This window comes from Erythrolamprus reginae, unplaced genomic scaffold (genome assembly GCF_031021105.1).
Source record: "Erythrolamprus reginae isolate rEryReg1 unplaced genomic scaffold, rEryReg1.hap1 H_19, whole genome shotgun sequence".
In the NCBI taxonomy this organism is placed as follows: Eukaryota; Metazoa; Chordata; class Lepidosauria; order Squamata; family Dipsadidae; genus Erythrolamprus; species Erythrolamprus reginae.
In genome coordinates this window covers 32,816-104,904 of record NW_027248472.1, presented here as the reverse complement: position 1 = coordinate 104,904, position 72,089 = coordinate 32,816, and the positions used below count along the sequence as shown (strand labels likewise).

General features: G+C 39.8%; 1 protein-coding gene across 1 annotated transcript; it reads left to right on the top strand.

Annotated features, from left to right (window-relative positions):
* The first annotated feature begins 16,462 nt into the window (after positions 1 to 16,462).
* Positions 16,463 to 66,538, top strand: LOC139155440 (nephrocystin-3-like). Its single transcript, XM_070730572.1, has 5 exons — positions 16,463 to 17,725; positions 18,050 to 18,175; positions 18,587 to 18,737; positions 20,231 to 20,383; positions 64,252 to 66,538. Exons 1-5 carry the CDS (start codon positions 17,372 to 17,374, stop codon positions 64,455 to 64,457), a joined length of 990 nt encoding a protein of 329 aa, XP_070586673.1. The 5' UTR covers positions 16,463 to 17,371; the 3' UTR covers positions 64,458 to 66,538.
* The last annotated feature ends 5,551 nt before the right edge of the window (positions 66,539 to 72,089 follow it).

The following is a 72,089-nucleotide window of genomic DNA, read 5'->3' as shown; positions in this document are numbered from 1 at the left end:
GTCAGCTGGGTGGTCTCCGTCTCTCCTCGGGGCTACTCCGGCTTTGTGTGAACCGCGGTGTCTTTCTGGCAGCCCCTGGCCTGGAGAGTTGGGGGTTTCAAGGGAGGAACTTCCATCGCACCCGGGGGTGGGTGGGCAGACCCCCCGAACAGCGAGGACTTCTCCTACCGCCTCACGAAAAGCCCAATCAGTTTGATCGGCCCAAAGAGCAAACGCTTTGATTCCTCTGTGGAAGCTGCTGAATATACGACAAGAAGGAACTGAAAGTGAGAATTTTGACTTTTCTCTGATAGCGTACGAATAGTGTTATATATGGTTAGAAGGTTATGGAAAGTGAATCCCTGCTGCTTGTGTCAACCGGACTGAGGTCGAAGCTTACTGCCAAGTTTGGAAGGCGGCGACTGCGTTAAAATGGCGATGGTGTTAAAACAATCTGCATAGGTGACCAGAGAGAACGTAAATTTTACTCTAACAACTATATTAAAGTCCCAATAATTGACATTTAAAGGTGATTGGTAAAATCTTGAATAGGATTAGCAGTGGGGATTGTGTTTGGAGCTGAATGTTGAAAGTTGCGGAAGTTGGTGGAAGTTTTGGAATTTGGTGAACTGTTTGAAGGATTACATTGCGGACGGAGTGAATCTTTAAGAAAGACAAAAGCGGAAGACCAAAATCCCCTTTTCATATTGTGTTTTCCCCTCATCTAATCTTTTTTTCTCCTAACCCTGACTTGCCTTTTCTATATGGATTTCTACCTATTTTTGGATTTTTTGGATCTTATTTGATACTCGGAATTACAATTGAACCTGTGGATTATAATTTGGCTTATACCTTATGGAGATATAACGTCGGAGTCTACCTACGATCGAAACATCCAGGGGGGAAAGGGAAAAGAGAGAACACTAAAAGAAGAATTCACAAACAACGATGAATATAGTGATCATTTGACGACTCCAGAAGATTCCAGAAGAAGAACTTAGTGGCCTTGTGAATCTTTGACCTTTCTGATAATTGTGGATAATTGCATACAGCTTACTGAACATTGATAAAAAAAAATTCCTGTTAATCATCAGCGGACTGGACATTCTCTATGAACATTCCAGAAAAAGACTAAATATTATCTTTTAGATGAAATAACTTTTTGTAATAACTCTCTGGCTTTAGAACTTGAGTAACTTACATATTAACAACACCACTTGAAATAACCCACCTTCAGACAACGACTAGAGGATAAGTTTTGATTTTTTCTCAATTAATAGTAACCATATTCTTAAAATAACAATAAATATTTGATTTAATAGTAATAATAATATATTTATAACATTAGTAAAATTGTTTATTTTGTTTTAATCAATGCATAGTTAATTAATTTTCTCTCATTAATTTATTGGTTAGTAATTAGTAATAAGTATTGCCTAGTAATTATACCCGCTTAGTGAAAGCTGTTTAGCAATAGTTTAATATTTATTAATGATAGCTGGTTAATAACATTTAAATATCTATTAGTGTTATAGTGTTTGATACTTCCTTGAGCTGTTTCTTCCTTTTTTTTCTTTTTGTGCTAGTTACCCTTGAGAATTAATTTTCTGTAATAATAAGCACTGAAACCGAATTTAGTATCACAGTTTGAGAGATTAGTTCTAATATATTTCTGTATTCCTTTATTCATACCTTATTACTTGATTTTGGTTTGCTAACAAATGAACTGTTGATAAATGAATTGATACTCTTTAAGACTATTGATATCCTTTAAGATTAAGATTCTGTCTCTCATTTTATATTCTCTATTCTTCTTCATACCCAGAGATAATTGTCAATAATATCTTTATACTTTTTATATGCTATACAACGCTTATATATTTCCTATCTATACCTGTACTCTTTAATAATTCAGTGGTTCTGTAACTACCTCTTCACTACCTACGAAAATATAGTGCTACCCCGCTACATAATTCTAAATTACTCCAATAACTATCATCTTATTACACATTTGGAAATATTTTTGGATTAAATTTAAAATGTCTACCTCAAGTACCAATACAATAACGAAGGCCTGGAGAAAGACGGTGGCTCAACCCTTGACACCCTCTAACCAGCGAGGCTCTGACAATCCTCCCAATCTGCCAAACCCACCAAATGAAATAAACCCACTCGATCAGACTACAACTACAACATTAACCTCCTTGCAGGAGATGATACTTAGGATGCAGGAGTCTATCGACAGGAACTATGCAGCAATCACAAACACTATGGGAACAATGAAGGAGGATATAAAAAACATTGACGACTGGGTTGGACGACTCGATGGAAGGATGGAAATGGTGCACAAAATTCTTACAAAAAACGATCAAAAAATCCAAAAAATTGAAGAAGTCAATGAAAGAATAGAAACACGCCTCCAGGATGCTGAAGGTAGAACTGAGTACATCAACAGAGATCTTGAGGAAGCCATTATAAATCTGGAATTGGAAAAATCGGCGTTTTATTTAAGATTCCATAACGTAACTGAATCAAAAGAAGATCTACCCCAAGTTATGGCAGAAATCCTAGCTATGATGACAAATAAACCTGCACAAGATATTATACAACAAATGGATGAAATATATAGGATTTCTACGCCTTATGCTAGAAGAAACCGGCTGCCCAGAGAAGTCCACATTCGCTTTCTGAGGCATACCTTCAGAGATTAAATATATAATGCATCTAAAGACAATTCTGTCTCTTTTAAACAGAAAGAAGTTACAATGCTTCGTCAAATACCATGATGAGTAAGAGAAAAAAGAAAACCTTACCAGGCATTGGCACAAAAACTTAATAACAACAAAATACCTTTTAGATGGCTCACCGTGGAGGGCATGCTCATATCTTTGAGTGAAAAGAAACATAAGATTACCACAGCAGAAGAAGCTAAAGATTTCCATGAGCACATTATTAAAATAGTGGAGGAACATTATCCCCTGGAACAAGAACAAGAAACAAAAGATAAGACCAGTGTTCATGAAGTAAGTTCCAAAGATGCCCTTTCAGATAAAGAGATTAGAGATGTTTCTAGAAGACAAGAAGAGAAGGTACAAAAACCAGAACCCAAACTGAAGCCAGAAAAGAGAAGAGATGAGAAGATTGAAACCAACCATCAGTACAAGGAAATAACATTATTCTCAGCAACCATTAACGGTCTAAACTCCCTTTCGAAGAGGAAGAAAACTTTCCACAAAATAATAAAACAAGACTTTGATTTAATCTCCTTGCAAGAAATCCACATTAAATCGAGATGCTGAGAAACTAAATTTCCCCAGACTTGGTAAAAAATTTACATCACTTGCAAATGAAAAAAAAAGAGGAATAGTGGTATACGCCAAACTAACTCTTGCCCCAAAATTAATTTATTCTGACAATAATGGTAGGATTTTAATAATACAAATTTCTCTAAGTCTAAAAAGAGTCAATATAATTACAATATATGCCCCATCAATTCAGAACCCATATTCTTTTCCAATCTTCACAAAAAAATTCTAGAATTAAAATTAGAAAATATAATGATAGTGGGCGATTACAATGCAATACTTAACAAAAAACTGGACTACAAAGGCTCTAAAGCCAAATCTAGAAAACAACTCCCATCAACTTTTGAAGATTTGAGTACAGAATTTGCACTACAAGATGTCTGGTGTTACTACAACACAGATTGTCTAGAACAGAGGTCCCCAACCTTTTTTGCACCAGGGACCGGCTTTAAGCTAGACTAGTTTTCCATGGCCCGGTGGGGGGAGGGGGAGCTAGCTGTCAGCGGCACCGTAAAAGGGGCGATCAAGAGAGGAATGGGTGAATGAATGGACGGAGGGTGGGAAGGAAGGAAGGAAAGAGGGAAGGGACAGGAACAGAAGAAGGGTGCAAAGGAAGCAAGGAAAGGTGTGAAAGGGGAGAGTAAGAGAGGAAGGAGTGAAAGAAGGGAATGAGGGAGGAAAGAAGGGAGGAAGGAAAAGGAAAGCAAGAAATGGAGGGAGGAAAGGAAGGAAGGAAAGAAAGAAAGAAGGGGGGAAGGGACAGGAACAGAGGAAGGAAGCAAGGAAACTTATGAAAGGGGAGAGTAAAGGAAGAAGGTAGGAAGGAGAAAGAAAAGAAGAAATAGAGGAAGGGAAGGTAAAAGAGAGAAAGAAAAAGAGCAAGAAAGAAAGAAAGAAAGAGAAAGAAAGAAAGAAAGGCAACTTCAAAGAAAGGCTCACTGAGCATCTCTCACTCTCTCTCTTTCTATCCTTCTTTCTTTCTCTTCCTTTCTCTCTCTCCTCTTCCTTTCTCTCCTCTCTCTCTCCCTCTCTCTTTCTCTCCCCCCTCTCCCTCTCTTTCTTCCTCTCCCTCTCTCTCTCTCCCCCCTCTCTCTTTCTCTCTCTCTCCCCCTCTTTCTCTCTCTTCTTCTCACTTTCTCTCTCTTGTTTTCTTTCTGTCTCTTTTGCTTTCTCTCTCTCTCACTCTTTCTTGTTTTCTTTCTCAGGCTCTTTCTCTCTCTTGTTCTCTGTCTTGCTATCTCTTTCTCTCCCCCCCTTTCTCTCACTCTTTCTCACTTTCTCTCTATCTTGCTGTCTGTTGTTCTCACTCTCGTTCTTTCTCCGTTCTTCTCAGCGGTGACGCGCGCACGCCCTGCCCGCCTCACCTTTGCGAGAGCACTTTCGTCCCGGGCTCTCAGCAAGGGGTTTGCATGAGAGGCGGGGCCGGCGAAGGTGATATTCAATGTCGGGGGCGCACGGGCGGTTGCGCGCGCTCCCTATCCCCCTGCTAGCCCACTCGGAATATTCAAAATACGAAAAGCCTTCGCCGGCAAAGGTTTTTCTTATTTTGAATACTCCGAGTGGGCTAGCAGGGAGATAGGGAGCGTGCGCAACCGCCCGTGCGCCCCCGACATTGAAGACCTCTGCTGAGAAGAACCTTTGCCGGCATTTCCCCTCGGCGTCAAGGAGGCGCAGCGGCGGGCAGAGAGAGGGAAGGGGGGGCAGCGGCGTCCCTCCTGGCCTTGGCGGGCCGCCCGACCCTCCCCACCTCCTGCAAACGCGGCGGGCGGCGGGGGGAGAGCGAGGAGCCGGTTCCGGCGGGCGCGGGGCTTGGCTGGCTGGCGGGGGGAGCGCCGCTGGTGGTGTGGAAAGGCCGAGGGGGCCCTGGCGCCGCGGACCGGCTGAAACCCCCCGACGGCCCGGTCCTGGTCCGCGGACCGGCGGTTGGGGACCTCTGGTCTAGAATATACGTTCTTTTCTGCCCCCCACAAATCATGGTCACGCATCGACATGATTTGGTCTACCCCGGAAATTATTAACAAAATTACGCAGGTCCAGATACTTCCAAATACATGGGCAGACCATAATCCCATAACTTTGAAATTAAGAATCCCTTCAATCTGGCAATTTCGAAGATGGTCTATGAACCAAGCAATTTTTAATGAAAAAGAGTTCCAAAACTTAATTCAAAATGAAATTCAGATTTTTCTTCAAATAAATCAGGATGGAACAACATCAATACAAAATGTGTGGGATACTTTAAAAGCCTACATAAGAGGCATCTATATTACATATACAGCCAAAAAGAAAAAAAACAAAACAAAATTCAATTTGACATATTAAATATAAAAATTAAAAAACTAGAAGAAAAACTACAAATAATTCCAAATAATGATAAAATACTATCTGAAATAAATTTGACTAAACGTGAAATAAACATAAAAACTCAAGACGAACTATCTCGAAAATTAAGAATGTCTAGGCAAAAACAATTTGAATTCGCCAATAAACCTGGTAGATGGCTATCTTTTCAACTTGCTCAACAGAGAAAAGATAAAAACATCGAAGCTCTATATGATGAACAGGGAGTCTTAAAAACCTCCCACAATGATAAAAAGCAAATAATTGAAATGTTTTTTGCCAACTTATATAAGAAGGAAGATATAGATGAACACTTGATTTTAGATTTACTACAACATTCAGACTTAACCAAAATAAAGAACGAACACGAAGAACTCCTGAATAAAAAAATAACTGCTTTTGAATTAGACAAAGCAATTGCCAATCAAAAAAATAATAAAAGTCCTGGGCCAGATGGCATCCCCGCTCAATTATACAAAAAAGCATCAGAAAACTTGAACCCCATTCTTCTTAAAATATTTAATGAAGTACTAGAAGAAGCCCTAATCCCCAATACATGGAACGAAGCTTATATAACATTAGTACCGAAAGACGAGAAAAATAGGTCCCATATCGTCCGATATCCCTACTAAACTCAGATTACAAAATCTTTGCTACAATTATCGCTGACAGACTAAAAAGGATTTTAAACATTATTATACACACAGATCAAAATGGTTTCCTCCCGACAAGGAACATTGGAATGAACACCAGAATTATACTTGACTCTATAGAATATTATAACAAAAATATTGATAAGCCTGCTGCGTTCATATTTGTGGATCTTTATAAGGCTTTTGATAGTTTACACTGACAATTTCTTATTTCACAATTGGAAATTGTGAATTTTGGTAATCAGTTTGTCAATCAAATTAGAGTCCTATATACTAGTCAACAATGATATCACAGATAAGATATATATTGGTAAAGGTGTCAGACAAGTTTGTCCAGTAGCCCCACTACTTTTTATATTGTCCTTAGAAACTCTGTTAAATAACATAAGAGCAAATAAACAATTACGAGGTCTCAAAATAAAACAAGAACATTTTAAAGTTCAGGCTTTCGCTGATGATATGGTGTTCCTATTACAGGACCCATTAAAAACAATTACAAATTTTAGATTTGGTACTGTGACTGGATTAAATATTAATGCAGAAAAAACTAAAATGATAATTAAAAATATGTCTCATATTCAAATAACAAAACTGGAAGAACTATCAAAACTTAAATCCACAAAGAAAACTAAATATTTAGGCCTATGGATTACAGCGAATTGTGCAACAATTAAAAAAGACAATTATGACAAACTCACTAAAGACGTAGACAAAGACTTGGAAAAATGGACAAAACTTCCTCTCTCTTTAATGGGAAGGATAGCCACAATTAAATCAAATATACTCCCAATATATTTATATTTATTCCAAACCGCCCCAACAAAACGAAATAAAACCTTATTTGAGTCACTACATAAAATGTTCCGCAACGATAAAATTATATGTATATTTGACCACCACACAAGAGGAGGATTTGGACTCCCTAATATGAAGCTGTACTACAAAGCCTCAATGCTAAAATTAATTAGGGAATAGATATTGCTGAAAAACAGAAGGCTACTAGCACTAGAAGGCTATGACCTTCTTACAGGATGGCATGCCATCTTACTGACGGAATTGCACAAAATAGCCTTATATCAAGCAACATTACATTTGTAATGCACTAATTCATGTGTGGCAATTTATTAAGAAGAATTATTACTTAGCCACTCCAAAATGGATTTCACCAATTGAAGTATTTACTTGTCCTAATCTTCTTCCCACAAATAAAATAATAACTTATGAACAAGTACTCGACTCAAATGACCTCTTAATATCTAAACAAACCCTTGCAGAGATTGGCTTCAACTTAGACTGGTATTAATATATCCAATTACACAATATTTAAACCAAATACAAAAAAAAATTTGGATTTCAAAAAAATATTATACTGTATTAGATAAGATTCTTTTCGGCCCAAAAAAGAAAATAATATCTAATACAGTGGAACCCCGACATAAGAGCTGCTCTACTTAAGAGCAACTCGAGATAAGAGCTGGGAGGGGAGAGATATTTTTGTTCTACTTACAAGCCCAAATTCGAGATACAAGCGCCAAGGAGCTGTCTCCTGAAGCCGAACGCTAACTTCCGCGTTCAGCTTCAGGAGACAGCTGCGAAGCGGCGCGCATGTTTTAAAAGGTTGCAGCCGGCCTGGGGGGCTTGCCAGCACCCCCCCCCGAGCCCCCCAGGCCGGCTGCAACCTTTTAAAACACGCGTGCGGCTTCGCAGCTGTCTCCTGAAGCTGAACGCGGAAGTTAGCTCTTTTTCTTTCTCTCTTTTACCTTCCCTTCCTCTATTTCTTCTTTTCTTTCTCCTTCCCACCTTCTTCCCTCCCTCCCTCCCTTCACTCATTCCTCTCTTACTCTCCCCTTTCATAAGTTTCCTTGCTTCCTTCCTCTGTTCCTGTCCCTTCCCTCTTTCCTTCCTTCCTTCCCACCCTCCGTCCATTCATTTATCCCATTCCTCTCTTGATCGCTTAAAGCCGGTCCCTGGTGCAAAAAGGGTTGGGGACCTCTGTCCTACAGGATTGGGTGGCAGAGAAGTTGAACATATGTAAATTTAAAAGTTTAAGAAAGTTTACAAGTTAAGTGAAAGAAACTTCATTATTCATTTATATGTACATGTACATTTCTTCATTAAAAACTTGTCTTTCTGCATAATTTAGACTAACTTTGTGAGTTTTTTGAGGGCTGGAACCAATTAAAATTATTTACATTAATTCCTATGGGGAAAAGTCGTTCGAGATAAGAGCTGCTCGACTTAAGACCCCAGGTCAGGAACGAATTAAACTCGTATCTCGAGGTACCACTGTATATATAATATCCTCTTACAGCAATATACTATAGAAGAAATAGTTAAAACAACAATGATTGCTTGGGGTCAAAATTTTGGGTATAATATTTACCTTAACGAATGGGAAAGAATATGGACAAAAAACTATAAATATACAATTGCCACTACTCAGAAAGAAAAACAATATAAAATGTTCTATAGATGGCACTTACCACCAGCTAGATATATCCAAATATGTCTCCAAAATGCTGGAAGTGCAATGAAAAAATTGGCACATACTACCATATGTGGTGGACATGTGAAACAGCAAAAGCTTATTGGTTAAAAAAAAATAGAGCAGATTATACCCCTAAAGCCAGAACTGTTCCTCTTAGGAATAATAAGACAAAGGATTAATAACGATGACTATTATATTATAATTCAAATCCTTTCCGCAGCGAGAATCCTCTACGCCCAATATTGGAAACAGGAACAAATGCCTACGATTCTAAACCTTCTAATTAAAATCATGAACTATGCCGAGATGTCTAAATTGACCATGGAATTACAAAACCAAGATGATACGATCTTTTACCAAATCTGGGGCAAATGGTACGAATGGCTAAGAGAAAAAAAATGTGCTCTAATAATCCAAAAAAGAAAATGACTCAACAAAATAAGTTATTATTGAATGATAAATTCTTAAGAGATACCCAAATTAATACATGATATAAGATACAACTCATATGTAACATTGGAATAACCTACACTCACAACCCTAAAATTAATCAATAGAATTCTACAACTACTCTAAGAAAGGGAATAATATACTAAAGATAAATACGGACTCAATGTCCTATGACAATGATGTACCAGCCTTTCACTGGTTTTCTCTTCTTCTCAGTCTCTTTTTCTCTCTCCTTGTTTCCCTACTTTTTCTTTCTTTCTTCTGCTTTTTCTCCCTTTTTTCCTTCCTTTTCCCTCTCTTTGTGATATCTTTAAGACTGAACCAAAAAATTTGAATATTGATTTTACAAGATTTAAACAGAGTTTAAATCAATACAATTGATTACTAATAATCAACTCTATGAATATAATGAAAAAAGCCTTAAAGTACCCTTTTCTTTTCATACTTTTATTATGTATTAATATTCACCACTATGGAAGCTGTACACTTCTATATATTATTCCGTTTGTACTGTTATTGCTTTTTCCATTTTGTCATGATTATTTTTCTTTCCCTTCCCTTATCTTCCTTTTTAAATTGTATATTTAATAAAGATTATCTATTTTTTAAAAAAGGAAAAGAAATAGATAAAGACACATGGGAAAAGGCCTGGGCATACAACTGGAAGATAACTAAATCAGTCTCTTTTAAAGAAAATCAAATAAAAATGTTCTATAGATGGCATTTGCCACCAAATAGAATCTCAAAGATGTTTCCAAATACATCCCCTAATTGTTGGAAATGTAAAAAAGAAATTGGTACATATTTCCACCTATGGTGGACATGTCCGAAAGCAACGAATTATTGGAACAAGGTAGAAAGATGGCTAAGAGAAATAACACAACAAGAAATCAAGAAGACTCCAGAATTTTTCTTATTAGGTACAGTATTACAAAATATAAATATAAAAAAGAAATATACTATTTAATAATTCATATTCTAGTAGCTGCAAGGATTGTCTTTGCACAAAAATGGAAAGATAAGGAAATCCCCAAGGATGATGAGGTTTTTGGTAAGATTATAGAATGTGCAGAATTAGATATGATGACGAGGCGGTTGAATAATCAAGTGGATACAGAATTTTATAAAACTTGGCAAAAGATTTACTGCTAGTGGAATTAAAAAATGCTTAATGATGTTGAAGTATAGAGTTTTAATAGTTATCTAGGTCCTCAACAGTCTAGATTCAGGCCCGGCTACAGCACGGAAACTGCTTTGGTCGTGTTGATGGATGATCTCTGGCAGGCCCAGGACAGGGGCTTGTCCTCTGTCCTGGTGCTCCTTGACCTCAGCGGCTTTCGATACCATCGACCATGGTATCCTTCTGCGCCAGCTGGAGGGGTTGGGAGTGGGAGGCACTGTTCTCCAGTGGTTCACCTCCACCTCTCCGGTCGGTTGCAGTCGGTGTTAGTGGGGGGTCAGAGGTCGACCTCTAGGTCTCTCCCTTGTGGGATGCCTCAAGGGTCGGTCCTCTCCCCCCTGCTATTTAATATCTACATGAAACCGCTGGGTGAGATCATCCAAGGGCATGGGCTGAGGTATCATCAATACGCCAACATTATACATCTCCACCCTATGTCCAGTCAGTGAAGCAGTGGAAGTGATGTGCCGGTGCTTGGAGGCTGTTGGGGCCTGGATGGGTGTCAACAAACTCAAACTCAACCCAGACTGGCTGTGGGCCTTGCCTCCCAAGGACAATTCCATCTGTCCGTCCATTACCCTGGGGGGAGAATCATTGACCCCCTCAGAGAGGGTTCGCAACTTGGGCGTCCTCCTCGATGCACAGCTCACATTAGAGAAACACCTTTCAGCTGTGGCGAGGGGGGCGTTCGCCCAGGTTCGCCTGGTGCACCAGTTGCGACCCTATCTGGACCGGGAGTCACTGCTTAGTCACTCATGCCCTCATCACCTCGAGGCTCGACTACTGTAACGCTCTCTACATGGCACTACCTTTGAAAAGTGTTCGGAAACTTCAGATCGTGCAGAATGCAGCTGCGAGAGCAATCATGGGCTTTCCCAAATATGCCCATGTTACACCAACACTCCGCAGTCTGCATTGGTTGCCGATCAGTTTCCAGTCACAATTCAAAGTGTTATGATATGAATAAGAGGAATAGATCAAAATTTCTGTACAAGAAAGAGTTTGAAGTAAAACAGAAAATTGGAACAACAGTTACAGATAAACCCTCAGGATGTAAAAATTCAAGGGATGTTGGTCTTAACTAAACACAAATTAAATTTAATAGAGGATGAAGAAGTATCCAAGAAGATTAAATTAGCAAAACAATTTTTTTTGAACAGGCAAATAAGCCTGCAAGATGATTGTCCTGTAAAATTAGGAAAGATAAAGAACAAAAATTGATAAAACAATTAATAAAACCACAATATAGAGAGGAGGAGCTAAATAAATTGTTTGGAGCTATTATAGAGACTTATATAAACAAGAATTTCTAGATGATGGAAAAAATTGTCAATACTTGGAAGAAGCAAATCTGCCTAAAATACCAGAAACGTTTAGGGATTTCCCCCCCCCCATCATAATTTTTTATTTTTTTCTCCAACACAAAGTTAAAAACAATACATAATTTCCAACACAAAATCAAGCTTATTATTAAACATATACAATTTTTTTCTTTTCACTTTGTAATCATTCAATGGAGGCTCATATCTATTTCACCAAACCACTGTAGAAACATATAATATATATTCAAAAACCTTATAAAATATAGCTTTTCTCCATCTAATATTAAAACATTACAATAACCTTTACATTAATTGATGGTCATCAAATTCACCATCTTATTTGAGCCTTACAAATCTGTTGAGCTAATTGTTCCAAAAGGCATAATTCTTCATATTGCAACAAAACGTCTAATAAACCATAATTCTATATGTCTAATAAAGTAGTTATTCCCATAACAAAGTATATATTATATAATAATGAAATAGATTATATATAAAGTATATTTGAATATTACAACTAAAAAAGACTAAGTAAATTTTTTTATATATAGTTTGAATGTTTAAATTAATTTATTCCAATATTTTTTAATGTTATATCAATACATAGTGCTACCATCATTACTCATCTTCTTCATCTGGGTTATATTTAAAACTCAATCTTCTTATCTCAATTTTATCAGAAGTATCTTATTATTAAACATCAAAAAATCTTAACTCTCTATCCACTCATAGAATTTCCCCCAAATTTCACAGTGATGGCAAACCTAAAGCAAGGGTGCCACAGGTGGCACACTGAACCCAGGGAAACATAGCCAATATAGAATCTTATCTATATCAACCTTCTTTCTCCCATTAAGCCCATGCTATCAGACATTATTTGAAATACTCTTGTTTTTTGAAGACAAGAAACAATCAACCTGATGAAATCCATTTTTTTTTTACTAGCAGTAAATGGGCATGGCTGGGAAAGGATACTCCAAAATCTCCATTCCCAATTCACTTCAGGAGGATACTGCAAAATCCCTATTTTCTGACCACTTCTGGGGGAAGGACATTGCAAAATCTGCACTCCCATCCCATTCTGAGGTTAGCCAGAGATAGTATTTTCAGTTCTCCAAACTACTCAAAATTTTTATCACCAGTTCTCCAGAACCTGTTGGATTTTATCCCTGATCTAAATATTGGGATTATATATTGGGGCGAATATAGTCTATTTTTTGGAAGTCAAAAAAATCTGACAGATTTGAAAATAGGAACCTATTTTAAACTATAAATTCCAAATGGATTTTTGCTCCTGGGACTTAACTATATGTGGTATTAGAGTCATTCTGTGTCAAGTGGACCAATTTTAAAGGTCATCCCCACCTTACCATCTCAGATTTTGATGAAATTTGCACATAGTTTCTTTATGATATAAAACTATGCTGTGCAAAATTTTAGTTCAAAAGTGGGAGTTCTAGGAGATCAAATGTAAAGGGTTGCAAAATACTGAGTCAGCAAAAATGACATTTTGAGCCAACTTCCAGAAGCTGTAAACATGGCAGCTTCAGTAGTATGTTGGAGATATTAGGAGAACCTGCACACCTTTATAAACTGGCAAAACCTCATGTACCCAGTCCTCTTACTTTTTACATGGTTCAGGCAAAAACCCCCTCAAAAATGAATTTACACCAATCTTCAGGCTGCTGTAGTTTCAAAACTACTTGGCCTTGCAGGTTGATTTTTGACAGGTGCACTAAGTATACAGCTGCAATGAGGACTTCCAATTTGCAGCACTTCCCTTCAAGTTGTTAAAAACATAGGAGTTCAAAGTTGGCATTTAACAGGTTTTTGTCAAATTTTGGCTATTTTTGATGCCCTATTTGATCCTGTGGGACAGCTTCAATTCTCTTAAATTTAGCACCATTAGAAAGAGCAGATTCTTTTCTTTAAGAATGTAACCATGTAAAAAGTAAGAGGACTAGGTACATGGAGTTTTGCCAGTTTATAAAGCCTTACAAGGTGTGCAGGTTCTCCAAATATATCCAACACACTACTGAAACCACTGTTCCACGTAAGCTGCGCGTGAGGACGCCCCCCCCCCCAAAATACCCCCCCGCACAACCTTTTCCATGGGCGCGGACTCCCCATCCCCCTGCCAGCCCACGGGCGGGGGCGGGGCGGGGAGGCGCCGGCAGTAGAAGGCGCCCCCCGCCCGCCTGATCCGCCCCCTCTCCTCCTCTTCCGCCGAAAGAAAAGCGCGGAGGCTGCCTGCTTGAGCCTCCCGTAGCTCCACCCCGCTTCGCCCTGCCTGTCATCCTCCGTTGTGTTTTCGGGCGGAGGGAGCAGCGGGAAAGCCCTGTGCCGGCCAGGAAAGCCAGCTTTCCGGGAAAGCAGCGTGCCTTTTAAACACGCTGCTTTCCTGCACCTCTTTCCTGGGGGGGGGAGTGGCCTCCTCCGTCCCCCCTGCCCAGGAAAGAGTTGCAAGAAAGCAGCGCATTTGAAAAGCATGCTGCTTTCTCGGAAAGCTGGCTTTCCTGGCCGGCACAGGGCTTTCCTGTCGCTCCCCCCCGAAAACACAACGGAGGTCCAGGATGACAGGCAAAGCGGGGTGGAGCAACGGGAGGCTCAAGCTGGTGGCGGCAGACCTCCGTTGTTTTTGGCTGGGGGGGGCAGGAGGACCTTCCTGGCTTTCCCGGGCAGCTGGCTTGAGCCTTGTGCCGGTCAGCAAAGCCAGCTACCCGCTGGAGACGTGGAGAGAAAGAAGGGAAAGAGAGGGAGGGAAAGAGGAGAGGAAAGAAGGAGGGAGGGAAGGGAGAGAAAAGTGAACGAGAGGGAGAAAGGGAGGAAGAGGAAGGAAGAGATAAATATAAAGGGAGAGAGGGAGAGGAAGAGGGGAAGGAAGGAAAAGAGAGAAAGAGAAAAAAGTAGAAGAGAAGGAAAGAGAGAAAGAGAGCGAGAAGATAGGACTGAAGAGAGTGAGAGAGCAAGAAAGAGTGAGAGAGGAGAGAGGAAGGAAGAGAGTGAGAGAGAGGAAGAAAGCAAGAGAGAGGAGTGGAAGGAAGAGAGAGGGAGAGAGAAATGATAGAAAAAAAAGGGGGAAGAGAAATGAGAAAATGATTGAGGCAGAGAATGACAGGAAAGAGAGAGAAACAGAGAGAGAAGTGACTCTTGATTTAAAGCATATGGTAAAAGCACTTAAATAATAACAGAGAAACCCCCCCCAGCCCTCACCTATTTTTATTAATAGTTATGTTTTTGGATTTGCTGGTTGTTTTAGTTTTAATAGTAATAGAGTTTGGTTTGGTTTTATTTTATTATTAATTTCTTTTAATAAAAAAGAAGGGATTTATTATATTTATTTATTTGTACTTCTATGCCGCCCAGTCCCAAGGGGACTGCCGTTCAGACACTATACTTTTCCACCCACCCCGGAAAAAATTAGAGGGAACATTGACTGAAACTGCCCTGTTTACAGCTTCTGGAAGTTGGCCCAAGTGTCATTCTTACTAAAACTCAGCATTTCGCAACCCTTTATTTGAGGTCTTCTAGAACAGTGTTTTTCAACCAGTGTGCCGGGGCACACTAGTGTGCCGTGAGACATGGTCAGGTGTGCCGCGAAGCTCAGAGAGAGAAAGAAAGCAAGAGAGAGAGAGAGAGAAAGAAAGCAAGAGAGAGAGAAAGAGAACAAGAAAAAGAAAGCAAGAGAGAGAAAGAAAGCAAGAGAGAGAAACAGAGGGAGGGAAGGAGAGAGAGAGAAAGACATGGAGGGAGGGAGGGAGAGAGAGAGCAAAAAAGAGAGGAAGAGAAAGAGGGATGGAGAGAGAGAGAAAGAGGGAGAGAAAGAGGGAGAGAGAAATAATGCGAAAGGGAGAAAGAATTTTTTTGTCCAAACTTTTTTTAGCACCCCCCCCACCCCGCCCTCTCAATGTGCCCCAGGGTTTCGTAAATGTAAAAAATGTGCCGCGGCTCAAAAAAGGTTGAAAGTCACTGTTCTAGAATTCCCAATTTTTAGTCTTTGAACTAAAATTTTGCACAGCATAGTTTTATATTATAAACTATGTGCCAAATTCCATCAAAATCTGAGATGGTAAGGTGGGGTTCACTTGACACATTAGCTATTCAAAAAAAATGCTGCAACGATAAAAATAGCTTTTGCTCCCCAGACGCTGCTTCTGTTATTTCTCAGCACCTAGAGGAATTTTGCGTACTTTTCCCATAAAACGTAGTACTTTAAATCTGTTGTTTGTCTTCCTGAAATTAAAAAAAATGCTGTAATCTAAATTAATATAACGGGCTTTCCCAAGCCAATGCAAAATTCATTGCGTGACTCGGCTTTTCCTTTGTTTTAGAAACCTTTTCTCTCTCCCTGCAGTGGAGACGATTGTCATCATCAACCAGCGGCCTCGAAAAACGCGGGCTTTTGTACAACTGTTATCATTTAGAATGGCCGTGCTTTGACTGGAGACTGATAGGGGTTGTGTTCCAACACTTCCCGAGGAGGCCAGAGCAAGGTTGGAGAATCTGGCGGCTCAGAGCCCGCACAAGCTTTTCCCGCAAGTACTTAGAGGGCACCTTCTCTTCCGACGAGCCTGAGCCTTGGAACGTCACGAAAGAACAATGAAAGTCGGCCCTTCGCTTTTCTTCGCACGAGAGTGCCTCAGCCCACTGCAGCTGCCCGGGGAAAAGCTGTTACGTCACTGTCTACTTCCTGCTTTGGTTGCCCGCCCCCCAGCCGAAGATTTTCCCGGTCAGCAGCGCCTGGTGGGATCGACGAGCGACAGAGCGAGCAAGTTGCCTGGCTGGTTATCTGTTTTCCCATTGCTCGTCAACATTCCCTTAGTTTCTGGAAAGTTAAGTGATTCTTCTGGAATGCTCCTGAGTAAAACTCTCCACATTGATCCTCCATTTGCTTGAATCATTTTCCTTCCTCTACGATTCTTCTGTTTCTCTGAGCCAAATGAGCAACGGATAACACGGGAAATAATAAGGCAGGCTGGTATGAACCGTGGAAATTTTTCTTGTTATTGGGAAAATGACAGGAAGAATATTTGCAGCAGAGCTTTAACGACCATACTGTAAATATTTCTGCCTGTTTGCTGGGTAGTTTGCTTTGATTACATAAGACTGAAATCCCAGCTCAGGCAGATAAGGGTTCAGTGAGTTTTGTTTCCGAGGAAATATGTGGAAGGTTGGCAGCCTAAGCAATATCTTCTGTGGACAACCAGCACTAAATTATTCCCAATAACGACAACAAGAACATTTCCTTCACCATGACTGTACAGAGAATTGTTACCAATGTTAACGAATTTTGAATCTGTAGTAATAACAGCCTTGTCAATGAAATATGTATTATGTGCAGCACTCTGCCCTTTTCTACAAGGCTTTAAAAGAATAATTATTTTTTATTTCAACTTCGGGGAATATTACTACTTTGCACACATAAATTTAAGTATTTTCCAAATTTAAATATTTTCCCATTCAGCTGTCTGGTTGGAGCAAAAGCATAAATTTATGGATAACTAGATAGGAAGAAAGAAAGTGATTTGGGGCAATATCCTAGTCTCAAGTGTCAGGCAGTAGCTTGGCATTAAAGAAAGTCTATATCCTGTAGGATTTTGAGATAATTAGAATGCCATTTTAGGAAACGTGTGCATAAGGGAAGTTCTTCAGCTATGGGATCTGCTTCATCTTTGGTTAATCCAATGGTCACTGTTGGGGAGGTGATTGAAGATCCATATGAGGGAGGAGGTGGTGAGGCCTGTGAAATTCCTGTTGAAGTAAAGCCCAAGGCGCGTCTTCTGCGTAATTCCTTTCGGTGGGTAGGTGCATCCCGGCCTGGAGGCCTCATTGGTGCAAGCTTCAAGTCTACTGCTTCTGTACAAGAGCTGGAATGGATGGCAGAGTTTGAACGTCTGAAAAAAGAATATGAGATATTTCGCATTAGCAAGAACAACGAGGTGACTGCCATGATAAAGAAAGAAGCCAAGCTGGACAAAGAAAACAAGCGCTTGAGGGCAGAGCTTCAGGTATGGGCACCATGGGGCATTGGTGCCAGGATTGACAAAAATGAAGTTTTCTTTTTCTATTTTTGTTAAAATAGAAATCTCTGGCTACCTTTATTTTGCTGTATCGTAATTTTTACCAGACTCATCCAGAATAGCTAATAGGGATGCTAAAAGTTGTAGATGAGCTGTATTTGGAATGTCATTTAAACCCTGAATTAAAAGATCAAATGTATTCAAATTATATATAAGAAGAGCTTTCTGATATCTAAAAAAATTAATAGTCAGAGTGGATAAATGAAAATTTTCAGACCAGGGGTTAATAATGTCACTTTTTCCTTCCTCTAGGCACTTCAGAAAACATACCAGAAAATCCTCAGAGAAAAAGAAAGCGCTGTAGAGGCCAAATATCAAGCTATGGAAAGAGCAGCTACATTTGAACATGATCGTGACAAAGTTAGGAGGCAATTTAAAGTAAATAATTTATTGGCTTTGCAGGATAAATGAGCATGTTTCGGAGAGCCTTAAGCTTTGCTTAAAGAATATATTTTTTTTTACAAGAAAAACTGTTAATGATGGAATTCCTCTTCTTAAACAGCTTAGGAAAGGACACAGTATGTATGGAACTGTCCTAGAAATCAAGAATAGTAGCTTGTAACCTTGAATAAAAGGATCATTTTATATTAAAAATTATTGCAAGTCCCACTTGTTTCTTTGAGATATTTCCATTTTATCCCCACAAGTTGATAGGTAATTGGGATTCTGTTGCTTAAGACTTAGGGGGAAAGGTAAACTCTTAATTGAATAGATGCATTAATTTTATGCATAGAATGAAATATGAATAATATTTTAAAATACACTTGCTCAGAACATTTTTATTTATAGATTTTCAGAGAAACCAAGGAAAATGAAATTCAGGATCTACTGAGGGCCAAGCGAGAGCTTGAAGCAAAACTTCAGAGGTTGCAAGCTCAGGGTATCCAAATAGTTGATCCTGAAGAATCAGATTCAGATGACAGCTGCACAGAAATTACTGGTATGAATGATGTTGCTTTTACCAATTGACTAGATATGTTTTATAAATCTGTACAGTGAAACAGACAAAAATGCTTTATCAATATTTTGTTAAAAAATAAAAAAAATTATAAGCAATAACAATAGCTAAATTAATTATTGCTTAATCCTCCCAACTATTGATTGATTGGCCCTTGGGCCATGTGAAAGTGCAGAATTCCAGAAACAAATTATTATCAAAATTTGATAAAAGCAATTTCAAATGGAATTGGATTAAATACAATTTAAAACCCCTCAACAATTGATTCTCCTTAATCCTTTAAACAAGGATTCTTTAATTTCTCCTATTTTCAAATAGTGACTGCTCTACTTTCTCTTTAAAATATGTCAATTGAATTTTCTTATTGCAAAGGCAGTACTTTGATCTGGGCATATCATTTTTTTAAGATTGAGAAATGAAGAAAGAAACTTGACAGTAATATAAAAGTAGATTTATAGAGTTACCAGTTCTAGCCCATAATTCTGGAATTTCCTAAAGCACTTGGTCATCCATGTAAATTTTAATCAGCTCTGGTCTAACTTAGGGTTTTCAATCTTATTCTGATTCTGATTTCCTGATTAGTCAGAATATTTGAGGCAGGAGAAGAAGGCTTCTCCTTTTCATAATATTCTGAAAACTTCAACTCCCACTAATAACATAATAATATATTTGCTATGGATCAGTGGTTCTCAACTTTCTAATGCCGCAAACTATTAATACAGTTACTCATGTTATGGTGACCCCCAACCATATGTCTAGCACTAATTCTCCCAACAGAGCTTTAAGCTGATTGGCAGGAAGGTCAGAGGGACACCCCCACTGTAAACACCTGATTGGTCAGATTGTAAAAATACGTTCCAAGGCGTCAGAATAGAAGCTTTAGTTCCTAATACCATGGTCTTAGGCAACCCCTGCGAACCCCAGGTTGAGAACCACTGTTAAAGATGAACTTTTTTGTATCTTTCATCTTCAAGCCAAATATCTTTTACAATGACATGTGTCAATGTATAAGAAATTATGATCTGCGATACCAATAACAAGTCAGCCAATGGGAACTGTTTGGTTTGGTGACTAAGAAGCAGGATCTGTTGTGAGCCCTGGGCGATGGCTCAGAACCTGGGTGTGGCTTAATTTAACTGGTCTGTATAGTTTGTCCTTGGATTATTGCTTTTGTGCTTCTGTGTCTCTGGTTCAGATTGCTTCTTGTCCTTGTACTTTCTACATGGGTATTGTATAAATGCATCATGTTTTATATTGTATATAAACAAGTTTCTTCTATAAAGGAATGCTGCTGAATTATTTACTTATGTGCTGGTTGAATCACTGCAAAATCTGATAATATGTTCTTTAATTACAGCTCCATTAGTTTCCTTTCAGAAAATGCCCTTTGCTTTTCTGTTCTTTGCTTCTGAGGAATAATTATATTTCTGATTAAATTTAATTTACTGAATTGGCATTATTTCCTTCATTTTAAGCCTCTGGAGGTCAGACACAATATTGGATGGGAGGAGCCTTGGGAAGTGAGCCTTCCATGGGCAGCATGATGCAGCTTCAGCAGACTTGTAGAGGACCTGAATTTGCACATAGTTCCATAGATATAGAAGGACCATTTGCAAATGTCAACAGAGGTAAGCATTTGATTCACCTTGAAGCAAGAATGAGAGTAACAACAATAAGTCCTATTAAAAGCCCAAACCTAAATATTGAAAAGTTCTAGGTTTAAAACTTGTGGAGTGTGGAGCTGGTCTTCAAAGATGTAGTGCTTCATCTGCAAAGGTATTTAGATTTTCATTACTGTTTACTATTGGTGAAGAATTTATATTTGTATAAATTTCTTTCTGTATTAGGTCAAATATTTCTTTATAAATGGCTAGCAATGCCAGGTAAAATATAATCTGCTGACAGAAGTTGTTTTTCTCTCTTTTATTATATCTTTTATTTTTATTTTAAAGCTGGCACATCCATGTTCATTACTTTTTAAGCATAATATCATTTTGTCCATAATTGTCACAGAAGTTTTCATCCTTCCCTTGTCTTTTAATGTGATCTTCATTTTTAAGGCATATGTATGAAATATTAAACCTATAGTGAATAAAATTTGATAAATAGAAAGGAATCTCAATCCAGCATAAGCCATAACAAGTTTCTTGATCAATAATTCTGATCTGTACATTTAGGTCTAATAATTATTAAATTTAGAATGAAATGAAATGAATAGAATAGAATCCTTTATTGACCAAGTGTGATAGAATAGAATAGAATTTTTTTATTGGCCAAGTGTGATTGGACACACAAGGAACTTGTCTTGGTGCATATGCTCTCAACGTACATAAAATAAAATATACATTTGTCAAGAATCATGTGGTACAACACTTAATGATTGTCATAGGGGTCAAATAAGTAATGAAAAAGCAATATTAATAAAAATCTTAGGATATACGCAACAAGTTACAGTCATACATTCAACATGGGAGGAAATGGGTGATAGGAATGATGAGAAAAACTAGTAGAATAGAAATGCAGATTTAGTAGAAAGTCTGACAGTGTTGAGGGAATTATTTGTTTAGTAGAGTATGGAAGCTCGCAGCTGGCAACTGACTGCGGGTTACTCACGAATCCAATGTAAGAGAAAAAACCTCGGACAAGAAACTTAAAAACAACTTTTTCTCTTTGGTGAAGCAACCCAGATTAAATCCAGGATGACCCTTTTATTGAAAGCAAACAAAGAAAGGCAGGCTTCTGTGATGCTACATTTCACATGGGTCTGTTACACCAATTCAAACTTATAACGTATTAAGCGTACAAAATATAACCAATAAAAATCACACAACTTGTGCTACATTTCAAAGTGCTGATTCATGAGAAAAATAAAGCAAGAGCGAGAGAAGGGCCCCATCAGCCCACCTCATGATGTATAATGTTGCACTTTTCTTAGGCTAGCAGCAAGGAAAGCAAGATAAGAGTGCAGGGAAGGAGAATGTTGCTAGAGAAACTGGGTCATCATACGTGTCATGCTCAAGGTCTATGCTTTTCGCACGCACATTCCAAGACACTAGTTCCCGCGTTCCCACATCTCCCCTGTTTTTATTTTTTAAAAGATAGACTCTTTCTCCTCGCTGGGCAGAGAGAAAGGTTGCTTCTTTGATATAGCTTCCAGCTGATGCAAGTGGGCCTCTAAGTCCAGAAAGGGTTTAATTTCCCTATTGAGAATGACCTTCCTATTAGAGGGCAGAAGACTTTTAAAGATTTGTAGTAATGATGGAATGCATTGAATACAGCAGCAAAGTGTTACAAGAGCTATTATCACAACAATCACAGCAGTTAGGATAATACGTAGCCAAGAGCCATCCAGAAGCCAGGACCAAAGGGCATCCCACCAGGCAGGTAACACATCCTCTCGAATGTGAGATGCAAGATCCTTTAAGTTGTCCAATTGCTTTTTTATCAAATGTGAGTTGTCTGAGATGTTAAAGCAACACATGTTTTTTACAGACTCACATCCTAGATGATGTAACAATAACAAAAAGTCTATAGCAGCTCTATTCTCCAAAATTGCATGTCGGAGCTCTATTTGTTCTTGTGTTAAGGCAGCAATGGCTATTGATGTAGCATTAATGGTTTTTGCTAAAGAACAGGCAATGCGATGCGCCTATCGTTGGTTGCCTGCGGCCAAACCAGGTACCCCCACTAGGGATACCAAAAGTGAAACATACTCAGCTTTGCTCAAAAGTTTTATCTCATCATTGCATGAAGCGTCAAGGGGTAGCAAAATAGCAAAACTAACAAACAATTCAATAAGCACACAAGGATAAAAAAAGAGTGATGATTAGGTGTTTTTTGATGAAGCAATGAATATCCCCTGGGAGATTCTTCACATTCTTCGTAAGGCAGTGGTTGTGGGTGCCCCTGCCCAGTCTCCAGGTCAGGCAGGGGGTCAACCAGTTGTTGGAGTGCTGTCATCTTTGGAGGTTCCCGCAGGAAGGGGAGGTGTGTGTGAATGTCCATGTCCCCCTTTTGTGCCTGCATGTTTAGGAAGATATGGTCTTACGTGTCTTCCTGGTACCCACAGCACCCGATCGTCAAGCTGTACTGCAGCGTAGCCTCGTCCCCAGGTGATATGATCTGCTGGACCTCTCCAAGTGAGATCCGGTAGCTGACGATAGTAGACCAAAGGCCTGGGGGAGGAGACTGGAACTGTGGAAAAATGACGAGTCGCAGCAGAGGATGAAGGAGTGCCAGTTAGATTAAGAAAGTTTAAAGTATATAGACAAAAATTAAGAGTGTTTTGCACCGCTGGGAGGTTAGGGGCGGTTTTCCCCTGCATCTGATCGTATCTGTCCAGGGCACGTTTTAGCGTTAAATGAGCCCTCTCTGCGAGAGATTGGCCCTGGCTGTTGTAAGGAATCCCAAATTTATGCACAATGTCCCACTGGTTACAGAAGGCAGCAAAGGCTGTACTCGTGTAAGCAGGTGCATTATCAGTTTTCAGTTCTTTTGGATGTCCCAACGATGCAAAGGTGCGAATACAGTGATTTATAACATATCTTGTGGCTTCACCTCTTTGTGGAGTGGCCATAATGTAGCCTGAGTATGTATCAATGGAAACGTGAAGATATTTCCAAGAAGCGAAGGGAGGATATTGTGTTACATCCATTTGCCAAATCTGGCAGCATTCCGTACCTCTAGGGTTGACCCCCATAGGTATGGAGTTCGCTTGTTGGCTACAGGTGGGACATTGCTGAATAATAGCAGATGCTTCATTTGCTGTTATGCCAAATTGTTTCATGAGTGCCTTTTTATTCTGGTGAAAATAAGAATGACTTTCCCAAGGAGTTGGGGCTGAAACAACAGCCATGAGGGAGACGGAGGCAGTTGCTGCTGAAGCTGCAGCGTCTGCTACATTGTTTACTTCTTGCAAAAATCCAGGAAAGGGTTGATGACTCCTAATATGGGAAACAAAAAATGAACACTTTCGTGCCATGATTAATTTTTGCAAAGACAAAAACAAAGACAAAAGGTTTGCATCCAATGATGGTGACAGATAGGAATCAAAAATGGAAGAAACAATTTGAGTGACATACAAACTGTCAAGAATCAAATTAAAAGGTTCCTTAGAAAAAATTGTAAATGCCAAAATAGATGCAGCCAATTCAGCCCTCTGAGCAGAGGTCTGAGGGGGAGTAATTTTTGTTAACCACTTACCCTCGTGCAGCCAGGCACATGCCCCATAAGTCTTGCTACCATCTGCGAATACAGTGACAGCGTCAGAAATGGGAGCAGGGGACAGTGGAAAGGGACTGTCCTTACAAGTGACAGTCTTGGGTCAGGGGGCGCATGACAAGAAACCTCCCCAGGCCAATCAGCCAGTGCGAACTGAAGATGATCAGAGTTCACAAACAAAGGATCCCATACTGATAAAGAAAAGGGTATATACAACACAGAAGGTTCAATTCCAGCCAACAATTTTGCTCTGTGCCGGCATTTGACAATGAGTGTAGCAAAAAGATGAAGCTTCTGAGAGACAGTGGTGCGTGGGGTATGAGAAAGATGAATCCATTCCAGAATTAATAATTTTGAGGACTTTTGTGCAAGAACTGCAGTGGGGAGACCCACAGTGTTTAATAAAATCATGACAAGAGGAAGATTGGCTTCCATCCTGTCCACCCACATGTGCTGTAAAGCAGCATTGACTTGTTGCAAGGCTTCTAAATGAATGGCAGTTAATTGAATGAGATCATGGGGTGCTGAACCCAAAGTGAGTGCAGAAAATAAAGGAGCCAATTGAGAGGTGGTAAGTCCCACATAGGGACGCACCCAATTTATGGATCCCAAATATTGTTGCAATTTAACCAAAGTAGTGGGTGAAGTTAATTTCAAACAAGGTAACTCAGGAGAAGCATGAGAAGCAAGCAATTTGTGACCCAAATAAGAAAAAGGTTTAGATTTTTGTATTTTTTCTGGAGCTATGTGCAAACCCTGCTGATGTAATATGGCTGTTAATTCTTTTAAGGTTTGCTGTATTAGGACAATTGACAATCAACAAACACAAATAACAAAAATGCCTTTTTAAATGCAGGATTAGTACAAAATCTCACCCCCACATGTTAACATGCAAAAGCAAACAGGTAAACAAATAATGGCAAAGCAGGAAGAAAAAAGACAGCTTCTACAATCTTGCTAGCTACAAACAGAACAGAGACCAAAGAAGCTCATATGACATAACAAAAACAATCTTTGGAGTGGGGCTGGCTGCATGCCCCCCCCCCTCTAGTTTCCCAATGAAAACCCTTTTTGCACCGGGGACATACAGTTTTTGGCTTGCTAGTTTTTAAAGTGCCTTTAGCAGCACCTCCCCCGGGGGCTCTGCATTGAGATTTCCCCACATTTTGCAGTGCCAATGCAAGTGTTTCCATATTATAAGCAATAGTTCCAACTATACGACACACTTAAATATAATCAGCTAAACCCACATCAATTTTACTAAGCAAAGGTTAAATTATGCATTTGCAACAGTTTCAATAAGACCTCAGACATAATGATTAGTGATTCCACACAAAACATATTGGACAAAACAAATAAAATAAATAAACAAAATAAAGCTACTGCTTGCTTAAAATCTCTAATTAGTTTTATAGGAAACGGCTCAATGTTAGTAATTCTCTAAAACACAGAAAAACAATAACTATATTCATCCACCAGCAGCTCCCCCCTTTCTTTTGCCTGTTGGAAACCTTGTCTCACTTGTTTTTCCCTCTGGAACAGAGGCTATCAGGGAGCTTTCAGCAGCAGGGGGCAATTTAGAATCAGATTTAGAGTCAGATTGATAGGGTGGCAGAGTGTCCGAAACCCTGTTCAGTGCACTGTCGTGAGACCAAAGACAGTCCATGACCACCCTCCAAGTGAACAATACCTCATGAAGGCATGTTCCCAATTTAGCCCAAACAAGAGAGCCTTTCTCAGGATAAGCAAGACAGTTTTTATAAATATATTTGAGAAGGCTTTTGAGGTCAGTTTTAGAGGGACTATACAAATTTTTTCCATTAGGTTTTAAAATTATTGAAGCCTTGACTAATAGTCTAAGTTCTTGAAGGTACGCAACCTGGGGCTTAGAAAATGGTGCCCCCATACTCACGTAAGGGTACTTCGTGCTCTGACAACCGGCCCTGGGTGCGGGAGCTTTCCTGCTCGGATGAGTACGGAGGCGTCAAGGAACGCAGTCAGTTGATGGGGTAGACCACAATGCAATTCATCACGTCGTAGGTCACCAGTTATGGAAGCTCGCAGCTGGCAACTGACTGCGGGTTACTCACGAATCCAATGTAAGAGAAAAAACCTCAGACAAGAAACTTAAAAACAACTTTTTCTCTCTGGTGAAGCAACCTGGATTTTCTCTCTGGTGAAGCAACCTGGATTTTCTCTCTGGTGAAGCAACCCAGATTAAATCCAGGATGACCCTTTTATTGAAAGCAAACAAAGAAAGGCAGGCTTCTGTGATGCTACATTTCACATGGGTCTGTTACACCAATTCAAACTTATAACGTATTAAGCGTACAAAATATAACCAATAAAAATCACACAACTTGTGCTACATTTCAAAGTGCTGATTCATGAGAAAAATAAAGCAAGAGCGAGAGAAGGGCCCATCAGCCCACCTCATGATATATAATGTTGCACTTTTCTTAGGCTAGCAGCAAGGAAAGCAAGATAAGAGTGCAGGGAAGGAGAATGTTGCTAGAGAAACTGGGTCATCATACGTGTCATGCTCAAGGTCTATGCTTTTCGCACGCACATTCCAAGACACTAGTTCCCACGTTCCCACAGTAGAGTGATGGCGTTCGGGAAAAAAACTGTTCTTGTGTCTAGTTGTCTTGGTGTGCAGTGCTCTAGCGACGTTTTGAGGGTAGGAGTTGAAACAATCTGTGTCCAGGATGTGAGGGGTCAGCAAATATTTTACCCGCCCTCTTTTTGACTCGTGCAGTATACAGGTCCTCAATGGAAGGCAGATTGGCAGCAATTGTTTTTTCTGCAATTCTGATTATCCTCTGAAGTCTGTGTCGGTCCCGCTGGGTTGCAGCACCAAACCAGACAGTTATAGAGGTGCAGATGACAGACTCAATGATTCCTCTGTAGAACTGAATCAGCAGCTCCTTGGGCAGTTTGAGCTTCCTGAGCTGGCGCAGAAAGAACATTCTTTGTTGTGCTTTTTTGATGATGTTTTTGATGTTATGTGACCATTTTAGGTCTTGAGATATGATAGAACCTAGAAATTTGAAGGTCTCTACTGTTGATACTGTGTTGTCTAGTATTGTGAGAGGTGGAAGGGTGGAAGGGTTTCTCTTAAAGTCTACCACCATTTCTACGGTTTTGAGTGTGTTCAGTTCTAGATTGTTCTGGTCACACCACAAGGATAGTTGTTCAACTTCCCGTCTGTATGCGGATTCATCATTGTCTCGAATGAGTCCGATCACTGTTGTATCATCTGCAAACTTCAGTAGTTTTAACAGATGGATCGTATGAGATGCAGTCATTAGTGTATAGAGAGAAGAGAAGTGGTGAGAGTACACAGCCTTGGGGGGCACCTGTGCTAATTGTACATATATCTGATGTGATTTTTCCTAGCTTCACCTGCTGCTTCCTGTCTGTTAGGAAGCTTGTGATCCACTTACAAGTGTGTTCAGGTACCGCTAGCTGATTTAGTTTGGTTAAGAGAATGTCCGGTACAATGGTATTGAATGCTGAACTGAAGTCCACAAAGAGGACCCTGGCGTAGGTCATTGGAGATTCAAGATGTTGAAGGATGTAGTGTAGAGCCATATTAACAGCATCATCTGTTGATCTATTTGCTCGGTATGCAAATTGCGGGGGGTCTAACAGTGGATCCGTGATGGACACACACGGAATTTGCCTTTGGTTCATACACTCTTAGTGTACATAAAAGAAAATATACATTTGTCAAGAATCATGACATACAAAATTTACTGATTGTCATAGGATACAAATAACAATCAGGAAACAAGATTAATATAAATTGTAAGGATACAAGTAACAATTATACAATCATAAGTGGGAGGAGATGGGTGTTAGGAATGATGAGGAAAACAGGTAGTAAAAAGTAATGCACCCTTAGTAAGTAGTTTGACAGTGATGAGTGGATTATTTGTTTAGTAGAGTGATGGTGTTTGGGGGAAAAAATATTCTTGTGTCTAGTTCTCTGGGTGTGCAGTGCTCTATAACAATGTGTTGAAACAATTTATGTCCAGGATGCGAGGGGTCAATAAATATTTTCACAGCTCTCTTTTTGACTCGTGCAGTATACAGGTCCTCAATGGAACTCAGGTTGGCAATGATTTTTTTTCTGAAATTCTGATTATCCTCTGAAGTTTATGTCTGTCTTGTTGATTCCTCTGTAGAACTGTTTCAACAGCTCCTTGGGCAGTTTGAGCTTCCTGAGTTGGCGCAAAAAGAAAATTATTTGTTGTACTTTTTTGATGAAATTTTTGATATTAGGTGACCATTTTAGGTCTTGATATATGATAGAACCTAGAAATTTGAAAGTCTCTATTGTTGATACTGTGTTGTCTAGTATTTAGCTGTGCTTGCACAAAGGGAAATAATTTTCTTACAAGTAAAGCCAATATTTGACAATGTGTATATAAGAAGCAGAAAACATAGAATAAATATTTTAGAAGCTTTTGGCACTTTTTACCAGCAGCATTTAGTGTGGACAATGTGAAAAATGATTCAGGAGATCCAGCTAACCAATAAAGAGAGCAATAAATGCTATCTAATCAGGTCCTGTTGTCTGAGCTACTTCTGAAGTAATAAAAATCACCTTTGTTCTCATATACCTCACAAAAAGGAAATTGCTAGCATCTTCCTATGTTTTCAGTACATTTATTTGTAACGTTTGCAAAAGAACATCCGAGATTGCTATAACAGAAGCTGTGTGACAAAAGATGAACCCAAAGAACAAAAGACGAACAAAAAGATGAACAAAATAGACCTAAATCACACTTCAATACAACAAAATCCTCAACCAATAACCCATCCACCACCACCACTACCATATGATCAACCACCTCCTCATCAACACACCAACCACCCAAATAACATAACCCTACTAATCAAAGACACCCTTGAAAGAGAACAAAAACGTAATAATGCCATCTTATTTGGCCTAGAAACTACTAATGGATCTCATATCAATATGATTCGCAATATCATTGCACCAATATTCCCTACGGACTAAATCTTTGAAGTGTCTAAGGACGGCCCCAGGTTCAAATACGGAGGTGGCTCGGCAGCATCTCAATTTTGCAGAGTCATTTGCAAGAATGAAATTAGCAAACGTAAATTCATCAATACTATAAACTCTATTATCCGAAACGACTCTAACCCCAAAAAACTTCATGCAAGACCAGATCTATCCATATTACAATGAATACAATCCCATGAGCTTCGTGCTGAATTTAAAAAGCATCAAGATCAAGGACAAACCAACCTGTACATTTACTACCGAGCAGGTTGCATTAGGACCAAGACCCATATACCACCATCCAACTCTCCAAACTCCATCATCCAAAACCATCCTACCATATATACAGAGCAACCCACTGTCAACCAAGCACAACCCACCATGAACCTCAAGCCTCAAACAACTATAGCTCAAATCCATCCTAACTACCTACCTACCTCCAACCCAGACCAACTATTAATCAACCAAGACTAGGGATGCACGCCCCTTACTTCCTCATCATCAACCACTTCTGACATTAAATGTAAACTAATAAACTCAAATATCCGAGCTTCTTATCTTACTAAAAACAGCCAAATACGACATCATATTTATATGCAAAACATGGTTAAACACATCTCTCCCCAACTCCATTATTATAATTAACAACTACTACATTTCAAATCTGATCGTGAAACTTGTAGAGGAGGTGGAGTTGCAATCTTCTATTAAAAAAAAATCACTCAACCTAAAGGAAATCCAAGTTAAACAAGATCTTTACCTTCCATAAATTATCATGTGAACTAACTTCAGTTACCACACTCCGCTTCCTCCTAGGTTATAGAGCCCCTGACTACGACATCTCACATGTGAACAAGCTAACCACACTACTAAAGTGGGCAACCTCCTACCAACATCCTTTTATATTTCTTGGCGATTTAAACCTACCTCATATTAAATGGTCGCTAAATGAATACACAACTGAACCCATCCACTCAAGCCTCTATAATACTATCACTAGTCTAGGACTAGTGCAAATAGTGACAGACAACACCAGACTCAACAACTGCCTAGACCTCATATTCTGCAACAGTTTACCTCAATTTATGGACTCCAAGTAAGAGAACCCTTTTCCAACAGCGACCACAGCACAATCGACTTTTGCCTCAATGTACAGTGGTACCTCAAGATACGAACCCCTCGTCTTATGAACAACTCGTGATACGAACACGGGGTTCAGCAAAATTTTGCCTCTTCTTACGAACCTTTTTCGAGTTACAAACCTGCGTTCGGAGACTGCTGGGAAGCCGCGCGGCTGTTTTAAAAGGTAACAGCCGGGCGGCGGGGCTTCCCAGAAGCCTCCCGAACGCCGGTTCGTAACTCGAACAAAGTTCGTAAGAAGAGGCAAAATTTTGCTGAACCCCGGGTTCGGTTCGGGAGGTTGCTGGGAAGCCCCCCAGGCCGGCTGCGACCTTTTAAAACACCCGTGCCGCTTCGCAGCTGTCTCCCGAAGCCGAACGCGGAAGTTCGGCTTTAGCGTTCGGCTTCAGGAGACAGCTACGAAGCGGCGCGGGTGTTTTAAAAGGTCGCAGCCGGCCTGGGGGGCTTGCCAGCACCCCCCCCGAACCCCGAACTTTTGCCGAAGTTCCGGGTTCGGGGGGGTGCTGGCAAGCCCCCCAGGCCGGCTGCGACCTTTCAAAACACCCGCGCCGCTTCGTAGCTGTCTCCCGAAGCCGAACGCGGAAGTTCGGCTTTAGCGTTCGGCTTCAGGAGACAGCTACGAAGCGGCGCGGGTGTTTTAAAAGGTCGCAGCCGGCCTGGGGGGCTTGCCAGCACCCCCCCGAACCCCAAACTTTTGTCGAACTTCCGTGTTCGGGGTTTGGGGGGGTGCTGGCAAGCCCCCCAGGCCGGCTGCGACCTTTCCAAACAACTGCGCCGCTTCGTAGCTGTCTCCTGAAGCCGAACGTGGAAGTTCGGCTTTAGCGTTCGGCTTCAGGAGACAGCTACGAAGCGGCGCGGGTATTTTAAAAGGTCGCAGCCGGCCTGGGGGACTTGCCAGCACCCCCCCGAACCCCGAACTTTTGCCGAACCTCTGGGTTTGGGGTTCGGGGGGGTGCTGGCAAGCCCCCCAGGCCGGCTGCGACCTTTCAAAACACCCGCGCCACTTCGCAGCTGTCTCCTGAAGCCAAACGCGGAAGTTCGGCTTTGCCGTTCGGCTTCAGGAGACAGCTGGGAAGCAGCGCGGGTGTTTTAAAAGGTCGCAGCCGGCCTGGGGGGCTTGCCAGCACCCCCCCGAACCCTGAACCTTTGCCGAACTTCCGGGTTCGGGGTTCGGGGGGGTGCTGGCAAGCCCCCCAGGCCGGCTGCGACCTTTCCAAACAACTGCGCCGCTTCGTAGCTGTCTCCTGAAGCCGAACGTGGAAGTTCGGCTTTAGCGTTCGGCTTCAGGAGACAGCTACGAAGCGGCGCGGGTATTTTAAAAGGTCGCAGCCGGCCTGGGGGACTTGCCAGCACCCCCCCGAACCCCGAACTTTTGCCGAACCTCTGGGTTTGGGGTTCGGGGGGGTGCTGGCAAGCCCCCCAGGCCGGCTGCGACCTTTCAAAACACCCGCGCCACTTCGCAGCTGTCTCCTGAAGCCAAACGCGGAAGTTCGGCTTTGCCGTTCGGCTTCAGGAGACAGCTGGGAAGCAGCGCGGGTGTTTTAAAAGGTCGCAGCCGGCCTGGGGGGCTTGCCAGCACCCCCCCGAACCCTGAACCTTTGCCGAACTTCCGGGTTCGGGGTTCGGGGGGGTGCTGGCAAGCCCCCCAGGCCGGCTGCGACCTTTCAAAACACCCGCGCTGCTTCGTAGCTGTCTCCCGAAGCCGAACGCGGAAGTTCGGCTTTAGCGTTCGGCTTCAGGAGACAGCTACGAAGCGGCACGGGTGTTTTAAAAGGTTGCAGCCGGCCTGGGGGGCTTGCCAGCACCCCCCCGAACCTGGGTTTGGGGTTCGGGGGGTCCTGGCAAGCCCCCCAGGCCAGCTGCGACCTTTCAAAACACCCGCGCCGCTTCGCAGCTTTCTCCTGAAGCCGAACGCGGAAGTTCGGCTTTGCCGTTCGGCTTCAGGAGACAGATGGGAAGCGGCGCGGGTGTTTTAAAAGGTGACAGCCGGCCTGGGGGGCTTCCCAGCACCCCCCCGACGCTTTGTTCGAGTGGCTCTGCATCAGCGCGGGAAGGAAGGAAAGTAAGCCAGCCCGGCTCTTCTCGGCTCGTATCGCGGATTTGAGCTCGGGAGACGAACAAAAATGTCTCTCCTCTCCCAGCTCTTATCTCGAGTAGCTCTTATCTCGAGCAGCTCTTATGTCGGGGTTCCACTGTATATGTTATATTTAACTATTCCATATTTTATTTTATTATCTTTAATAGTCCTTTTTTACGTTCCACCATTTATAAACTTTTCCCCACGTTTTATAAAATTCAGTTTCCACTTGGTTATTTAACCATCTCGTCATCATATCCAATTCTGCACATTCCATAATCTTCCTAAAAACCTCTTTGTCTTTTGGAATTTCCTTTTCTTTTCATTTTTGTGCAAATGCTATTCTTGCTGCTACTAATATATGAATTATTAAATAGTATATTTCTTTTATATATTTAATATCAGTAATACCTAATAAGAAGAATTCTGGGGTCTTCCTAATTTCCTTATTTGTAATTTCTTTCAACCATTTTTCTACCTTGTTCCAATAGATCTTAGATTTTCGGCATGTCCACCAAACATGGAAATATGTGCCAATTTCTTTTTTAAATTTCCAACAAATAGGTGAGGCGCTTGGAAACATCTTTAAGATCCTGTTTGGTGGAAGATGCCATCTATAGAACATCTTGATTTGATTTTCTTTGAAAGAGATTTAATTATCTTCCAATTATATATCCAAACCTTTTCCCATGTATCTAAATTTATTTCTTTTCCAAAATTTTTACACCAGCTAATCATATTATCTTTTAATATCCAACCTATCGTCCTGTAATTTATTAAATATTTATATAACTTCCCAGTCAATTTTCCTTGATTTTTAGTTAGTAATTTCCCAAGTGTATTATTGTCCTTCTTAAATATGAATATTTTCACATCTTTTTGGTATCTAGAGTTAATCTGAGCCTACTGCCACCAATCTGTCTCTACCCCTGACTCCTGCAATTCTTGTTTTGTTTTCAGTTTTAATTGATTATCAAGTAAATCTCTATATTTCCATATTTTACCTTCTTTTAACAAATTAGGATGAGAGATTGCTTCAATTGGTGAAATCCATTCTGGCATTACTAAAAAATGATTTTTTAAAAATCTCTTTCCAAACATCTATTAATGCCTTTCTGATTATATTTCTATTAAAATATGAATGAGTTTTGGACTTTTCATACCATATGAAGGCACGCCAGCCTAACATTAAATCATGACCCTCTAAATTTAATAATCTTCTGTTTTCCAAGGTTAACCATTCTTTTATCCATGATAGCTTCCAATTTGGGAGGGCAAGTCCTCCTCTCTCTTTCCGATCTTCTAATGAGCTTTGTTTTATTCTTGGTTTCTTACCTTGCCATATAATTTTTTTAGTGATCTTAGTTCTTTAAAAAAAATCGCTCCTGGATTTATTGGGATTACCTGAAATAAAAATAATACTTTGGGAAGAATATTCATTTTAATTGTAGAAATTCTTCCTACTAAGGATAGCTGTAGATTATTCCATATTTCCAAATCTTTTTTTTTATTTGACCTAGGAGCTTTGTATAGTTATCATTTTTTAAAGACATGACTTTAACAGAAATCTAAATGTCTAAATATTTTACTTTTTTTGTTATTTGCATATTTGTTAATTTTTCTAATTGTTTTTTCTGAAAATCCGTCATATTTTTTATAAGCATTTATATCTTTTCCTTGTTAATTTTCAGACCAGCTACTTTTCCATATTTTTCTATTATGTCTACTAGTTTTAATATTGATGTCAGAGGGTCTTCTATTATGAAGATCACATCATCAGCAAATGCTTAAACTTTATAATTTCTTTTTTAATCTTCAGGCCTTTTATGTTATTTTCTGTTCTTATTTTTATTAATAATGTTTCTAATGTTAAAATAAATAATGGTGATATGGGGCAACCATGTCTAACTCCTCTTTGTATTTCTAATCTTTCAGTTTGTTCATTGTTTATTATGATTTTTGCTGATTGGTTGGAATAAATCACATTAATTATATTAAAGAATTTAGTTCCCACATTCATCTTATTTAATTGTATTTTCATAAAAGTCCAATCTACGTTATCCAATGCCTTTTTAGCATCAAGAAATATAAGTGCCATTTGTTTTTCAGGGTGTTGTTCATAATATTCTAAGATATTTATGGTTGTCCTCAAATTATTTTTAATTTGTCTACCTGGTAAAAATCCATTCTGGTCTTCATGTATTATTTCATTTATAATATTTTTAAACCTAAGTGCATATATTGATATAAAAAAATTATAGTCTACATTTAGTAATGAAATTGGTCTATACTTATCAATTTTCTCCTTTTCTATTCCCTTAATGTTATTAAGGTTTCTGTCCATGTTCTAGGTAATTTACCGTCCACTATTATGTTATTGAATATCTCTAACATATTGGAAAAAAGTATTTCACTATCTAACTTATAAAATTCTGCGGGTATTGCGTCAGGGCTGGTGGCTTTATTCTTTTTCTGGTTTTTAATAGATTGCTGTAATTCTAACACTGTGAAAGGGTTGTTAAGTTTTTGTTGCTATAAAAATTGCTATAAAAAGGCAAGACACTCAAAAGAGGAATACTAGTATAATTAATCAAGAAAACAAACAACTTAATAGAAGAAAAAAAAGAAAATTTAACTGTCGCAACAATTTTAAAAATACACTCTAAATTAATTAATTATTTTCTCAGCAATAATTCAATATATTAAATATCAAATATTCAATCTATACATTTATCTGTGAATTGATGTATAAAATAAAATTTAAAAAATAAAATTGAGTAAAATATGATTAAGGAATATATTAGGAAAGAAAAAATAAAAAAGAGAAAGAATAAAGTAATATATCAGTTAATCTAAAATGAATAGAAGATGCTCATAAGAAAGAAAGAGAGCAGGTAGAGTGCTGTACTGCAGGCCACTGAAGCTGACTTGTAGATCTGAAGGTCAGCGGTTCAAATCTCATCACCTGCTCAAGGTTGACTCAGCCTTCCATCCTTCCTAGGTGGCTAAAATGAGGACCCGGATTGTGGGGGCAATAGGCTGGCTCTGTTAAAAAGTGCTATTGCTAACATGTTATAAGCCGCCCCGAGTCTAAGGAGAAGGGCGGCATAAAAATCGAATAAATAAATAAATAAATATCAAGAGGGGGAAATTAAAAATCTAACACATCATTCTATACTTTAACTATCTGTAATAAAAAGGAAACAAAAGACCCTGATATGAGATGTAACCAAAAAGAGAAAAAATATAGTGTAAAAATGTAGATATAAAAATGTAAAAAATATAAATGTAAAAATCTAAAAAAGAAGAAGAATGGAAATCAATAAGCACTTAAGTAATATGTTCAATACAAGTAATTCCATAGGTAACAAAAAATGGAAAAATAAGGTTTTCAAAATTTAATCATTCAAGTCATTTTTAAGTCCTTAAATCCTTAAAGTCTTATATCTTCGTTCTGGTCTTGTATTCTTATGTTCCCAAGTTTACAGTTGTTTTTTAATCCTTAAAAGCAAAGCAAATCAAAAATCCAAGGCCCAAAAGAAAAAAGACTAAAATCGTCTATCACTATCAACGAGAAAAAAGGGAAGAGAAAGAAACAATAGGTAATAAAAGTAAGAAAAAAGGGAATGTCTGATCCTTTTAGTCCATTAATCCTGACGCTGCAGCCGTTTGTAAAATAGTCCCTCTACGAAATCCGCCAAATCATAAAAGTCCATTTTATACTGTTGAATCAAATTGAGTTAAGTTTTTTTATCTCATAGGAAAGTTAAAAATTTAAAAATTGATCGGTGTTTCCCGAAGTCGAATGTATTTTCTTCATATATTTTAATTTTAAAATTCCATTTTCTTAAAAACACATCGTTCTTCTATAGCCGGAAGTCATCAAATATAGTCAAATACAATATTTTCAGTCAATTAAATTCCCCTTTTGTTTAAATTTCATCCCCTATTACAATCAAATTTGTTGTTCTTCCAGGGATGTGAAGTATTAAGGGGTATATCTTTCTGTTAAAGTTTAGTTATTTGTAAAAAACAGTAGATAGGTAAAATTAACGAAAATAGATCCAGTTGTAGCTTGAATTTATGCCCAAGGATATTACTTAGAGAGAAAGAAAAACTTTTCTTTGTTCGCCTTTTTAATTTTTTTATTTTCCCTATTCTTTTATTTTCCTTGTTATTATGAAAACCAAAAGAGTATACCTTGTTCTGTGCTTGCTTTTCTTCTTTTCTGCTTTTCTTCTTTCCTCTGTGAATTATTAATGCTCCCTCCTTCGTGAGCAAGCCGCTATGGCCGCAACCCAACTGGAGTGCGGTTCTTCATTGTTTGGGGCTGTGGGGTTGTTCTCCCCCTTCGGGGCAGTGGTGTTCTGCCCCTCGGGACCAGAACCCTCCAAGCTTGCTCAAATTGCAATTGCAATCCCCCAATTGTGAAAAAAGGAGCAGCAGGTTGGAGCTTTATCCCCATCGACCCGGCGCGGCTCGTTCCTCACTCGGAAGTTACATTTTTATTTCTTCTGAAAAAAACCTTCTAATTCCCTTTCTATCCACTCTAAGTATTGAGAATCTTGTAAAATATTACGGTTCATTTGCTAATTGATTTGTTTCTTAATTCTCTTCCAGAAAATTACTAACGGATTGTGGTCTGCCCAACTATTTGTTTCTATTTCAATATCCTTTATATGTTCAGAGGTGTGTGTGGATGCCCAAGCCATATCTATTCTTGTCCAAATTTTGTGGGGATTTGAGTAAAAGGAGTACTGTTTTGTTAATGGGTGACGTTCCCGCCAAATATCTTTGATAATTCTGTACTCATTTTCCAGAATGTCATTGGTAAAATTGTTTTCTTTTTCTTTTCCTTCTTCTTGCCAGAATAGTCCATTGTACTATTGGAAATTGCATTGAAATCAGCAATCAAAATCATATTCTCAATCGCTAATTCTGTTATTTTGTCGTGCAGTTTTCTAAAAAATTCTTTTTGGTTTTCATTGGGTGCATAGATGGACACGATAACAAGAGGTTCCAAGTCTAATTTCAATTGTAGTATTAAAATTCTATCATCCTGGTCACTATATAATTGTTTTGAATCTATTGATTCATCTATATACACTGCTATACCTCTTTTCTTCTGGTCCGCTAGGCTGGTATAAATTTTACCTAATTTTGGATTCCATAATAGTTTTTAAAAAGATTTTTTGATATGTACTTCTTGAATAATAATTATTTTTGCTCTTTGTTTTTTAAGTTTAGCAAACATTTGATTTGTTTTTCTTGGATTATTAAGTCCACATTAACAAAAAATATTTTCGTGTGTCCCGACACATCTAGTTGTAATATTTCTTGGTGTCTTTGTGTTCTCTCAATCTGCTACTTAGAATCAAATCTTGTATTTGTGGTTGTTTTCTACTTGCTCCTGATGTATCCTCGCTCTTCTGGCTGGTGGCCCCCAACTCATCTCCGCTTCCTTTACTGTCCTTGCTCAGTTGTTCAGATCTATTCAGGCCACTTTCTTCAAAAAAAATCCTTAGCATCATCAACATTCTCAATGTTCACTCTTGTTCCTTGCCAAAACAATGAGAGACCTTCTGGGATAAGCCAGCGGAAGGTTATGTTTTCTTTAATTAATTTACTAGCAAGAAAATAATACTCCCTCCTGCTTTCATGAACTCTTTTTGGAACCTGTTTTAGAATTATAATTTCTTTACCTTTATAATCTAAGCTTTGGTTTCTTGACCATTTTAAAATGTCATCTCTAATTGCCTTTCTTGTGAATTTTATATGGACCTCCCTCGGTAAGTTGTGCTTTCTAGAAAAGCTTGTCTGTACTCTATAAAGTTCATCAATTTTTCTATTAGTTCCTGAGGATCAGCCTGTAAAATCTCTCCTAATATCTCCACCATTTTTGTCCCTAAATATTCATCCTTTTCCTCCGTTATGTTTTGAAATCTCAGCCTGTAAGAGGCGCGTTCCAGTTCCAGGTGGGCTATTGCCTCATCAAAGCCCCTATTGGTTGCACTGCTACATTCTTTCTCCATTTTGCCTTCTACTGTTTTTATCCTTTGATCGTTATTTTTTAGGGTTTGCTGTATGTTTTTGATTTTTTCATCCATTTCTTTCATTCTTTCATCTCTCCCATGTCAGCTTTAATTTCAGTTTTAAGGTCCTCATGTTGTTGTCTTGCTTCATCTCTGTTGGTATCTATTGATATTTGGGGTTTCTGCATAAAGTCTTGTATTACTGACAGTGAGTCTTGAATGGTTTGCAGAGTAGGTTGCGCACCTACACCAAGTGTTCCAGAGATCGTAGTTTGTCTAATCCAAAAGTATAATCCAATTATCATCAATTAATCCAGTTTAATCCAATTTCCGTCAATTAATCCAAAGTTCATAAATCCAATCATGTCATCCAGTTAGAGTCTCACAATTTGCAGTCTCAAAAACAAATATTCAGCTCCACTAGGTTATTTCAGCCTTTTCTTTCTCTTTTATAGTCCATATTACAGGCTTCCTTTGCAACGTCTCTTTAAATCATAGTAGCGTCATCATCATGTGCACAAGAAAAGCAACCGCTCCAAATCTCATCAACTTTGAATTATATTGTCTAAACCCTCAGATCCTATGTAAAATAGTGTTCTTTTCAGGAAAAGGACTGCTAAAGTTTAAAACAATAGTAATATACTTTTATTCCTTTGTTCTTGTTATTAAATCACGGCAAAGAACAAGTTCCGGTTTGTGAATTTCCACTCACTCTGGCTGTTGAATCAGGAAAATTCTCACATTCGCCTTAATTTTCAGTTTTTGTGAAAACTTATCTTGTGTATTCTTTTTAAATTTCTTTTTTTTACCTTTTCTTTTCCTCTGATGATCTATTTACTCTGATTGACTTCTGTTTGAAATGGTTTTTTCTCCTTCCTCCTTCATGGTCGTGCTGCTATGCTTGGGCGCCTGCCATGGCTGCTGCCCGGTTCTTCTTTCCTGGAGCTGTGGGGCAATCCCTTCCCTTTGAGGCAGTTGTGATCTGCCTCTCGGGTTCCAGGAGATCCCCTGTTCTCTGGTCAGACCCTCCGAGTCTGATCAAACCGCAAAAATGGACTGGAGGTAGAAAAAGGAGGGTCAGGGACGGAGCTCTGTCTCCGGCCTCCCGTCACAGTGCGTTCGCCACCCGGAAGCACACTCCAAAGCCTTTTCCAAAGACTTCCTAACTGCATGGCCGAGAGCGGAAAAGAGAGCCGAGGCCGGAGAGGGAGGGAGCATCCTCCCTTTCTCTCCACCACCTGGCATGGCGGCAGCGTTTGGCAGGCTTCCTGGCATTTTTACCGACTGGGAAACAGGCAAGGCAAGTTTGCAGACAGGTCCTTCCTTTCCAAGGACTCAGCAAAACCCTTTAGCTTCGCCAGGGCTTCTTCCCTCCATCCGCTTGCTCCCAAGTAAAGGTCCTTGGCTCTTTCTCTCTCCCTCCCCGTCCCAAACGGCAGCCCTCCTCCCGCCCTGACATTTCGAATCACTCCTCTTTTAAAGGTCTGTTTGGCCCAGCCAGACCTGGACAGGCTACCTGGCTTTTAAGGATAAGGGCAATGATTCAACAGTCCAATTCAGAAACCTGAAGGGGCCCCAGCTCAAACCGCAGCCTCCCACGATTCCTCTCCAGCCCTGTTCCTGTACAGTCTGGGTAAAAAAAACCAGGTAGCCCGCCGAATGCCGCCACCGCTGCCATGGGAGGGCTGCCTTTGGGATGGGGAGGGAGAAAGAGCCAAGGAACTTTACTCGGGAGCAAGTGTTCAGAGGGATTGTCTGCTGGAGAAATGAGCAGAAGGTGTCTGTCTCTGCTTTGCTTGCAACTAGAAGCGTCCAAGGCAGCCTGGTCGATGCACCGGGATTTACAAAAATGCGAGGCTGCCTCATTGTCTCCTTTTTCTTTCTTGTGAATGACTTTAAGTGACAGCTGCCAGTAGTTTCCCTTTAGGGAGAGAGAGAGCGCGATTCACCTCGCCCCACCCCTACGGTCGTTTCTGCTGAGGCAGCCAAAAGAGAGTGGTGCCCATGGATTGGTCTTCTCCCTCCTGCTATTTAATATCTACATGAAACCGCTGGGTGAGATCATCCAAGGGGATAGGGTGAGGTATCATCAGTACGTCTGTCAAGCTGCCAATCAGAATTCAGACAAATAAAACTCAGAGTCCTTTTTATAAAAGGTCAAAAGTGAATTTATCAAAATGAGAACTAGAAGCATCGAAAGAAAAAAAAAGTCAGAAAATGGCGCGATACAAGCATATATCAAAATCCCTTTTCCACCCCCATTTGGGATTATGCCCAATACTCATTGTCCATATTAATCAGGTGGGACATGTTGGCCCTCACGTCACTCTTCAGGAATTTCCCCTCTAACGGTCTCCTCCTGGTACCTAGGAAAATAAAATTTAACTCTCCTCCTGTGCTCTTCCCAACCTCCCTTCTTCTCTAACCCACCCCGTAACTCTATGACAACCAAGCGAAAGATTGCAGCAGCACAGCGAAGGATGACATTTTGACCCCTTGGAACTGGGACTTCAGTCCTAGAAAAGAAAAAAGAACAAACAACACCAATATATATATTTAAACATCAGGGTTTATCAGGGTACTTCGTTCTAAGCCGATCAATTTCCCTGTGAGCATTCATGTGCTTCTTGTCAACCCATTCTGCATGAGATGCAAGATTCAGTAAATATTGAATCTTTCCCCTGTGCTTTCTTGAATTCAGCACTTCTTTAACCTCAGAGGGCTGCGCTCCCTCAGTGAGTAAAGGGCAGGGGGATGTGCTTGCGGCGGACGTAGGTCACTAGTCCGTTCCAGTTTAAGTAAACTTACGTGGAACACCGGGTGAATTTTCCTTAACGTTTTCGGCAATTCTAATTTCATTGCTACCGAATTCACCTTCTGTACAATTGGGAAAGGACACACATACTTAGCCCCTAATTTCTTTGACTTTTGAGTGGTCCTCAAGAACTTTGTGGAGAGATAGACCGTATCCCCGACCTTATAATCCACTGCAGCTCTTCTTTTCTTGTCAGCCTGGGTCTTTTGTGTATTATGAGCCTCATCCAACACTTTCTGCGCTATAGGCCAGGTTGCTTTGAGCTGTGTTACCCAATCCTTTAATAATGGATGCTTAGGCTCATCCTGGGGTAGTTCTGGAATTGGCACAAAATCCTGTCCACTCACCAATTTAAATGGAGTGAACCCAACAACCCTAAAAACTCCTTCCAGAAGTTTGAGGTGAATTGTACCCCTCAGTCTGATATGGCTCTCTCAAGAAGGCGATACACATGTTGTATGAACATTTTTGCTAATGCCCTGGAAGTGGGGATCTTTGAGCATGCCACAAAATGAACCTGTTTGGAAAAAAGGTCAGTTACAACCCAAATAACAGTATTCCCCACACTCTCAGGTAGGTCACAATAAAATTCATAGAAATGTCTTTCCAGGATGCCACAGGTTGCATCAGTCCTTGGGGACGACCCGGGGGCCGCTTTACTGCCGCCAACTTGGGCAGCTTGCCACATAAGTGTTGATGTCCTTTTTCATGGAAGGCCACCAGAACTGCCTGCTTAGCAAATGTAACGTTTTCAGGAATGCGAAGTGACCAACCACTTTGGAATTGAGTCCCCTCTCCAATATCAGTGACCTCATGGAGACAGGAACATATAAGCGAGATCCTATCCAGGCCAGGCCACTTCTCTTGGTGCAATCCCCTTGGTGAAATTGAAAACCAAACATCAGATTCTAGTGGTTTCTGAAGATCCGCAACCAGACTGTCAGGAAGCTCAGTCTTCCCTGAACTCGGTTGTCTGGCAAGGGCTGGGCACGCCATTTGTGAAGCCCGAATCACTGGTTGAATTAGTTCCAGTCTCCCGCTGTTGTATTGCGGCAATCTAGACAGCGCATCAGCCATGAAATTGTTACCCCCCGGTATATAGCGCAGCGAGAAATTGAACCGACTAAAATGCTGTGCCCACCTAGCCTGTTTTGGGGACAGTTTCCTGGGGTTTTTTAAAGCTTCCAAGTTCTTGTGATCAGTCCACATTTCAAATGGTTGCTTGGCACCTTCTAGAAAGTGTCTCCAGGAGAGTAAGGCCCAGCGCACTGCAAACACTTCCTTTTTCCGCACAGCCCACCTCCGTTTGGTTTCAGTTAGCTTTCTAGAAGTGTACACACAGGGGCGTAGTCCCTGTTCTTCATCCTTTTGTAACAATACTGCTCTCATGGCCACATCACTTGCATCCACTTGTACCACAAAAGGCCGTTCTAGATCAGGGTGTTTGAGAATTGGCTCACTCGCAAAGTCTTTTCAGCTTCTCAAAAGCTGCTTGACACTCCATGGACCACGACAATGGGCTGTTGGGCTTGGGCTTATCCTTTCCCTTGGTTTTCAGTAAGTTGGTGATCGACAGTGCTATCTGAGAAAATGCTGGGATAAATTGTCAGTAGAAGTTAGCGATCCCTAGAAAACTTTATAACTGTTTCCTAGTGCATGGAGCTTCCCACTCCAAGACTGCCAACACTTTCTCCGGATCCATCTCCACACTTCGGTGTGATATGCGGTAACCCAAGTAGTCAATTTTGTTCTGGTGAAACTCACACTTTGCCAAGTTGGCATACAGTTCCGCGGCTTTGAGTTTCTTTAAAACCTCCTGACCAGAGCCAAGTGTTCCTCTGGGGTCTCTCAATATATTAATATGTCATCCAAATAGATCAAGCATCCTTTAAATAAGTGCTCATGCAGTACTTCATTAATCAGTTGCATGAAAGCTCCTGGTGCCCCCTGTAGGCCAAAAGGGAGTACCCTGAATTGAAAGCATCCCAGTGGAGTGTTGAAAGTGGTTTTCCACTCATCTTACTCTTTTATGCGCACCCGGTAGTACGCCTCATGTAAGTCCAATTTCGTGAAAAACTTCCCTTTAGCCAAGTAGGTCAGCATGTCCTTCATTAGTGGCAGGGGGTACACATTATGCATGCAAATTGTATTCAAAAACCTATAGTCTACCACTAGGTGGAGCGAGCCATCTTTCTTCTCTCGGAACATGATAGGGGCCACCATTTGAGGCCTCGCTGGTTGTATAAAGCTCCTCGCCAAATTCTTGTCAATGAACCTGCGTAGCTCACCAAATTCTCCATGGGTTAAAGAGTACATCCTAGGTTTAGGCAGTTTCGCCCTGGGCGATATATCAATGCTACAGTCTGTGGCCCTATCGGGTGGCAGCTTATCAGCTTCCCTTTCGTTGAAAACTGCCGTAAGATCCCAATATTCTTTAGGGATTTTCACCTCCCCTGTAATTCTTTCCAAATCAGGGTAGTGGTGGTGGTGGTTTTCTCCGTCCAAGTTCTGCTAAGACAAACCCCAGTTCCTCCTTTCCTTTGTAGGTAATGGTGACAGCACCAGTGCGCCAGTTAATTTTAGGGCTCCACTTTTGTAACCAAGGCAGTCCCAATATAACTGCATTATCGGGCAAAGGTCCCACAATAAACTGTATAGTCTCTTGGTGGGACCCCATCGTCATGATAAGAGTCCCCGTCTCATGGGTGGCTGGCTCCCCCTGCCATCGATCCATCCAACTGGGTAAATGAAATGGGGTCCCTCAGGCCTCTTAATTTGAGGCCCAAACACCGCCACCTCAGGAGACATAAGTATATAAGACATAAGACATAAGAAATAATAGGTGAGATTCTACAGATGGACCCTCAGGAAATAATCAAAGAGATTGATGAAATTTACAGAGTACAAACTAGCTATGCGAGAAAACACAACCTACCAAGGGAAGTACACATCAAATTTATTAGGAAAACCATAAGAGATGACATTCTGAACTGGTCAAGAGACGAAAGTTTAAAATATGGAGGTAAAGACGTTATAATACTAAAACAGGTGCCAAGAAGAGTTCGTGAAAGCAGGAGGGAATACTACTTCCTAACGAGAATTTTAATTAAAGAAAAAATAATTTTCAGATGGTTGATCCCAGAAGGAATTTCTTTTTTCTGGCAAAGATCCAGAATAAAACTAGAAACAGTTGATGAAACAAGAGCCTTTTACAAACAATCTGGACTGTCTAGACACGATATATCATATAGAGAAATTGGAGCGGGAGGAGAGGAAAAGGGGGCGACCTCAAGGGGGGAGGAAGAAACTCAAGATCCTAACAACAAACAATCTCAACCACAACAAGAATTGGTACTAAGCACCAGACTCCGAGAACCTAGAGAAACCAAAAAGTACTATTAATAGAAATGTACTCAGATTTAAAAATTTTCTCTGTAAACGTAAATGGATTGAATCACCCAAGAAAAAGAAAACAAATATTTTCAAAACTTAAAAAATTAAGAGCTCAAATTATGATTTTACAAGAAGTTCACATTAAAGATATGAGTAGAGATTTATTATGTAACTCTAAACTAGGTAATTTGTTTACTAGTTTAGCTGCAAAAAAAAGGAGAGGTATAGCGGTCTATATTGACGATACGATTGAGGTCAAACAACTTTACAGCGACAATGATGGTAGAATTCTAATTTTGCAAATAAATTTAGAAACAGGACCTCTCGTCATTATATCGATTTATGCTCCAAACGAAAATAAAAAATTATTCTATAAAGAACTACATGAGAAAATAACTGAATTATCTATTGATAATATGATTATAATTGGAGACTTTAATGCAATAGCCGATAGCAAAATGGATTATTCAGGTAATAAGAAAAAGAAAAAAAAGAAAACGATCCTACCCATAACCTTTTGGAAACTCACCTCAGAATTAATATTACATGACTTATGGTGAGAGTGCCATCCTACAGATAAACAATATACTTTTTTTCCGAACCCGCACAAAATATGGACTAGAATAGACATGGCATGGATTTCAACTCAGATTTCTGAGCGTGTCTCAAATGTCGAAATTGAATTAAATGATTGGGCGGACCACAATCCATTGACAATTACTTGGGAGACTTCCGGTCTGGAGGAGACCGCAGCGGGATCTCTTTGACAGCGCTCTGTCCTGAGACCCCTTCTACCCCCTCCGAAGGTCGCATTTGCGATCGGATCGGGCTCGGATGGCCCGATCCCAGAACAGGGGGCTCCCCTCTGCCCGAGGAGCTGTCGCCGAGACTCCGGAGGCAGCGGTTCGCCCCGCAGCTTCGGAGACGGGAGAACCGATCCTCTCTGCATAGGAGGATCGGCCAGCGCTTTCTCCCCTCACCCAGTAGGAAGTAAGAAAAAGCTTAAGAAGTGAAAGTATCCAAATCAATCTGACCGAAAAAGAATACATCAAAGAAAGAATCTAAGGTAAAGAAAAAACCCTCTTTTTGTTTCGTGTTTGAAAGCAGAAGACTTGATCGTGAAAGTTCTAAGTGAAAGTTTTTCAATAAGGCGAAGGTGAAAGTTTTTTCCTTTTTTGGATTCATCCGCAAATAACAACCGGACCTAATCTTTTCACTTTCATTTTTTCCATTTCGAACTTTGGAACTTAAAGATATCTTTTTTTACTTTATGGATTAACAAAATAATTCAAACTTGATATGATTATTTAGAAAATTCAAATTGCTAAAGGAAATTTGTAAGGGTGATTAGAATTTGTTTTTGATAGATCGCTAAGAATATAGTGTTCCGGGCTTAGATTCTGATAGCGGAGGAACACAGTCTTGCTGCCTTTTTTCTCATCTTGTTTTTTTTTCCCCACAACAATGAAATAATTCAATAATTACAAAATAAATGGATAATAGAAGGAACTGAAACCTTTCTTTTGGATTATTTACTCCTGGATCAACCTATCTGGATTATTTGCTGAGTCTCTTTGGATTATTTGCTGACTGCTCTTGGATTATTTGTTGAGAACTTTATAACATCTGCCTTGCTGTACGAATCTTAACCTGACTCCATCTTGGGATTTGTTTCTCTGCTTCTATCTTAAACTTGGAAAATAAACTGACTTCATTTTAAACACAAGAAAACTACCACTTTGACTTTCCCTGTGAACTTGAAATTGGAACTAATCATAACCTTATTCTTTGATACTTGGATTTACATCTTTACTCTCTAGCACAACTACTGGACCTATAAGAAGAACATAAGTATACAGTATTGATATTGTCTTTCCTGAATAACTATTCTTTTTCTTCTGATCTCTCCTTGATTCTTCTCTTTCTTTTTTCTTTTTTTGTGCACTGCTACCTTTAAAAGAAATCTGATTTGAAACATATGCATTGTTAACAAACCTTGGTTCCCTGCTCTATTTTAATTAGCTAAATTAAAATATTACCTCCTTTTTGTTTTTTCTTTCCCCTAAAACAACTTTCTTCACTCCTCTTATTAATTTTATCAATTTTCTCCTCTCTCTTCTCTCCTTCTCCTTTTCTCTTTCCATAATTTTTCTTTTACATGCTCTCTTTTATTTCTTATGAATAGCTAATACTTTATCTTTCCTTTATCTACTTTGTCCTTCTACCAGATTACTTATTTTTAACTCTTACTTTTCATTTATTTTTATTATTTTTTTTTAAAAAAGTTTTACACCTGTTCTTTTTGGCATTGCATATTTAAAGTTTTAAAAATAATAATAATAATTTTGTTGGTAATTGTTGGTAATTGAATTGGCATATATAGTCATATTTTAAGGGAAATTGTTAACAAAATAGATTGAACAGATTTGGAATTTATAGTAATTCTTTTCCTTTTTACTACATATAAATTGAAACTAATCTAAATTTGAAATAGTGGATTCAATTTGATAATGTCAAGTACTTAAACCTTTGTCAAAACGGTTAAAAAACAAACTATAGCAACAACTCCCTCTCCACAACTGTCACCGCATTCTTCCCCGTCGCACCAGGTGTTAACCATGTCTACCAAGGACAAAGACAAAGATAAAACAATGCAGTCCAATTTTGCAACATTACAAGAAACTTTAAATACTTTGAAGGACTTTATGTTTAAATCTCAAGAAGATGCTACTCAACAAAGAGAGGCCATAAAAGAGGATGCAACACAACAAAGAGAAGCTATAAAAGCAGACTTGGCAGAATTCAAAGCGGAGATGGCCCAATTGAAAGTTGATATGGGTGAGATGAAAGACCAGATAAAGGAGATTCAACAAACACTGAAAGAAAGTGATGACCGAGTCAAAAAAGTTGAAGTGCAATCTGATAAAAATGAAAAAAGAATGGACTACCTTGAAGGGAGAGCTGATGAAAGATACAGAAGATATGATGAATCATTCATTCAGCTGGAGATGCAACGAGCTTCGTATGGACTTCGATTTCAGAATATAAAAGAGGAAAAAGATGAAGATTTAAAAATGACTATGGCGGAAACTATTGGAGGAATACTCCAAGAGGATCCTACAGCACTACTGAAAGAAATCGATGAAGTATACAGAATCTCGAATAGCTATATCCGTCGCCACAACCTCCCGAGAGAGATACACATCAAGTTCACAAGAAAAGCGCTGCGAGATGACATAGAAACATAGAAACATAGAAGTCTGACGGCAGAAAAAGACCTCATGGTCCATCTAGTCTGCCCTTATACTATTTTCTGTATTTTATCTTAGGGTGGATATATGTTTATCCCAGGCATGTTTAAATTCAGTTACTGTGGATTTATCTACCACGTCTGCTGGAAGTTTGTTCCAAGGATCTACTACTCTTTCAGTAAAATAATATTTTCTCATGTTGCTTTTGATCTTTCCCCCAACTAACTTCAGATTGTGTCCCCTTGTTCTTGTGTTCACTTTCCTATTAAAAACACTTCCCTCCTGGACCTTATTTAACCCTTTAATATATTTAAATGTTTCGATCATGTCCCCCCTTTTCCTTCTGTCCTCCAGACTATACAGATTGAGTTCATTAAGTCTTTCCTGATACGTTTTATGCTTAAGACCTTCCACCATTCTTGTAGCCCGTCTTTGGACCCGTTCAATTTTGTCAATATCTTTTTGTAGGTGAGGTCTCCAGAACTGAACACAGTATTCCAAATGTGGTCTCACCATCATTCTATATAGTGGGATCATAATCTCCCTCTTCCTGCTTGTTATACCTCTAGCTATGCAGCCAAGCATCCTACTTGCTTTCCCTACCGCCTGACTGCACTGTTCACCCATTTTGAGACTGTCAGAAATCACTACCCCTAAATCCTTTTCTTTTGAAGTATTTGCCAACACTGAACTGCCAATACAATACTCAGATTGAGGATTCCTTTTCCCCAAGTGCATTATTTTACATTTGGAAACATTAAACTGCAGTTTCCATTGCTTAGACCATTTATCTAGTAAAGCTAAATCATTTACCATATTACAGACGCCTCCAGGAATATCAACCCTATTGCACACTTTAGAGTCATCGGCAAATAGTCAAACCTTCCCTACCAAACCTTCCCCTATGTCACTCACAAATATATTAAAAAGAATAGGACCCAGAACAGACCCTTGTGGCACACCGCTTGTAACCTGACTCTGCTCAGAATACTCGCCATTAACAATAACTCTCTGATGTCTACGCTTCAGCCAGCTGCAAATCCATTGAACTATCCAGGGATTAAGTCCAATCTTCACTAATTTATCTATCAGCTCTTTATGTGGAACCGTATCAAAGACTTTGCTGAAGTCCAGGTAGGCAATATCCACGGCACCACCTTCATCCAACACCTTTGTGACATAGTCAAAGAAATCAATGAGATTAGTCTGACATGATTTGCCTTCAGTAAAGCCATGCTGATTTGGGTCCAATAAGTTATTGTTTTTTAGGTGCTGATTTATCCTCTTTTTGAGTAGAGTCTCCATCATTTTAACTACAACTGATGTCAAGCTAACTGGCCTGTAGTTACCAGCTTCTTCTCTACTGCCCTTCTTGTGAATAGGCACAACACTGGCCATTCTCCAATCCTCAGGAACTTCTCCTGTTAACAAGGATTGGTTAAACAAATCAGTCAGGGGGGTAGTAATGACAGATCTGAGTTCTTTAAGAACTCTGGGGTGGATGCCATCTGGACCCATTGCTTTATTTATCTTTAATCGTTCAAGTTCTTCTAAGACATCGGCTTCTAAGATCACTGGAGCTGAATCCGTACAGCTGGAAGCAATGCTATATCCCTCTATAGTATTATTTTGTAAGGTGTCTTTTGAGAAAACTGAACAGAAGTAGCTATTGAAATGGTCAGCGATCTCCTTATTCCCATTAATGCATGTATTATTCCCGGTACTAAGCTTCGTGATGCCGCAGTTTTTCTTCTTCTTATCATTAATATATCTGAAGAAGGTTTTATCCCCCTTCTTTACAGATTTGGCAATTTCTTCCTCTTTTGAGGCTTTAGCAGCATATATTATCTGTTTCGCCTCCTTCTGTCTCATTTTATATACCTCCCTATCAGCTATACTTCCAGACTCTTTATACCTCCTATAGGCAGCCTTTTTTTCATTGACTATAGCCCTTACATCATTGCTAAACCATAGCGGTTTCTTCTTCCTATGTTCCTCCACTATTCAAGAAACTCCCAACCTCAACACCAAGGAGTTGACATAAAAATACTAAAACAAGTTCCAAGAAGTGTCAGAGAAAGCAGAAGAGATTATCACTTTTTAACTAAAATCTTGATCAAAGAAAATATCACTTACCGCTGGCTTATTCCACAAGGTCTTTCTCTGACATGGCGTTCTACAAGATACAAACTGGAAAATGTAGAACAAGCTATGTATTTTTTTGAAAATAGTGGTATCAGCCATTTGGATCATACAAATAAGCAACAAGTGGTCCAACAACAACTAGCTCAACAGCAACCAGGGGAAAAATTACCAACCCAGCAAGAAGAAGATCTGGGGGCTACTGCTCAGGTAATAGAGCAGGACCAAGGTGCTAGAAGAGTTCAACCTCAGCGAGAAACCAAAAAACCTACTAAATGAAAACAAGTAAAGATTTAAAAATCTTTTCTGTAAATGTTAATGGACTTAATGAACCAAGGAAAAGGAAACAAATCTTTTCTAAAATCAGAAACCAAAATGTTCAAATTGCAATATTACAAGAAGTACATATTAAAAAAAACAACCAAAAATTACTGTTGAATCCCAAAATTGGAAAAATGTATGCTGCATTAGCAGATCAAAAAAAAAGAGGTGTAGTGATGTATGTTGAGAATTCTATAAATTCCAAACAAATATATAAGGACAATGAGGGTAGAATATTGATTGTACAAGTTGATATTGAACCTAGACCTCTAGTTGTTGTTTCTATCTATGCCCCCAATGAAGATCAAATGACATTTTATAAAAATTTACATCAAATAATAATAGACCTAGCTATTGAAAATGCATTAATAATAGGTGATTTTAATGCTATTGCGAACAGACAATTGGACCATTCAGGGGGGGGGGGGAGGTAATAAAAAAAGGAAAAAAAGCAAAAAAACAAGAAGGAATTTGCTACCTAGTACTTTCCAAAAAATGAAAGCGGAACTATTATTAAATGATATTTGGAGGGAAAGACACCCTCATAAGAGACAATATACCTTCTACTCCAACCCCCATAAAATTTGGACGAGAATAGATATGATATGGGCACCAAAAATGGTCGCAGAACAAATAAGAGAGGTCGAGATAGACGTCAACACATGGGCCGATCACAATCCAATAGTGGTCTCTATGAGAATGAATAATAAACAGAATAATTGGCGGATGAATAGAAATATATTAAACGATAAGAAATATAAGGATTGGATCGAAAAGGAACTAAAAATATTTTTTGAAATCAACAAAACTTCAGATACTACTCCACAGAATTTATGGGATACAGTCAAAGCTTATATAAGAGGATTAACAATATCCTATACAGCAAAATATAACAAGGAAAAGAAATTAAAGTATGTACAATTAATAAATGAATTAAAACAATTAGAATCTTTATCGCAGCAACACATTAAGAACAGAGATTTAAAAACAGAAATAAATGTAACTAAACATAAAATTAGAATTATAGAACAAAACCAAATAACTGAAAAGATCAAAAGAGCAAAGCAACATTACTTTGAATATGCAAATAAACCAGGCAGATGGCTAGCATATAAACTTAGAAAACAGAGCCAATCAAAATTAATTAAAAAATTAGAAGACAAAGACGGAACAATAAAATATGACACAGAAGGAAAGGCAGATATTGTGTACAATTTTTATAAAGATTTATACGCCAAAGATAATGTTAGCGAAGATGAAGTTTTTAACTACCTACAAGCTTCAAAACTACCACAAATAACAGAAGACCAACAGGCCACCATGGAAGGACCAATAACAATGGAAGAACTCCTAACAATAATTAAAAAACAAAAAAGCAACAAGGCCACTGGCCCAGATGCTATACCGGCAGAATGGTATAAGATAGAAAATGAAACAATAAGAAATCACATGTTAGAAACTTTCAATCTGTGTAGACTTGAGGGAAAAATTCCTAAATCTTGGTTAGAGTCACTAACAACCCTAATACATAAACCAGGCACAGACCCAGAAAAAATTAAAAATTATAGGCCTATATCATTATTAAATGTAGATTACAAGATATTCATTGCTATTTATGCAGACAGACTTAAAAGAGTTATAAACGGAATAATACACCAAGACCAAAATGGGTTTCTACCAGGGAGACAAATTAAAAATAATCTTAGAACAGTAATAAACACACTAGAGTATTATGAACAATATCCAGGCAAGACAGCATCCTTAATGTTTCTGGACGCCCAAAAGGCTTTTGATAACGTCAATTGGATGTTCATAAAAATGCAATTAAATAAAATGAGATTTGGCCCAAAGTTTGTTAATTTAATAGACACTATATATTCAAAACAAACAACTAATATAATATTGAATAACAATCAATTACCAAAACTTGATATTAACAAGGGAGTTCGTCAAGGTTGTCCTATATCACCATTGCTATTTATTATGATTCTTGAAACTCTACTAATTAAAATAAGAGCGGATCCTAAAATAAAAGGTTTAACTGTAGGAGATGAAAATTATAAAGTCCAAGCCTTTGCAGATGATTTAACATTTATAATTGAAGAACCGATAACAACAGTCTCTACCTTATTGCAAGCTATTGAACAATATGGAAAGGTAGCAGGCTTAAAGATAAACAAAAGTAAAACACACTTCTTAACTAAAAACATGAGCAAAGCACAAGAAATCAAATTAGAAAGCATTTCTGGAATAAAGACTGTTAAAAAAGTAAAATACCTAGGGATAAATCTAACAGCGAAAACAATAACATTAAAAAATGATAACTATATAAAATTGTTAACAGAAATTAAAAAAGATCTAGCAATGTGGAATAACCTGAAAATATCATTTTTAGGAAGAGTCGCAACAATTAAGATGAATATTTTACCCAAGGTTCTATTTCTCTTCCAGGTAATTCCAATAAATCCAGGGGGAATCTTTTTTAAAACACTGACAAATTTAGTTAAAAAATTTATATGGCAAGGGAAAAAAGCAAGGATAAAAATAAATTGTCTAGAAGATATCAAAGAAAGAGGAGGATTTGGCCTTCCAAACTGGAAATTATACTACCAGGCTGCCGCATTAACATGGATTAGAGATTGGATAACTTTAGAGAACACAAGAATGTTAAATTTAGAAGGACATGATCTCATGCTTGGATGGCATGCATTTGTATGGTACGACAAGGAAAAAAACCACTCATATTTTAAAAGGCATACATTAAGGAAGTATTTGCTAGAAGTTTGGAAAGACATCAAGAAAAACCACTTCTTAAATATCCCAGAATGGCTTGCCCCCCTAGAAGCGATAACCCATCCAAAGTCCATAAAAGACAAGAAAATATCTTATAGATATAAAGAACTACTAAATGACCAGATGAAGCTAAAACCTAGGATTAAACTACAAGAAGAAGGGATAATAATAGATTGGTGGCATTATGCCCAGATTCGATCTAGATATCAGAAGGATAAAACTCTTTATATTTTTAATAAAAGTAAAAATTTGTTGAGCAATTTAATTACCATTAATTCAACAAAAATGATAGGGAAAATATATAAATTCCTCATTGCTCATAAAAACATAGAGTTGACTTTAAAAGATACTATGATAAGATGGTGTAGAAATATTGGCAAGGAAATAGACATAGATACATGGGAGAAAGTTTGGATTAATAACTGGAAAATAACTAAATCAGTTTCATTAAAAGAAAACCAAATTAAAATGTTTTACAGATGGCATCTCCCACCAAACAGGATAGCAAAGATGTTTCCTAAAACATCCCCATTATGCTGGAAATGTAAGAAGGATATAGGAACTTATTACCATCAATGGTGGACATGTGCTAAAGCTAAAATATTTGGAAGATGATAGAGAAAATATTAAAAGAAATACTAAACCAAGATATAGATAATACCCCGGAATTCTATCTATTAGGAATCACCAATCAGACCTACAAGAAAGAAACCCTTTACTTAATTATACATATATTAACTGCGGCTAGAATAATATATGCGCAAAATTGGAAGGGGGAGGAAATCCCCAAGGAAGAAGAAGTTATATTTAAAATATTAGATTGCGCTGAAATGGACATGATGACAAGACGATTAAACGATCAAGAAGATACCAAATTTTATGAAACATGGAACAATGTTTATAAATGGATAGATAAGAAAAAATAAGATATATAAATTTATTTTTAGTCAATTTTTTGTATTGGTTTTTGCCTAGGTGATAACAATATTAATATTAGTTTGAATGTATTTTTTGATGATCATGATATAGTAGTATATGTATAAGTAACACATTAAGAACTTTAGCTTATATACGTATAGCAGTTGACTTATTTGATGATTACGATATACTAGTTTATGTATAACCAACATATTAAGTAGTTTGATTTATATATGTATAGTAGTTGTAATTACCTTAAATGTTCTCTTTGATGATTATGGCATATTGTGTAGAGGCTAAAACTACATTAAAGGTACTCTTTGATGACTATGTTATATTAGGTTACGTATTAGCAATATATTAAGAATTTTACCTAATATTTACAGTGTACTTAAGATTCGTAAAACTTTAATTCAATATTACTAGACCTTTTAACACTTAACATATATTCAATAATGTATTCTTCTTTTGTATTTGAATGTATACTTTCAAAAGAAGCAGGGGAAATACACCCCCACTTTATATTTAATGTCTGTTAGTATGTTTGTCTATTTTAAGAAAAATAATAAAAAAAATTGGAAAAAAAAAAGACAATTACTTGGAAGGGAAACAAAAAACCAAGAGATTGGAGAATGAACAGAAATATTTTACGCGACCCTCAATATAAAGATTGGATAGAAAAAGAACTGGAATTTTTTTTCAATCTAAATAACAACATAGAGAATACAGCACAAAATCTATGGGATACAGCCAAAGCATATATACGTGGATTAACAATATCTTACACAGCAAAAAAAAACAAAGAAAAGAAACACCAACTTCAAAAATTGAGGGCAGAATTAAAAGACTTAGAAGTAATATCACAAAATAATCAAGGTGAAGACAAGAATAAAAAGAAAAGGGAGTTACTTAAACACAAAATAAATTTAATAGAACAAGAACAGGTAGCTGAAAAAATCAAACAGGCTAAACAAGAATATTTTGAACATGCTAATAAACCAGGACGCTGGCTAGCATTTAAACTAAGGAACCAAAAAGAGGCAAGAATAATAAAAAAACTAGAAGATAGCAAAGGCATAGAATTGAGGAAAAGAAAGCAATTGCTTTAGAATTTTATAAAAATTTATATCAAAAAGAAGATAAAAATGAAGATGAAGTTTTTGACTTCTTAAGTTCAATAGACTTACCTACTTTAACAGAAGACCAACAACAGAAATTAAACGCACCATTTACCATGTTAGAATTACAGCAAGCACTTAAATGTCTGAAAAATAACAAGGCCACTGGCCCAGATGCCATACCTGCCGAGTTCTATAAATTAAATAGTAACATACTTATAACAAACATGTTAGAAACATTTAATAATATAATACTAGATGGTAAAATTCCCAAAACATGGTCTGAAGCATTAATAACTTTAATACATAAATCTGATACCAAGAGAGAAAAAATTCAAAACTATAGACCAATTTTATTATTAAATGTGGATTATAAAATTTTTGTCTCACTATATGCCTATAGATTAAAAAATATTATGTCTGGATTGATACATGAAGATCAAAATGGGTTTCTTTCAAATAGGCAGATTAAAAATAATATGAGAACAATTATAAATATATTAGAATATTATGAACAGCACCCGGGAAAACAAATGGCATTAGTATTTTTAGATGCACAAAAAGCATTCGATAACGTGGACTGGCTATTTATGAAATTATTACTTAACAAAATGAATTTTGGAACCAAATTTTTTAACATAATTGATGCCATATACTCTGCTCAAACAGCAAAAATTATTTTAAATAATGATCAAACAGAAAAATTTGAGATACAGAAAGGTGTCAGACAAGGTTGTCCTATCTCCCCATTACTATTTATTTTATCACTTGAAGTTTTATTGACAAAGATAAGGAAAGATAAAAATATAAAAGGTTTACAAATCAAGAAAGAAATATATAAACTACAGGCTTATGCTGACAATGTTGTCTTTATATTAGAAGATCCATTAAACTCTATTTTAAAGTTAATAGACCAGTTAGAAGAATATGGATCATTGACTGGTTTGAAAATAAATAAAAATAAGACACAAATATTAACTAAAAATATGATTGATTCCCAGATTCAACAACTGGAAATAAAACCAAATATGAAAATAACCAAAAAAGTTAAGTATTTAGGTATTTGGATAACAGCAAAATCTATGACATTAAAAGAAAATAATTACACCAAACTTTTAAAACAAATCAAAAATGATTTAAAGACTTGGAGTAATTTGCAATTATCACTATTAGGCAGGATCCCTACAATCAAAATGAACATTCTACCCAAAGTATTATTTTTATTCCAAGTAATTCCAATTAACCCAGGAAAAGATTTTTTTACAGAATTAAATAGAATAACAAAAAAATTTATATGGCAAAAAAATTTATATGGCAAGAATAAGACAGTGTGCTTTAGAAGATATAAAAGAGCGAGGAGGCCTCACCTGCCCAAACTGGAAGTTATATTATCAAGCCGCAACTTTGACTTGGACCAAAGAATGGCTTACTTTACAAACCAGAAGATTATTGAATCTAGAAGGACATGATTTAATGTTAGGATGGCACGCCTTTATATGGTATGAAAAGTATAAAACACATTCCTATTTCAAAAGACATATCATTAGGAAAGCACTTATAGATGTTTGGAATGAAGTTAAAAAAGATAACTTCTTAGTTATGCCGGAATGGATATCTCCCATTGAAGCCATAACTTTTCCAAATTTATTACAAGAGGATAAGATCTGGAAATATAAAGATTTAGTAGATAATCAGTAGAATTTGAAAACAAAGCAGGAACTGTTGGAATTGGGCTTGGCAATTGACTGGTGGCAATACACACAGATTAAGTCGAGATTTCATAAAGACAAAACAACATATATACTTAGAAAGGATAATAATATATTAGGCAAATTGCTAACCACAGATCAAAGAAAATTGATAGGAAAAACATATAAATGTTTAATTAATAGTAAAAACATAGAATGGATATTGAAAGATAATATGATTAGCTGGTGTAGAAATTTAAATAGAGAGATAGACCTAAATACGTGGGAAAAGGTTTGGACGTATAACTGGAAAATAACAAAGTCAACTGCTTATAAAGAAAACCAGATCAAGATGTTTTATAGATGGCACTTACCACCAAGTAGAATTTCAAAAAGGTACCAAACTAATTCGCCTAATTGCTGGAAATGCAAAATAGAAATAGGTACCTATTATCATTTTGGTGGACGTGCCCAAAAGCTAAAGAGTATTGGAACATAATAGAAAAATGGCTGAGAGAAATAACTCAATTAGATATTAAGAAAGCACCAGAATTTTTCCTATTGGGCATATCAAATCATAAATATAAAAAAAGATATATATTATTTAATAGTTCATATATTAGTAGCAGCCAGGATAGTTTTTGCACAAAAATGGAAAGATATTGAGATTCCAAAAGAAACAGATATTCTTAAGAAGATTTTAGACTGTGCTGAATTAGATATGATGACGAGACGGTTAAATAATCAAGAAGAATCGGAATTTTATGATATCTGGCAGAAAGTATATATTTGGTGGGAAACAAGGAACAAGAGTTAAGTGTGTTGTTATATTATTTTGTTTATTTGAATTTAGTATTATAATTGTATTAGATGGTAATTATTAGTATAAATATAAATCTCTTTCATCTTTTTTCTTTTCTTTTTTTTTCTTTGTCTTTCAAATTTTTTTTTCTTTTTCATATATATCTTTATAAATTTTGATATAGATTTAGATTTATATAGTAAGATTGATACTTTTATTCTACATAACAATAAGCATTTTTCAGATAAACTTTTTATTTTCATATGAAGACTTCTATTTTGAGCGGAGCGACTGTAGCTCCATTAAGTGTCATATGTTTTGTTTGTTGTGTTTGTTACTTTGAAAAAATTAATAAAATATATTTTTTTTTAAAAGGAGACATAAGGTTCCTGGTACAGCCCGAGTCCAAAAGGGCTAGCATGCTTCCCCTTGTCTCCCCTGTCAGGTCCCTTGAGGTGAGAGGAATATATACACATCCAGGGGGGGACGACTAACCGATATGGCTTCTTCCGGCTCGCTATCCACAATGATTGGACGTACCGGAGATCCCAACTCCTCCCTTTTGGGGGGGGGCCGCGACATCTACGGTTTCCTTCCCACTCGGCTGGCATCTGGGGATTTTTTGATCCGTTGCTCCGGCTTCTTTCCACCACTAGGTGTCACTCTCGGCACAGGCTTGGCCAGGCACTCTGCAGCTCGATGACCCTCCTTCCCACATTGGAAACAAGCCGTCGTTTTGGGTTTCTCTGGAAGTGCCTGGGGCCCTTTCTTCAGGCTCTTCCCCCCCCCAAGGGGGGAAACTTTTCTCCCATTGGCTTCTCAGGAGGTCCACCTCCACTTCTGCCGCCATCTCGAACCATCTGCTGAGGTTTCTGGGGGTTGCTCTGGCTTGGCAGTGCTGGTAAACCTCATCATCCAACCCATCCATGAAATACTCCATAAGGATATTTATTGGATACGAACTAACATAGGCCATCAGCTCCCTGAACTCCTGGGTATATTCAGTGACTGATCTCCCTCCCTGCTTCAAGGTTTTCAACTTGGTTCTAGCTTTCCTTTCAGCCTGGAGATCCTCAAAGGGGCAGTCATTAATTGAACAAAATTCCTAAAGACAGGGTCCCTTCGTTCGTGTAATGACACCATCCAATCCGAGGCTTTCGCATCCAGCGCGCAGGTCACCACCCTCACCCGGGCTGGGTCATTAGGAAACTCATCCTCGTAATCTTCCATGTATTGATTCACCCGGGCTAGGAAATATCTCAACCCTCCCGGCGCTCCATCGTATCGCTGGGTGAAGGGGGGGGGCAGTCGGGGCTTTACTCCTTCGGGCTCCCCCTCGCATTTGTTGCGTACATCTTGAGATCAGAGGACTCTGATTTCGTGCCGGAGGAGAGCTTCGGGCAGCTGCTCTCTGCTGCACTACCTGCCCCGAGGGCCCGGCCATCTCATCATCCTCCCCCTCCTCCTCACTTGGGAAGCCAGCTAAGGATTCCTGACTTTTCTTCTCTACCACTGACAAGGCTTCCTTAATTCCTGACACCAGCTCCGCCAGGAAGCTCTGTTCCTGGCTGACCACCCACTTCTCCTTCTTTTGTTTCTTGCGATGGGTCACATTAGCATCAGAATCCCTCATTACATCGCCAAGGAGACCACTTATGTCCACCCCGGTTGACCATCGTGGGGCTCTTCTCACCGGTTCGTCTTGGATGCGTTCGTCTCCGCTGGGATCCAGAGTTCCCTCCTTCTTAAGTGTCGGAGGAGAAGGGCTTTTGAGGGCAGTTTCCTCTCCAGAAGAATCTCCCTCACTTTCACATTGGGACATATTCACCAGTCCCTGGTAGAATTTCTTCTCCAGGAGTGACTGTTAAGGCAGACTTTGCTTAATGTCAAGCTGCCAGTCAGAATTCAGACAAATAAAACTCAGAGTCCTTTTTATAAAAATTCAAAAGTGAATTTATCAAAATCAGAACTAGAAATATCGAAAGAAAAGCGAAGTCTGAGAAAATGGCGCGATACAAGCATATATCAAAACCTCTTTCCCACCCCCCTTTGGGATTATGCCCAATCCTCATTGTCCATATTCATCAGGTGGGACATGTTGGCCCTCACGTCACTCTTCATGAATTTTCCCCTGTAACGGTCTCCTCCTGGTACCTAGGAAAATGAAACTTAACTCTCCGCCTGTGCTCTTCCCAACCCCCCTTCTTCTCTAACCCACCCCGTAACTCTATGACAACCAAGCGAAAGATTGCAGCAGCACAGCGAAGGTTGACAGCCAGTGATACCCAGCTGTACATCTCCACCCCATGTCCAGTCAACGAAGCTGTTGATGTGCCAGTGTCTGGAGGCTGTTGGGGTCTGGATGGGTGTCAACAGACTCAAACTCAACCCTGATAAGACGGAGTGGCTGTGGATTTTGCCTCCCAAGGACAATTCTATCTGTCCGTCCATCACCCTGGGGGGGGAATTATTGACCTCCTCAGAGAGGGTGCGCAACTTGGGCGTCCTCCTTGATCCACAGTTCACATTAGAGAAACATCTTTCAGCTGTGCCAAGGGGGGCGTTTGCCCAGGTTCGCCTGGTGCACCAGTTGCGGCCCTACTTGGACCGGGAGTCACTGCTCACAGTTACTCATGCCCTCATCACCTCGAGGTTCAACTACTGTAACGCTCTCTACATGGGGCTACCTTTGAAGAGTGTTCGGAAACTTCAGATCGTGCAGAATGCAGCTGCAAGAGCAATCATGGGCTTTCCCAGGTATGCCCATGTTACACCAACACTCCACAGTTTGCATTGGTTGCCGATCAGTTTCCGGTCACAATTCAAAGTGTTGGTTATGACCTATAAAGCCCTTCATGGCACTGGACCAAAATATCTGCGAGATCGCGGCCGGTTAGGTCCCACAGAGTTGGCCTTCTCCGGGTCCCATCGACTAAACAATGTCGGCTGGCGGAACCCAGGGGAAGAGCCTTCTCTTTGGTGACCTCTGGAACCAGCTCCCCCCAGAGATTAGGATTGCCCCACCCTCCTTGCCTTTCGTAAACTTCTTAAAACCCACCTCTGCCGTCAGGCATGGGGGAACTGAGACATCTCCCCTTGCCGATGTAGTTTTATGTATGTTATGTTTGTGTGCATACTTTTTAAATAATCGGGCTTTTAGACTTTTAATATTAGATTTGTTACTGTATATTGTTTTATCACTGCTGTGAGCTGCCCCGAGTGTGTGCAGAAGGGCGGCATACATATCTAATAATAATAATAATAATAATAATAATAATAATAATAATAATAATAATAATAGGCTAAAGGGAGCCATTGGAGAGATAGGGGCTGGGAATTATTATAAAGAGATAGTCAGGACACAACACAAAAAGCCAATAAAACCTTTTTAATGCACTCAAATCTACAGAAAACAGCAAGAGAATTTCACAGCCATGGCAGTCGCCGACTTGAGCTACCTCCGGGCACCATGGGCAGGCAGCAGCTCTGGAGGCACAGCCGCCTAAGGACTCCATGGGCACCGCTCTCTTTTGACTGCCTCAGAAGAAGCGACTGCAGAGGGGGGGCAAGGTGAATTGCACGCTTTCTCCCTGAAGGGAAACTACTGGCAACTGTCATTTAAAGTCATTTACAAGAAAGAAAAAACGAGACAATGAGGCTGCCTCGCATTTTCATAAATCCCGGTGCATCGACCAGGCTGCCTAGGACGCTTCTAGCTGTGAGCAGAGCTGAGACAGATACCTTCTGCTCATTTCTCCAGCAGACAATCCCTCCATCTGCTTGCTCCCAAATAAAGGTCCTTGGGTCTTTCTCTTTCCCTCCCCATCCCAAACAGCAGCCCTCCCATGGCGGTGGTGGCATTTGGCAGGCTACCCGTTTTTTTTACCCAGACTATACAGGGACGGGGCTGGAGAGGAAAGGAGTCATGGGAGGCTGCAGTTTGAGCTGGGGCCCCTTCAAGTTTCCGACTTGGACTGTTGAATCATTGTCTTTATCCTTAAAAGCCAGGTAGCCTGTCCAGGTCTGGCTGGGTCACCCAGATGTTTAAAAGAGGAGTGATTCGAAATGCCAGGGTGGGAGCAGGGCTGCCGTTTGGGACAGGAAGGGAGAGAGAAAGAGCCAAGGACCTTTACTCAGGAGCAGGCAGATGGAGGGAGGAAGCCTTGGTGAAGCAAAAGGGTTTTACCGAGTCCTTGGAAAGGAAGGACCCGTCAGCAAACTTGCCGCCTAAGGACTCCATTGGGCACCGCTCTCTTTTGGCCAGTGCAACAGAAGCGATCGCGCGGGATGGTGAGTGAGGTGAATTGCACGCTCTCTCCCTGAAGGGAAACTACTGGCAGCTGTGCGAGCGGCAGTCCGGGATCGAGACCCGTACTGGGAGGGTTCTGGCACGGGAGATGTTGCAATGGGACACTCCGCGCCACACTGACTGCAAGGGACTCCCATCCCTCCCCATTGCCTTCAAAGGACGCCGTAAGCCTGGCTTCTTCCACACCCCCTCTTTCTCTGCCCTACAAGGACTTTGCTAGCCTTGCTTTATCCACCTGCCACCCTGGGGCGGTTGTGGAGAGCTCCTTGGACACGCTGTTTTCTAGCAGACGGGATGGGGTGTTTGTGAAGACCCCGCATGGGCCCAGTTCCCTTAGGATCATCAGAGCCTGCAAAGAGAAGCGAGGGTTCGTAAAACGAAAATGGTTCACAAGAAGAGGCAAAAAGATCCTGAACGCCCGGTTTGTATCTTGAAAAGTTTGTATGAAGAGGTGTTCGTAAGATGATGTACCACTGTATATGAATTTTCATTAGTAAACTCCCATAAGATTAAATTATTAATAAATTCAATTCATTTTGCATATTCAGTTCTTTTTATAATTTTATAACTCATAACTTTATGAGACAAAAGGAAAAAAAAGGGCTGATAGCTTTAAGTGTTTTTGAATTTTCTTAAAAGTACTTAATTCTTTAAAGTATTTAATTTCAAATTATATTGTCCAATGTGATTTCAGTCAAATCAGGCAGTCCAAATGTAATTTCAGTCAAATCAAGCAGTCTAATCAGGTCAAATCAGTTCAAATAAGTTCAGTTCAATTCAGTCAATTTCATCTTGAATACTTCCTTGCTTCTATACATTATCTAATTCACCTCTTCCTAGCAAAAATATTCAAGTCTTTAGACATATAACAAACTGCTATATTTCCTCTGGGCGCAGTGTCGGCATAGGCATGGCTGCCTTTCCGGCCTCACCACAGCCGGTGGGAGACAGGCCAGTTTGCCTGGGGTGGCATGCCGGCCCCCTACCAGGTCCCTGGCAGCATCCTATGCGTCACTCTTCCTGCAGGAGAGATCCAGTCTGGTCCAAAAGGACCAGAATCCCTGGGCAATGAGAATTTGGTGCCATTCCTAAGGGGATAGGGAATGGCACTGCTGCTGTGGCCATTAGACCCCGCCCTCTCCCTTATTATCCTTTCTATTACTAGGTTCTGTCTATGTTATGTTATGTTCATATTGTAATACTATATTTGTCTGACAAACAAACAAATAAATAATAAATAAATAAAAATTTGTCAACAAAAGCACTTCTCTAAAGCAGCTTTTTGCCTCTATGAGCTGTGAAGGTGAAATGACAGCATCTCAGCAATTTTGCAAACTCTTTGCCCAGTTGCTGTGACAGTATTGTATTTTTTGGAGTAAAAGATGCACTTTTTTCCTCCCTAAAAGAGGCTGATAATTTGGGTGCAACTTATACTCTGAATGTAGCTGTTTTTTCAGCCCTAACTAGCTGCTAACGATCTTCCCAGCTCTTACTTTGCAGGCTCCTTCATTGTTACTGTTTGCAAAGAATGTATTCCAAGCCTTAAGTCTTTGCAGAGTTTTTTTTATTGCTCTAACTTGCTCCTAATAAGTTTCTTTTCAGCCCTAACCAGCTGCTAACGATGTTCTCAGTTCTTACTGGCTTACAAGCTCTTTCATTGTTGCTCTCTGCAAAGAATGTTTTCCAAGGCCTAAGTCTTTGCAGGAGTTTTTCCAATTGGTATAACTTGCTCCAAAAGTTTCTTTCCGGCCCTAACTAAGTGCTAACGATATTCCCAGCTCTTACCCACTTGCAAGCTCATTCAATGTTATTTTCTGGAAAGAATGTTTTCCAAATCCTGTCTTTGTATTTTTTTTCTTTTTTCTTGCTTTATTTGCTCTGAATGTTTCTTTCCAGCCCTGATTACGTGTTAACAATGTTCCCAGCTCTTTCTGGCTTGCAAGCACTTTCACTGCTACTCTCTGCGAAGAATGTTTTCCAAGCTCTTAATCTTTGCAAGGTTTTTTGCATTGCTCTACTTGCTCCAAATGTTTCTTTCTAGCCGTTAGTGATGTTCTCAGTTCTTACTGGCTTGCAAACTCTTTCATTGTTAGTCTCTCCAAATAAGGTTTTTTTAAAGCCCTAACCAGGGTATAAAATAATGTGCTGAAGCTGACCAGACTAAGGACACTAGCCAGATGAATATCTGGTAAGCAGATTCTTTTCCCTATTTTCCTGCCCAAGAACTAAGGTGCATCTTATGCTCTGATGTATCTTATACTCTGAAAAATACGTATGTTGTTATGGCAGCTGAATAGGAAGAACAGGAAACAAATTCCAAGTAGTGTAAAGCAAATAGAAAAGAATGAACGGGCGGAACGGGACATGGAATCTCCATGAGAGTTTGGTAATGGGAAGAGAAGAAAATGTGGTTTCATGGTTTTTATCTTTTATTCTTTACAGGTGATTGGGATGCAGCTGTTGCCAGCTTATTGCAAGTCACTCCTTTGTTTTCTCACTCTTTGTGGAGTAACACAGTAAGAGTGTATCTTATTAACACTGAAGAGACTCAATTGGAAGTAGACATTTTCATAAAGGTGAGAAAAACGTGCTGCATAACATTCAATTCAATTCAATTTATTAGATTTGTATGCTGCCCCTCTCCATAGACTTGGGGCTACTGATTGTTATGTCTGTCTTTATTGTCTCACATTATTGTGACAGAAACTCTATGCAGTTTTCTTTATATGGATGAGCAACTGGCCTAATTTTATAGAATTCAGTGGAAGAGATAAAATTCAGTATGAGAGCACTGGTTTTGTTTGAATAAGATTTAATAAGATTTAAGATTAATTCTTGGCATTTTGTAATATAAAAAGAATCTGGGTGGAATAACATTATGGACAAGACTTTGTCTGAAATATTAGACAGGCATTATCTGTTGAATAAATCAAGATACATCACTTTCCTTACATAAAATGATAAATTGATATTTTTAGATTTATGATGTTTTTAGATACAATGGTATCTAACGTGATTCAGTGAATCATTTAAATGGAAAAATAGAGACTTTATTCTACCTAAATATATTGGAGTAGTAGCTAGTTCTATAATGCTAAAACATTATTTTGGATTTGCTTAATATGAGAATTCCCACTCAATTAATCAAAGTATTTGGTTATATTTTGTTTCCACCCCACTCTAATTTAAGTTAATGACAGCCTTAATTGCCGTTGATTTTTTTAAAGTATCATTTTAATTTTTTATTCTTCAAATCACTTAATGTAGTGGGCAGACTGAGCGTTGACGGTTTGCATCCTTCTCCCTCTTCTGCTGGCTGCTTGGGACTGTGGGGCCACCACAGCCTTTCCCTCCTCTGAACTCTGCCGACCTTCGATCCACGTGGGATCTAGCACCTCATCATCCCCCCTGGCATCTTTTTCCACCAATTCCTCCCCGCTAGCCTCCCTCTCAGCCTCAACATTGCAGTATGCTGCAGGAACGGGGATCTGGGTCTCATCATAATCCATCGTGGTCTTCCCTGATGATGCCCTGGACACCTCCTCGTTCTCCGGCAAAAGCTTTTGGCTATCCGGAAGCTCAAGTTCTGCAACTGGGGATGGGGCTTGTGGACGGCCCATGGCATTCCAGTTATAAGTGTCATCGAACAGCTTTAAAGACTCCGCTGCTTCTGGGTGAGATGGCCTTGCTGCTTTGGAGGGGGGTGATGATGAGGGCACTGAACATGCAGATGTGGTGGAGTGTATAGAAGTCAATACAAAGGAAAAGGTAGTGCTGCATGCCATATTATCTCCAACTCCTTCTTGCATCAAACCCAGGCCCCTGCTTGTGCCAGAGGAAGGGGTATGAGGTGCAGATGTTACACGCCCTCTCCCTGCCCCTGCAGCATCAGCTCCATCGCCACCACCGCCAACAGCAGCACGTCCACATCCCTTTTTCGTGGCTTTCTTCACGGTTGAAGGCCTACAGTGACACTGGCCCAAGGAATAGAAGAAGGTGCAGCGTTTAGGTGGACCTAGAATTAGAAAAAATAATGCCCAGACAGCAGTAGAGCCTTTGTATTACGCAGAAAAACATTAAAATCACAGATACAAGAAGTGGCCCCGTGTTTGACCCAAAATTACAGAGAGCACTAAAGGTTTTAGATTAGATAGAAGATGGAGATGCAGAGATAGGAATTGGCCCTTATTTTACTCAAAAATAAATTGACAGAGAGCTCTAGTGCCTTTTTTTACATAGAAAAAGGAAATGCAGAGAAAGAACGTGACCCTGATGTGGTGGACCCAAAAGTACAATTGCCAGAGGTCAATAGCGAGACAACTGACCGTCCACCCTCTTTTATTTATTTATTTATTTATTTATTTATTTGATTTTTATGCCGCACTTCTCCTTAGAGTCAGGGCGGCTTACAACATGTTAACCATAGCACTGGAATGGCTCGATTGATCAGTTATAAGTGTACCTTTTCCACTCAATCTGCATGTTGGACAAGTCTATTGCTGAGAAATCTACGAATATCCCAGAGCTCAAAACAAGGTGCTTCTGCTTGATGAATGGACTTCAATTCCCAGAATAGCGTACCCATGTTTGATCCAAAAATAAATTTATAGAGAGCACTAGAGGCTTCAGATGGGATAGAAGAAGGAGATGCAGAGATAGGAATTTGCCCTTGTTTTACCCAAAAATAAATTGACAGAGAGCTCTAGTGGCTTTTTTTTACATAGAAAAAGGAAATGCAGAGAAAGAAAGTGGCCATGATGTGGTGGACCCAAAAGTACAAGTGCCAGAGGTCAGTAGCAGCAGTGCAAGACTGACTGGCCTCCTTAAAATTAATGGAAAGCCCTGGTGTATCCCTTCTACAGTAACTTTTCCAAAGCAATCTGAAAGTAGGACAAATCTATCATTGACCCAGAGGTCAGACTCAGTAGCAACAATGGAAGACTGACCTGCCCCTTTTAATTACTTGAAAGGACTTCTATTCCCAGAATAGCTGCTCTGTAGTTGACCCAAATTAAATTGAGAGAGAACACTAGAGGCTTTAGATTAGATAGAAAAATGAAATGCAAAGAATGCAAAGGGGTGGACCCAAAAGACATGCCAGAGAGCTCAATGTGGCTTTAATTTAGATTGCTGTGAGCCGTCCCGAGTCCTCAGAGTGGGGTGGCATAAAAGTCCAAACAAACAGACAAATAAACAAACAAACAAACAAACAAACAAATAAATAAATAAAGGCAAAGAGGAAATGCAGAGAAAGAAAGTGGCCCTGTGGTCGACGGAGAATTATTATTATTATTTTATTATTATTATTTATTCGATTTGTATGCCGCCCCTCTCCGAAGACTCGGGACGGCTCACAACATGTAACAACAAATCATAAATAATCCAACAATTTTTAAAAAGTTTAAAGATTTAAAAGACCCCATATACTAACAGACATACACACACGCATACCATATATAAATTAAACATGCCCAGGGGGAGATGTTTCAATTCCCCCATGCCTGACGACAAAGGTGGGTTTTAAGGAGTTTACGGAAGGCAGGAAGAGTAGGGGCAATCCTAATCTCCGGGGGGAGTTGGTTCCAGACTTGAAATGTTGAAGACAGGAACTGTAGTCTTGGTCAGGACCAGGAACCTTAAATGACTTTGTTCCTGGGTGTCAGACATAGCACCCAGGAGAATGCAGGCAATGGAAAACACTGGAAATGTTGAAGACAGGAACTGCAGTCTTGGTCAGGATCAGGAACCTTAAATGTCTTTGTTCCTGGGTGTCAGGCTGGGCATCCAGGAGAAGGAAGGCACTGGAAAACACTGAAAATGTAAAAGACAGGAACTGCAGTCTTGGTCAGGATCAGGAACCTTAAATGTCTTTGTTCTTGGGTGTCAGACTGGGAATCCAGGAGAAGGAGGGCACCGGAAAACACTGTAAATATTCAGGACAGGAACTGCAGTCTTGGTCAGGATTAGGAGCCTGAAATGACTTTGTTCCTGGATGACCCGCTTGGCATCCAGGAGAAGGCAGGCCCTGGAAAACACTGGAAATGTTGAAGACAGGAACTGCAGTCTTGGTCAGGATCAGGAACCTTAAATGTCTTTGTTCCTTAGTGTCAGGCTTGACACCGAGGAAAAGGCACTGGAAAACACTGGAAATGTTGAAGACAGGAACTGCAGTCTTGGTCAGGATCAGGAACCTTAAATCTCTTTGTTCCTCGGTATCAGACATGGTACCCAGGAGAATGCAGGCACTGGAAAACACTGGAAATGTTGAAGACAGGAATTGCAGTCTTGGTCAGGATCAGGAACCTTAAATGTCTTTGTTCCTGGGTGTCAGACATAGCACCCAGGAGAATGCAGGCAATGGAAAACACTGGAAATGTTGAAGACAGGAACTGCAGTCTTGGTCAGGATCAGGAACCTTAAATGTCTTTGTTCCTGGGTGTCAGGCTGGGAATCCAGGAGAAGGAAGGCACTGGAAAACACTGAAAATGTAAAAGACAGGAACTGCAGTCTTGGTCAGGATCAGGAACCTTAAATGTCTTTGTTCTTGGGTGTCAGACTGGGAATCCAGGAGAAGGAGGGCACCGGAAAACAAAGTAAATATTCAGGACAGGAACTGCAGTCTTGGTCAGGATTAGGAGCCTGAAATGACTTTGTTCCTGGATGACCCGCTTGGCATCCAGGAGAAGGCAGGCCCTGGAAAACACTGGAAATGTTGAAGACAGCAAATGCAGTCTTGGTCAGGATCAGGAACCTTAAATGTCTTTGTTCCTTAGTTTCAGGCTTGACACCCAAGAAAAGGCACTGGAAAACACTGGAAATGTTGAAGACAGGAACTGCAGTCTTGGTCAGGATCAGGAGCCTTAAATGACTTTGTTTCTGGGTGTGAGGCATGCCACCCAGGAGAATGCAGGCACTGGAAAACACTGGTACTGAGGTAGACAGGAACTGCAGTCTTGGTCAGGATCAGGACCTTTAAATGTCTTTGTTCCTCGGTATCAGACATGGTACCCAGGAGAATGCAGGCACTGGAAAACACTTGAAATGTTGAAGACAGGAACTGTAGTCTTGGTCAGGACCAGGAACCTTAAATGTCTTTGTTCTTGGGTGTCAGACTGGGAATCCAGGAGAAGGAGGGCACCGGAAAACACTGTAAATATTCAGGACAGGAACTGCAGTCTTGGTCAGGATTAGGAGCCTGAAATGACTTTGTTCCTGGATGACCCGCTTGGCATCCAGGAGAAGGCAGGCCCTGGAAAACACTGGAAATGTTGAAGACAGCAAATGCAGTCTTGGTCAGGATCAGGAACCTTAAATGTCTTTGTTCCTGGGTGTCAGGCTTGACACCCAGGAAAAGGCACTGGAAAACACTGGAAATGTTGAAGACAGGAACTGCAGTCTTGGTCAGGATCGGGAACCTTAAATGACTTTGTTTCTGGGTGTGAGGCATGCCACCCAGGAGAATGCAGGCACTGGAAAACACTGGTACTGAGGTAGACAGGAACTGCAGTCTTGGTCAGGATCAGGAACCTTAAATGTCTTTGTTCCTGGGTGTCAGGCTTGGCACCCAGGAAAAGGCACTGGAAAACACTGGAAATGTTGAAGACAGGAACTGCAGTCTTGGTCAGGATGGCACTGGAAAACACTGGTACTGAGGTAGACAAGAACTGCAGTCTTGGTCAGGATCAGGAACCTTAAATGTCTTTGTTCCTGGGTGTCAGGCTTGGCACCCAGGAAAAGGCACTGGAAAACACTGTAAATGTTGAAGACAGGAACTGCAGTCTTGGTCAGGATTGGGAACCTTAAATGTCTTTGTTCTTGGGTGTCAGGCTGGGCATCCAGGAGAAGGAAGGCACTGGAAAACACTGAAAATGTAAAAGACAGAAACTGCAGTCTTGGTCAGGATCAGGAACCTTAATTGTCTTTGTTCTTGGGTGTCAGACTGGGAATCCAGGAGAAGGAGGGCACCGGAAAAAACTGGAAATATTCAGGACAGCAACTGCAGTCTTGGTCAGGATCAGGAGCCTGAAATGACTTTGTTCCTGGATGACCTGCTTGGCATCCAGGAGAAGGCAGGCCCTGGAAAACACTGGAAATGTTGAAGACAGGAATTGCAGTCTTGGTCAGGATCAGGAGCCTGAAATGACTTTGTTCCTGGATGACCTGCTTGGCATCCAGGAGAAGGCAGGCCCTGGAAAACACTGGAAATGTTGAAGACAGCAAATGCAGTCTTGGTCAGGATCAGGAACCTTAAATCTCTTTGTTCCTTAGTTTCAGGCTTGACACCCAAGAAAAGGCACTGGAAAACACTGGAAATGTTGAAGACAGGAACTGCAGTCTTAGTCAGGATCAGGAGCCTTAAATGACTTTGTTCCTGGATGAGCCGCTTGGCATCCAGGAGAAGGCAGGCACTGGAAAACACTGTAAATGTTGAAGACAGGAACTGCACTCTTGGTCAGGATTGGAAACCTTAAATGACTTTGTTTCTGGGTGTGAGGCATGCCACCCAGGAGAATGCAGGCACTGGAAAACACTGGTACTGAGGTAGACAGGAACTGCAGTCTTGGTCAGGATCAGGAACTTTAAATGTCTTTGTTCCTCGGTATCAGACATGGTACCCAGGAGAATGCAGGCACTGGAAAACACTTGAAATGTTGAAGACAGGAACTGTAGTCTTGGTCAGGACCAGGAACCTTAAATGTCTTTGTTCTTGGGTGTCAGACTGGGAATCCAGGAGAAGGAGGGCACCGGAAAACACTGTAAATATTCAGGACAGGAACTGCAGTCTTGGTCAGGATTAGGAGCCTGAAATGACTTTGTTCCTGGATGACCCGCTTGGCATACAGGAGAAGGCAGGCACTGGAAAACACTGGAAATGTTGAAGACAGGAACTGTAGTTTTGGTCAGGACCAGGAACCTTAAATATCTTTGTTCCTGGGTGTCAGGCTAAGCACCCAGGAGAAGGCACTGGAAAACACTGGAAATGTTGAAGACAGGAACTGCAGTCTTGGCCAGGATCAGGAGCCTGAAATGACTTTGTTCCTGGACGAGCCGCTTGGCATCCAGGAGAAGGCAGGCACTGGAAAACACTGGAAATGTTGAAGACAGGAACTGCAGTCTTGGTCAGGATCAGGAACCTTAAATGTCTTTGTTCCTGGGTGTGAGGCATTCCACCCAGGAAAAGGCACTGGAAAACACTGTAAATGTTAAAGACAGGAACTGCAGTCTTGGTCAGGATCAGGAACCTTAAATGACTTTGTTTCTGGGTGTGAGGCATGCCACCCAGGAGAATGCAGGCACTGGAAAACACTGGTACTGAGGTAGACAGGAACTGCAGTCTTGGTCAGGATCAGGAACTTTATATGTCTTTGTTCCTCGGTATCAGACATGGTACCCAGGAGAATGCAGGCACTGGAAAACACTTGAAATGTTGAAGACAGGAACTGTAGTCTTGGTCAGGACCAGGAACCTTAAATGACTTTGTTCCTGGGTGTCAGACATAGCACCCAGGAGAATGCAGGCAATGGAAAACACTGGAAATGTTGAAGACAGGAACTGCACTCTTGGTCAGGATCAGGAACCTTAAATGTCTTTGTTCCTTAGTGTCAGGCTTGACACCCAGGAAAAGGTACTGGAAAACACTGGAAATGTTGAAGACAGGAACTGCAGTCTTGGTCAGGATCAGGAACCTTAAATGACTTTGTTTCTGGGTGTGAGGCATGCCACCCAGGAGAATGCAGGCACTGGAAAACACTGGTACTGAGGTAGACAGGAACTGCAGTCTTGGTCAGGATCAGGAACCTTAAATGTCTTTGTTCCTGGGTGTCAGGCTTGGCACCCAGGAAAAGGCACTGGAAAACATTGTAAATGTTGAAGACAGGAACTGCAGTCTTGGTCAGGATTGGGAACCTTAAATGTCTTTGTTCTTGGGTGTCTGGCTGGGCATCCAGGAGAAGGAAGGCACTGGAAAACACTAGAAATGTTGAAGACAGAAACTGCAGTCTTGGTCAGGATCAGGAACCTTAATTGTCTTTGTTCTTGGGTGTCAGACTGGGAATCCAGGAGAAGGAGGGCACATGAAAACACTGGAAATATTCAGGACAGGAACTGCAGCCTTGGTCAGGATTAGGAGCCTGAAATGTCTTTGTTCCTGGATGACCCGCTTGGCATTCAGGAGAATGCAGGCAATGGAAAACACTGGAAATGTTGAAGACAGCAAATGCAGTCTTGGTCAGGATCAGGAACCTTAAATGTCTTTCTTCCTTAGTGTCAGGCTTGACACC

Coding starts and splice junctions, on each gene's coding strand:
- LOC139155440 (XM_070730572.1), top strand. CDS start 17,372: ATGGGATCTGCTTCATCTTTGGTTAATCCAATGGTCACTGTTGGGGAG. Junction 17,726..18,049: donor GCTTGAGGGCAGAGCTTCAG/GTATGGGCACCA, acceptor TCCTTCCTCTAG/GCACTTCAGAAAACATACCA. Junction 20,384..64,251: donor ATTTGCAAATGTCAACAGAG/GTAAGCATTTGA, acceptor TATTCTTTACAG/GTGATTGGGATGCAGCTGTT.